This window comes from Cydia fagiglandana, chromosome 24 (genome assembly GCF_963556715.1).
Source record: "Cydia fagiglandana chromosome 24, ilCydFagi1.1, whole genome shotgun sequence".
NCBI lineage: Eukaryota > Metazoa > Arthropoda > Insecta > Lepidoptera > Tortricidae > Cydia > Cydia fagiglandana.
The window spans coordinates 6,877,184-6,949,272 of NC_085955.1; the positions used below are offsets into that span (position 1 = coordinate 6,877,184).

At 44.5% G+C, this 72,089-nt stretch overlaps 1 protein-coding gene and 1 long non-coding RNA gene across 2 annotated transcripts; one reads left to right on the plus strand and one right to left on the minus strand.

Annotated features, from left to right (window-relative positions):
• The first annotated feature begins 17,781 nt into the window (after nt 1-17,781).
• On the plus strand, nt 17,782-18,948 carry LOC134676474 (uncharacterized). The gene is made up of 2 exons (XR_010099938.1): nt 17,782-18,439; nt 18,757-18,948. It is a non-coding gene; the product is annotated as an uncharacterized LOC134676474 (long non-coding RNA).
• A 15,242-nt stretch (nt 18,949-34,190) lies between these two features.
• On the minus strand, nt 34,191-38,053 carry LOC134676623 (titin-like). Its single transcript, XM_063535020.1, has 4 exons — nt 37,357-38,053; nt 36,670-37,296; nt 36,071-36,458; nt 34,191-34,416 (listed from the first exon to the last, which is right to left on the minus strand). Exons 1-4 carry the CDS (start codon nt 38,051-38,053, stop codon nt 34,191-34,193), a joined length of 1,938 nt encoding a protein of 645 aa, XP_063391090.1.
• Nucleotides 38,054-72,089: the final 34,036 nt, after the last annotated feature.

Below are 72,089 nucleotides of genomic sequence, written 5' to 3' on the forward strand. Positions count from 1 at the left end.
TAAGTTGAACGTTTTTATACTTTCGATCTATTCTCACTAACGTACTTATAAGTAAGTAAGAAAGAGATAGACACTATGCTGTCGCACAGGTCTTCACCTGTAATCGTCCCAGTTATTCACGAAAACGTAGCGATTTTTTTTAAGAAAGGTTACCCTGGGGATCGTGGCGAAAGTTATACACGGTGTATCAGGAGGAAACCGAAAAATATAAACAGCGTGTTCCTGACCATATTTAAAAAATAAAATCGGACAAAGTTACGGACGGATAAAGGTTGGATAAAGTTGGCTGGATTCATCTTAGTTTTTGAGATATTAATATTTTAAATTTAAATAATTATGGGTGATTACTCCATGCCTAATGTACTTTTGCTAACGACGTTGCCGCATTGTTATCCAGTCTAGGAGTTCACCATCACTTCACATCATCACCTCAGCCATAAGACGTCCACTGCTGAACATAGGCCTCCCCCTTGGACCTCCATTCGTACCGGTTGGAAGCCACCCGCATCCAGCGTCTTCCGGCGGCTTTACCAAGGTCGTCCGTCCATCTTGTGGGTGGACGTCCTACGCTGCGCTTGCTAGTGTCCGTGGTCTCCACTCGAGCACTTTTCGATCCCATCGGCCATCTTCTCTGCGCGCAATGTGGCCTGCCCATTGCCACTTCAGCCTGCTAATCCGGTGGGCTATGTCGGTGACTTTAGTTCGTCTACGGATCTCCTCATTTCTGATTCGATCACGCAGAGAAACTCCGAGCATAGCCCTCTCCATAGCTCGTTGAGCGACTTTGAATTTTGAGATGAGGCCGATAGTGAAAGACCACGTTTGGGAGCCGTAAGTCATCACTGGTAACACACATTAATTAAAGACTTTCGTCTTGAGGAACTGAGGTATGTCGGACGAAAAGACATTACCTAGTTTCCCGAACGCTGCCCAACCGAGTTGGATTCGGCGGTTGACCTCCTTCTCGAAGTTTAACCTACCTAATTGGACTACTTGTCCTAGGTAGATGTACGAGTCAACAACTTCGAGTACCGAGTTCCCAACAGAGACGGATGGGCACAACATTGGCATTTGACATAAGTTTCGTCTTGTCCATGTTCATTTTCAAGCCGACCAGTTGTGAAACTCGGTTGAAGTCATCGAGCATCATGCTGAGTTCCTCCATCGACTTTGCCATGACTACGTATCGTCGGCAAACCGAAGGTGAGTGATGTATTCGCCGTTGATGTAGATGCCAAGTCCTTGCCATTCCAGGAGCTTGAAGGTGTCTTCCATTACGGCAGTAAACAGTTTCGGAGAGATAACGTCTCCCTGCCTTACGCCTCTTTGCAATGGAATCGCCTTCGTACTCTGCTCCTGAACTCGGACCGACATGGTGGCGTTACTATACAAATACTTAAACACTTCGATGTACCGATAGTCAATATGGCATCGCTGAATAGACTCAAGCACCGCCCATGTTTCCACCGAATCGAAGGCTTTCTCATAGTCCACAAACGCTAAGCATAATAAGTAAGGTAAGTTATACTCTTCGGTCTTCTGTATAACTTGCCGCAGCGTATGGATGTGGTCTATGGTACTATAGCCTTTTCGATACCTGGCTTGTTCGGGAGGCTGGAAGTCATCAAGTCTGTGTTCGAGACGGTTCGTGATGACCGAGCTTATAGACATGGCTCAGAAGCGTGATGGGTCTGTAGTTCTTCAATAGGCTGTTATCACCTTTTTTGAAAAACAGCACCACCTCGCCTTTATTCCATGTTTCAGGCGTTTTGCCCTCGGACAAGACGGAATTAAAGAGCTTCTGGAGGACTTTAAGTACCGGTGTTCCACCCGCTCTCAGAAGCTCTGAAGTGATTCCGTCTTTGCCCGGCGCCTTGTTGTTCTTAAGCTGCTTCAGGGCCATCCTAATCTCGTACAGACTGATGTCCGGGATATCTTCGGTATAATGTCGGGACAGCTTGGCTCTTGGATCTCCTACCAAGCTGTCAACGGGCTTTGCAATCGAAGTGTATAACTGTCCATAGAACCTCTCGATCTCGCCTAAAACCTCCGCTTTGCTCGACGCTATGCTGCCATCTTCCCGTTTCAGCTTCGTCAGCTGGCTTTGCCCAATAGACTTGTCCTTTGCGAACATTTTGGAGCCTTGGTTTCACTCAATAGTCTCTTTAATACGGTTAGTATTAAAGAGACGCAGATCATGTCGCAAGGACTTAGATATACGTCTATTGAGTTGCCTATATGACTTCGCGTCATCGGGAGACTGCAACTGTAGCGAGCGTCGTTCAGCCATGAGGTTTAAGGTTTGCTCGGTCAATTTCTGAGGTCTATCTTTACGGCGGGGTCTAAAAAACTTAGACCCTACTATGTGGACAGTTTCCACTAGCCCGTCGTTGATTTCGTCCACTGAAGCCAAGTTCTCTAGGCAAGCAAAGCGGTTAGAGAGCTCGAGTTGAAAGCTTTTGGGGTCTTGAACATGGGCTCGATTAGGTCGGAGCGTAGACTTCATCGGGCTGGACCTTTCAAGTTTAATATTGATATTCAGTGAGCCTCTTACGATTCGGTGATCACTACCGGTCTTTACCCTGTTGATCACAGAGACATCGCTGAATATCCGTTTCTTGTCGGTCATGATGAAGTCTATCTCGTTTCTCGTGGCACCGTCAGGACTCATCCAGGTCCATTTCCTGTGAGGCGGCTTCTGGAAGAAAGAGTTCATCACGAAGAGTTCCTCTCTCTCCAGAAAGTCGGCCAGCCTCTGACACCTGGGGTTCCGCTGCCCATACCCAAATTGCCCCACTCTCAACTCATCACCGCTTCTCTTGCCCAACTTTGCGTTGAAGTCCCCCATAACAACAGTAAAGTAGGTTTTAGAAGTATGTATGGCCCTACTTACGTCCTCATACATAGCCTCTACTACTTCATCATCGGAGTGTGACGAGGTCGGTGCGTATACCTGAATGACCTTCAGCGAATATCTTTTGGATATTCTGAGTATTAGGTATACGACCCTGCTCGACACACTGTCGATGGTTATTATGTTGTTTATGAGGGACTTGTGAACGAGAAACCCGACACCACCTTGGGACTGTTGGTCGCCCTCCCGGTGGTAGAGCAAGTTACCAGACTTCAGGGTTGTCGTGTCCTCCCCCTCTCTACGGACTTCGCATAACCCTACAATGTCCCAGTGTAACCTGCTCAGTTCCTCTTCCAGCTCGCAGATCTTTTCGTCAGTCCTCATAGTGCGTATGTTGTGTGTTACCAGGGCCAGTCGTCGTCGGGGTGGGTAGCCGGATCTTTGCTGGAGATTCTTAGCACCCCTGACCCCGCTAATGCCCTGACCGCTACCATAGCCAGAGCACCGGGGGTCGCCGGAACCTCGCGGCCGTGGTTTTATTGTGCTCTGCATGATGGGGGGTGAATGCCATAATCGCCACGCTTGGCAGGCGGGTTGGCGATTGCAGTCGAGTACACCGAATTTGAGGGACGCTGCTGCCCGTCCAGGCGTCCACCGGTGGTCTTGGACGTAGTTTCAGGACATACCCGGGTCCTAGGATACTAGGGTCTAGGAGTTACTATTACAGAATCTCGAAAAGACAGATATCACTCATGAAACTCATCTGCTTTAGAAAATAAAATCTTTGATTTCGCGTTTTAAGTTTTTGTTTCTTACGATACGCCACTGTATTGGTTTTACAAAGATATATGCAAAAATGACAGTTTTGTTTTTATTTTTTACAAAAATGTATATAACAGTTTTAGCTTTTAATAACCTCAGGAATGTGCTGTTAAAGTTATTCGGTTTCCTCCTGATACACCTTGTATAACTTTCGCCACGTACCCCAGGGCAACCTTTCTTAAAAAAAAATCGCTACGTTTTCGTGAATAACTGGGACGATTACAGGTGAAGACCTGTGCGACAGCATAGTGTCTATCTTTTTCTTACTTACTTATAAGTACGTTAGTGAGAATAGATCGAAAGTATAAAAACGTTCAACTTAGTAGAGCTGATCTGCTTTTTACTGATATCCGTGGATAGGTAATATTGTCCGTATTGCCTCCATCTAATACTTCTCACCCAGCAAATACAAAAAATAAATGGAGTTGTGTCATCATCATCATCATAGGCCTTTCAGTCTATTGCAGACTATACAAACAGTGTCAGGCAGGGCGACAACGTTTTTCATGGCTGTATAAGCCAATACGGGAGCGGCAACCACGACCGCAAAACTGGCAGGTGTAGTGTGCCCGTGGCGAACACATGTCGGGCTGATGACGCTTGGCTCGCTTACTTGCCAGTGTCTTAAACCAAGCGTCATTGTGGATTTTACGACCATCGAACACCAGTTTGCGCCACTTATCTCTGTCCGCAGCAAGCTCCTCCCATTTATGAACCGGGATGTTGAAGGAGTTCATGTCTCGCTTGACGCAGTCCTTATGCCGTAGCATCGGCCGACCGACACTTCTCTTAGCATCAGCTATGGCGCCAAGCAAAACACGTCACGGCAAACGAGAAGGTTGCATTCGGAGTTGTGTAGAACCACATTAATAAGAGTTGCGACGGTTGTATAGTAATATATTTGTGTGCAGAATAACGCATGTGATAAACTGCAGATGTGTGGAATAAATATTGTGTAGAATCACTACTAGGTAGAATCAAGATTGTGTTGAAATAATGACTGTGAGGAATAACGCATGTGATAAACTGCAGATGTGTGGAATAAATATTGTGTAGAATCACTACTAGGTAGAATCAAGATTGTGTTGAAATAATGACTGTGAGGAATAACGCATGTGATAAACTGCAGATGTGTGGAATAAATATTGTGTAGAATCGCTACTAGGTAGAATCAAGACTGTGTTGAAATAATGACTGTGAAGAATAACGCTCGTGATAAACTTCAGCTGCGTGGAATTCATATTGTGTAGAATCACGACTAGGTGGAAACAATAATGGCATAAACATCGCATAATCCCCTCGGCCTACGTACACCTTTTCAGGGGTGTACACCGAGGCATGTCTTACTAGATCATTGGAGTGAATTTCCGCCTTTTCAAAATACCGACGACTTAGTATTTTGAAATGTTGAGCTACAGTGTTTATTTGAAAGTCTTTGTGTAGATCGTAGATCTTTGTTTGTGACATTCGGCCCCGGATATTTTTCTTAAGAATTTGTTTTGGAGGAGGAAGGAAAGGAGTTGATTTTTTGATGATTGGGCGAACGCTACTGATGCGTAGGAAAAAACAGTGCGGATGGCTATTTTATAGATGTGCATTTTATTAGATTTTGACTTTTGACATATGACTTTTTCTCGTTAGAAGTGCATGCAGCCTGCTGAGGTAGAAGGTGGCGCGATTTTTGACAGTTTTAATATGTTTCATCTTGGGTCTTCGCACACTTTCGGCCGAAGGCGTGGGTGGAGCCATTTCTGAGCTTCGCTCATTTTGGCGCAGGTCTCCTCGACTCTTCTTGGAGTCGGGCTCGGTATAATCGGAATTGCACTCTTGTTTTCTTCTATTTTTTTTTCTTTATGTATATATATATATATATTTGTTTGTTCTTTATTGATAGAAACAAAGAAATAAATTAACAAACATAATAAAACTTACAAAAACTATAGGTAAAAAATTTGCCCCAGATCGCCGTCAACGGGCAAGGTGCCCAGAAGGCTGGCCGTATTTCCCCGCTGTATAGCGATGCTAATACGCTGGGCGAAATAGAAAATTTGTTTGTTAGGGTTTATTGATGGATGTGCCTGCTTCTTCTTTGGTTGCTAGCTCTCGTGGCAGCGGCTTATGGCGTGTATTTGGCGGTCTGGTGTAGTGGGGGGCTATCTGGTTGAGATGATCGTGATGGGAATTGTGTGCTTTATCGAACATGGTTTTGGCGATCTTTTGTATAAATGTGTCTATATTCTCCCACTTGAGTTCTTTTTGTATTATGTTGTTTCGCACAAATCTAGGGGCGTCTACTATGGCCCTAAGGACCTGGTTTTCCTGTGCTCTCAGTCTCTTTTTGTTTGTTTCGGAGGTCAATGCGAACCAGGCCGGCGCAGCATACGTTAGTCTTGACCTTACATAAGTTTTATATATATTTAACTTTGTTTTTATTGGGAGTCTACTTTTAAATATTGGGTATTATTAACTTCTGGCTGTTTTGGTCCTATTAATTACTTCTGTTACTTGGTGTTTCATGGATAATTGTCTGTCTATTACAACTCCTAGATATTTTATTTTTGGTGCCCAGTTTATTCTTTCTTTTAATAGTGTCAGTTTATCTGGTAAGTGTCTTTGGCCAGTCATTAGGGCTTGCGTCTTGCTGACGTTCACTTTTAGCCTCCAATCATTGAGCCATTTAGGCAGGATGTCCAGTTGTTTTTGCATCTTGGCCGCTGCGTGCTCAGGCTTTATTGACGTGGAGAAAACTGCCGCGTCGTCGGCATATAGACCTAGTTCCACCCCTTTGACCACCGGGATGTCATCTGTATATTTGGCATAGCACACCGGCGATAAGCAGCTTATTTAATATGTTTTTGGAAGTTAAGTCTCTTATCAAGGATGATTCCTAGGTATTTTGCCTCGTTTTTCCAGGGGATGGCTTGGTGGCAGAGGGTAGAATATTGAATAGGGAATAGTGGCTAGAATATTGTGATAGTTGGAAGATCTGGAAAAGAGGATCCCCACGCTCTTCTCAACTGAATAAGCATTAAGCATTTTTTTTTGGGTGTTAAACTAAGTTAGGAGGTTTCTCCTTTTACTATCGCAATGACGCCGGGGCGTCCCGGAGGGACGCACCGGGGAAAAAGAGGGTGCCAGAGTCCAGAAGGGACTCAGGTCTTTGTTGTGACGATGTTTATATGAGTCGGTGAGTCAGTCAGTAATAAAACTGCTTAGGGAAGTATATGTCGATAGTCTGTAAGTAAGTTGGTTACATGAAATTGAACAGTGAAGTGAGGGACATCAACCTGGATCGTAGGGCGGAGCCGGGGATGACCGACTGTCGGGTCCCGGGCTCTTACCCACTCTCCTTTTTGTGATGTTAGGACGATACCTGCAAGAAGGAGCACGCAAAACAGCACCCATTTCTTTAAGTTTAGTTAATAAAGAATCAAATTCCTCTTCTGATACGTTTGACACATCAATTGACGGACCTACAGGAAAGCGCCTAGGCGGATTGAAAGAACCTTTGTTTATAGCTACCGTGAGCTTATCCTCAGGGTCCTTGAGGACATGCTTAGGGCGTCTATCTTTTGGGGCAGAAACTGGATGTGGGGTGTATTTGACCATCTCCCTGATGAGGGGATTGGGGTTGTGGGGTGCTTTATCGAAGTATCGTCTCGATGTCATGTTCATGAAGTGAGCTATAGATGTTATTCGTAGATCTCTGTGGAGGTCGGCCACTCTGACATAAATCGGAGCGCCGACTGCACACCTCAGAAATCTATTCTGCAGGATCTGGAACTTTTCGAGACGACGCTTCGATGTGTGTGCGAAGACAACACTAGCGTAGGTTAGGATAGGTCTTACACATGTTTTATATATGGTTAGTTTATTTCTAGTGGCCATTTTGCTACGAGGGTTTACCGTTGGATGGAGCCGACCCATGACGAAGGCGGCCCTATCACGAACGGTCTTAATGTGGGACTTGAAATTTAGCTGTCTGTCAAGGGTGACCCCTAAATATTTAGTTTTGTCAGTCCAGTTTATGGGCCTGCCATAGAGTTGGATGGGTGGGTGCAATTCCAGTTGTTTATTGTAATTTTGTTTCTTTCTAGAGAAGAGAACAGCCGCCCTTTTGTCTGGATTGACCTCAATTCTCCATCGGTCGAACCAACTCCCAAGGGAGTCGATAGCCCGCTGGAGAAGCGAGGTCAATCTTGAGGGGATGTGGGAGGAGGCATAGATTGCGGTGTCGTCGGCAAAAAGGGAATAGTGAACTCCTGGGATCTTGGGGAGGTCATTAATATAGAGGGCAAAGAGAGTGGGAGACAGAACCGAGCCCTGCGGGACACCCGCTCTCACCGGGTGACGAACCGAAAGGGTTCCTTCGACTCTGTAGCTAAAGCATCGTTCCGACAAGAAGTCTCGCAGGATGTGTACGAGACTGTCTGGCACTTGGAGTTCAAGTAGCTTGTAGAGCAAGCCGCTATGCCAGACTTTGTCTACTGATAAGCAATTTTTTTTTTAACTGCTCGCTTCAGCATTCTCTCGAATTTAGCTGGAGGTCCTGGCTACGGTTGGGAGGGCTCCTTTTTTGGGCCTCCCGAACCGATGATGGCTATGATTTGAAATCGCGGGCACTCAGCAGCGCGCGGGCGTTGTGAGGCAGTGTGAGGGTGTGTCAATAATTTACCTAACTGTCTTTGAGCAAATGTGAAGTGTAGTGTATTGTCAGCTACTCGGTGCGGATGCACCGAGTAGCGACGTGTCGTGGTGGAGTGTAACTGTGTCTCGCGGTGGTCGACCTCGTCGGCGGTGGCGAGGTCGAGTGTGAACGTCTATCGTTGTGTCATTTGTCATGTCCTGTCTCTGTCTGGTCCATTTTTCGATTGTTTCTGTCATGTAGTCTGTCGTGTCGTTTAGGACGTCCTTAGGGCGGCGGACCGCGCTGCCCTTTGGTTTCCGTCTGCTGTTTGTCTGTGTTGATGTCAATGCCGGTTGTCCGTCTGTTGGTGTAGTTGTGAGAGTGAGGGAGGGTTCGAGAGTGTCCTCCTCTGTCTCGTTGTCATATGGTAGGGGGGGGCCGGGCAGGGGCGGGTCGTCGGGTGACCTTAGGTGGGTCGGGTTTTGGGTGTGTAGGGTAGTTTATGGCTTGTTGGACGAGGGGGTTTGGGTGGTGAGGGGCGTTATCGAAATAATGGCGGGAGGCTTTACGTAGGAATTCATAGACTGTGGGGAGCTGGGATTGGAAGTGATTGTCTGTATTGCCAACGGCTCGGGTTTATATAGGGAAATATCCCGCCGTAGGTACTTTTTCACTAACTAGTGGGTGTTACATGGAGAGTCAGTTTTATTTATTTCGGCCAATCACATTAATTATTAAAAACAGTGATTCTAGACTTAAAACTAGGTACATAACATTCCACACGATTCATTAACATGATATAAACACACAAAAGTAAAATTATTAAGAACTTAAACGTAAAACCCAGATTAAACTAAAACATGCATGATTTAGAGCTATATACGACAATTTCCCCCACGTGTGTCAACACCGTCTTCATGTGAGGACTATATGAGTATGGAAACTGGGCGGCGGACGTCACCTGCGCGGGTGCGAACAATGGCCACTCTTACATGGCCAACCGGGCCGGGAAAGAGCTGGGCGATTACGCCTCTGGGCCACGTTCCTCGTGGTATGGAGCTATCCGCTACGATGACTACGTCACCTTCATGCAGTTTCTTTACGTTCTGATGAGCACCGGGCCCGGGGAGGAGGCTGGGTCGGTATTCCCGCTGCCAGCGCCTCCAAAAATGGTCGATTAGCGTTTGCGCTGTTTTCCACGAAGAGAGTGACATACTTAGTTGCGTCTGTAAAGACGCCCAGTGGCGACATGGAGCTCGATCGACCGATAAGAAAGTGATTCGGCGTCAGGGATTCGATGTCTAAGTCTGGATTCACTGGTGTCAGCGGTCTAGAATTGACTATGTGCTCTGATTCTAACAATAACGTATGTAGAACTTCTTCGTGAGGTGCTCTTTCTTTCAGTATTACTTTAAGTGCGGTTTTTACGCTGCCCACGAGCCGTTCCCAGGCACCGCCAGCGGAGGGGTTGCCGGGTGGAATTTTCTTCCATTGTATGGCTCGCTCGGTCAAAAAGGGCTTGAGACTGTCGGGCAGCGTTTTTTTGGCCTCTGCTAGTTCTCGTTCCGCGCAGTAGAAGTTGGTGGCGTTTTCGGAATAGAGAACTGTAGGCGTGCCGCGTCGCGCTATCATTCGGCGTAGGGAAAGAATCATGGAGGATGCCGAAAGTGAGGCGGCAAGCTCCAGATGTACAGCGCGTGTCGTGAGGCATGTGTATAACACGCCCCATCTTTTCTCGCGGCGGCGGCCTATAGTTACTTATATGCATAGGGCCAAACAGGTCTACGGTTGCAGCGGTAAATGGCGGTTGATTCGCTTTGAGCCTTTCTGGCGGTAGGTCGCCTACGGGAACCTTGAGTGGTGTTCCCTTGTAGGTTCTGCACCATTGGCACTTATACGTTATATAGCTAATGCTACCGCGCAGCCCCATAATGTAGTACCTTTGTTTCAACTCGTTGATGACGGTCGCGTGGTTGCCGTGTTTGAAATGAGCATGAAAATGTGTATTAGTAACTTGACGAAATCTTCTTTCGCATGCAAGACAGGTATGTGTATGTCTTTGTCGATTCTAGCATTTAGTACGACGATTCCGTTTTTGTCAAGTTGTACAGCTATTTTGTGTAGCGGAGATTTCGTCGGGAGTGGCCGCCCAGTTTCCAGCAGCTTGATTTCCTCTGGAAATGCAGCATGTTGACTCCGTCGAATTAGAAATATCTCTGCTAAATTTAATGCCCCTTATTTATCTCTTATATCTGTTTTCTTAGATAGCAATGAGGCTTTAAAAACCTCGGCGGAAACCAGAACATTAGCGGTGGCGCGAACTAACCGTACGAACTTTGAGAACCTACATACCTCCAGCAGGTACTCAAACTTATTTTTCGCGACACCTACTGAGCACACGAGTTTACTAACGCGTTCTTCGCCCTTATCGGCGACGGGCGTGGGCGCTTTCTCGGTTGGCCAATGCTCTTCGGGTTTACGTATAAAATCGGGCCCTATGAACCACCGGTGGTTCACTCCGAAATGCGCAGGTATACCTCGAGTCGCGTCGTCAGCCACGTTAGCTGCACTAGGCACCCAGTGCCAATTGGCGGGGATGGTAGTGTTCTTTCTGCTAACCTATGTGCTACGAACGTTTTATACCTACGTGGGTCCGAACGTATCCACGTGAGCGCCGAGTAAGTCCGTCAAGTAGTCAAGGAGTCAGACTATGTAATAAAGGACAAGTATTTTTAGTCTTGACTCTAAAACGGCGCTCACGTGGTTACGTTCGGACCCACGTAGGTATAAAACGTTCGTAGCACATAGGTTAGCAGAAATCGAGAACACTACCACCCCCGCCAATTGGCACTGGGTGCCTAGTGCAGCTAACGTGGCTGACGACGCGACTCGAGGTATACCTGCGCATTTCGGAGTGAACCACCGGTGGTTCATAGGGCCCGATTTTATACGTAAACCCGAAGAGCATTGGCCAACCGAGAGAGCGCCCACGCCCGTCGCCGATACGGGCAAAGAACGCGTTAGTAAACTCGTGTGCTCAGTAGGTGTCGCGAAAAATAAGTTTGAGTACCTGCCGGAGGTATGTAGGTTCTCAAAGTTCGTACGGTTAGTTCGCGCCACCGCTAGTGTTCTGGTTGCCGCCGAGGTTTTTAAAGCCTCATTGCTATCTAAGAAAACAGATATAGAGATAAATAAGGGGCATTTAAATTTAGCAGAGATATTGCTAATTCGACGGAGTCAACATGCTGCATTTCCAGAGAAAATCAAGCTGCTGGAAACTGGGCGGCCACTCCCGACGAAATCTCCGCTACACAAAATAGCTGTACAACTTGACAAAAACGGAATCGTCGTACTAAATGCTAGAATCGACAAAGACATGCACATACCTGTCTTGCATGCGAAAGAAGATTTCGTCAAGTTACTAATACACCATTTTCATGCTCTTTTCAATCACGGCAACCACGCGACCGTCATCAACGAGTTGAAACAAAGGTACTACATTATGGGGCTGCGCGGTAGCATTCGCTATATAACGTATAAGTGCCAATGGTGCAGAACCTACAAGGGAACACCACTCAAGGTTCCCGTAGGCGACCTACCGCCAGAAAGGCTCAAAGCGAATCAACCGCCATTTACCGCTGCAACCGTAGACCTGTTTGGCCCTATGCATATAAGTAACTATAGGCCGCCGCCGCGAGAAAAGATGGGGCGTGTTATACACATGCCTCACGACACGCGCTGTACATCTGGAGCTTGCCGCCTCACTTTCGGCATCCTCCATGATTCTTTCCCTACGCCGAATGATAGCGCGACGCGGCACGCCTACAGTTCTCTATTCCGAAAACGCCACCAACTTCTACTGCGCGGAACGAGAACTAGCAGAGGCCAAAAAGACGCTGCCCGACAGTCTCAAGCCCTTTTTGACCGAGCGAGCCATACAATGGAAGAAAATTCCACCCGGCAACCCCTCCGCTGGCGGTGCCTGGGAACGGCTCGTGGGCAGCGTAAAAACCGCACTTAAAGTAATACTGAAAGAAAGAGCACCCCACGAAGAAGTTCTACATACGTTATTGTTAGAATCAGAGCACATAGTCAATTCTAGACCGCTGACACTAGTGAATCCAGCCAGACTTAGACATCGAATCCCTGACGCCGAATCACTTTCTTATCGGTCGATCGAGCTCCATGTCGCCACTGGGCGTCTTTACAGACGCAACTAAGTATGTCACTCTCTTCGTGGAAAACGAGGCGCTGGCAGCGGGAATACCGTCCCAGCCTCCTCCCCAGGCCCGGTGCTCATCAAAACGTAAAGAAACTGCATGATTTGCATGAAGGTGACGTAGTCATCGTAGCGGATAGCTCCATGCCAGAGGCGTAATCGCCCAGCTCTTTCCCGGCCCGGATGGCAATGTAAGAGTGGCGTGGCCATTGTTCGCACCCGCGCAGGTGACGTCCGCCGCCCAGTTTCCAGGCTTATACCCATATACTCCTCACATGCAGAAGGTGTTGACACACGTGGGGGAAATTGTCGTATATAGCTCTGAATCATGCATGTTTTAGTTTAATCTTCGTTTTACGTTTAAGTTCTTAATAATTTTACTTTTGTGTGTGTATATCATGTTAATGAATCGTGTGGAATGTTATGTACCTAGTTTTAAGTCTAGAATCACTGCATTTAATAAAATTGTAATAATTAATGTGATTGGCCGAAATAAATAAAACTGACTCTCCATGTAACACCCACTAGTTAGCGAAAAAGTACATACGGCGGGATATTTCACTATATAAACCCGAGCCGTTGGTTGCTTATTCAGAATGAGAAAGATATGCGTTTTAAATGCAGCTTGTTAAATATTGTAAATATAAATAAAGCTAAATGTTATGTACTAATTTAGAGTAAGGATTTGACATGATTCTATCGTGTAAATAATTAGTCTCAGGTGTGCTAATTATAAAAATCTTATACCTTCAGGGTAATGAGAAAAAGGGCCGGACTAGTCCGGCCGACTCTAGATTCCATGTTATAAAAAAAAAGGATGTTTATTCAGAGAGCTTCACTCACCCACCCACCCAAGCAACTAGCTTGAACACTCTACAGTAAATAAAACCAAATATGTGTTTTTATTTCACATAAAGACATAACCCGGTAAATTGGCGGTAAAAGCGGACTTCGAGGCAACACAGCGGCCGGCGCGTTCCAGATTGCAGTTTCTACGCTTCACGGAGAACAAACATAAATAAATCTACAGTCCACGCTTGACAGCCGGGTAGGAGCGGGTCGAGTTGTATCTTTAGGTGGGTCGGATTTCGGGTGGGTAATGTAGTTAACAGATTTATGAACTAAGGGGTTGGGGTGATGGGGGGCGTTGTCGAAGTAGTGGCGGGAGGTTTTACGGAGAAATTCATATACTGTAAGGAGTTAGGATTGATAGCAGTTGTCCTGGTTGCGGGAGTACCAAGGCGTTTTTAGGAAGCGCCTTAGTACTTAGTTTATTTTGTAGTGTTTGAAGCGGTTGAAGTTTTTCCCCGAGAAAGGTGAAAGTTGGGCAGGCATATGAGAAGATGGGTCTGATAACTGTTTTATATAAGTGTATTTTATTATGTGTGGAGAGTTTGCTGGTTTTATTTATCATAGGGCCCAATCTGCCTGTGACAAATTGGGCCTTGACTTTTACGTTATTGAGGTGAGGTCTAAATGTGAGGCGTTGGTCCAGGGTGACTAAAACTCGGGTCCTTCGAGCCCGGTCATTTATAAGGCGTGCGTGGGGATATGACTACTATTTTTTTTTTATTAAGTATATATTTTTTCTTATAGGTGTAGTGCCGGATGTGGAAAAGCAGGGCGTCCGGTGCGGATTTGCTATCTTTCTACACCCTATTGGGAGAGTGTGAGGGGTCTCGACCGCATTCCTGCTTCGGAGACTGTCTCTTTTCGCGCCCCATCCTCGTGGGGCGGTCTTCCGTCGTCATTGTATGGACGACTGTGCGATCCGGTGTGGGTGAGCTTTATCGCTATCGGCCGTTATCGAATTTCATGACCAGTAGCTTGGTGATACCGTTTGAACGGGGATTCTAAATGCGTTCAACGGCAGGCAGGTTGATTAGGTCTATTGGCTGAAATGGCTCGAGCGCATGATCCCATTGAACAGGCGGGTCACCGCCACTATGGTGTGCTGTGGCAGGTGACGAAGTGCCATGTTCGGGATCGCATCGGCGCCCGGGGCCTTCTTCGGGTTGGTCCGTCTGGTTGCGCTTCTAACTTGGCTGGGTGAGAAGAAGACCTGCCGGCCTAGCCAAGGTTACAATCGCTATCGCTTCGACAACGAAAAGCATTATGTCTCTCTATCACTCTTCCATATTAGCGCGACCGTGACAGTTGCGTTTCGATCGCTACGGAGCGTAAGCGATTGGCATTTTGGCTACGCGGCCGGGTCCTCCTTTGCTTCCAGCGGTGGATCAAAGTACCCTGCCAGTTGCCTTTCCACCTCCTCCATGTGGGTTGCATCCGATGACGTATTGGGCTGGAACGTTCGCTCTAGGTGCTCTGCGAACAGTTTCGCCCTTTCTTCGGCCTTGTAGTGCAGTGTCCCCCCTGCGTCTACGAGTGGTCTGACTGCGTCTTTGGTTTCTCCCAGTTGCTTGCACAGACGATGTATTGAGGGCACGTCCTCGTCTATGCTGGCAATTCTTTATTCTTTAATGTGGGTCTCCCTTTCGGCTGCTGCGTTTTGACGGAGCTCGATCTTAACCCGCTCCACCAGGTTATTGAGCTCTGCTTTTAACCTTTAACTGACGACCTATACGTCTCACAGACGTCATTACTTTTATTTTGAACTTAACTTTAAAACTACGTGACTCGCGGTGCTCCCCCTCCCGCTACCTTCCCCGTTCCGCGTTGCTAGCCGGCAGTCGACGCCACGAGCCCGGCGAGTGCGTACGTGACCCTAGCGGAGCTATCGCCGTCTGAGAGACGTAAGTACGGTGTTAATGTATAAATAATACGCACGTCAGTTAGTCGTCACCTCGGTGTTTTAGTGCACAAACTCATAGTGTCTTATTGACGTGACGTCGGTTTTGATGGTATATATTTTTTATTTCAGAATGCCTAGAAGAAAGCAAAGCATTTCTAGGAAACGAAAAGCAGCTCCAGCACCTCCTAGGTATCCAAAACGAGTAAGGCCTTTAAAAGATCAAGAGATAATTGAAAATTTAGTGGCTGAGAGTGATGATGACTGCAGTAACTTTGATGACAGTGATGCCGATCCAGATTTTTTCATACAAAGTGATTGCGATACGAATTCAGAGCAATCTGATAACGAGGAAGATCAGAACACGTTGGGAACTGTGAATGCTCAAACAGAGGGGGCTCTTCAAGAACCTAGCAGGTATGTATTGTTTTTTTTTTCAAGGTTCTTTGAATAAAAAAAAACGAGTTTCATAAATTACGTCATCATTTTTTTTCTTGCAGCTCACACCTCGATATTGGAGAGCCCGTAAGTGATTCTGTAGCTGAGAGAACACAGAACAGTGTCGATCAAAGTCAGCGTCAGAATCAGAGCCAAGATTTTTCAACGGCAGAGCGGGTGCGGTACTTTTATGGGAAAAATCGTCATAAATGGTCATCGGCGGAACCATCTCGAACAACAAGAGTACGTTTATATGCAATGACTGCAAATTGGGCCATTAAATGTGCCAAGTCTGACTGTTGTCATTTTTTTTATGTTTTTGTTTAGAAGTGATTTTATGTTTTCAATATGTTAATTAGTTCAAGAAGTGAGAGAATATAATGTTTTTTAGTTATATTTTTCATAATTATATGAAACATGGAGACTGAACAATGTTCCTAAAATTTAGTGCTAAGATTTTATGATCTCTTTAATAAAGGCTGTTAATTCTCAAAATAAAGCTGGTATTATTTTTATTATTCCTTAATTAGTTACGTTTAATAAGTGTTCACGCAATAAGAAACCTAAAAAAAAGGAAGCATCTAAATTGTATTATAATAAATAGTATAAATAAATGTACGTCTCTCAGACACCACATCGGTGTAAGTGCTACGTAAAAACCAGGTCGGCAGTTAAAGGTTAAGATAGGGCAGCGAGTGTGCTGCCATCTCCGTCTCAACTGGCGCTTCCGCTGTATGAGGTCCTTGATCGCCGCCGGCAGGGGTTTGCACCTCTGGCTGGCGGGGATGGTGCGCGACGATGTTTCTAGCGCCTGCTGGATGTGGCTGGTGATGGTAACTGCTGCGGCCTCTACTTCCTCAGCGGTGGAGACAGGTCCAAACTGAGGGTTGACTAGGGTTTCGGCGAAGGTCTCCCAGCTGGTTATCCTCTTCGCTTTCCTCCTCGGGACGGAGTAAGGGGCGGCCTCTATGATCATCAGCATCGGGCGGTGATCCGAAGGTAGGTCCGGTAACAGAGACGTCTTTCTCGGGGGCTCTGCAATCACCCCACTTAGCCCACATACAGCTTTTACATTGAAAATGTCTAGCGCTTTTGGAATGCGCTCGCATACTGCTAACACACAGTTAATCAGTCTTATCCAACAGTCTTCTCCCTAGTGCGGTGCATCCTGTGCACACTTATCACCGGGAAACCTTGATCAATCAAATCGTCCTTTATGAAATCAATATCTAACTCTACATCAAGTCCCTTAATTACAACTCTGACGTTCTTTTCATTATTTAGAGCATAAGTATAGTAGCCCCTACCTAAAAGCTTTTCCCAGGCCCTAAATTGGCCCTTATTTTGTGTGTATAGGACTAGGCCTTTCCTAGTCATCACTGCCTTGACAAAATTTAGTTTTATTCTATTAGCCTCCTTTGACAAGTACTGCCACCTACCTTTGTGTTTAATAACAATAATTGGGGGCCGCTTCTCTTTTTTGGCGGTCTCCACTCCTTTTTGTTGAGCGCCATGCCCATATGGTGTTTTTTTTTGATGATTTTACTGGAATTTAGAGTAAAGGAGCCTCTATCGCATCCATAGGTTTGACGCCGGGATGTCCCGAAGGGATATCCCGGGGGAAAAGAAAAAAGACGCTTGCGTCCTGATGGGACTCAGGTCTTAACCTCCTGTGAGGGTGTTAGTTAGTGGTCAGTTGGGTGAGTCTAGTCAATTTTTGGGTTTTGTGTAGTAGGTTGTCAGTTTGTCAATCGAACGGGAGAGAGCGAATTGGTGACACATTAAATTTGGATTGAAGGTAGAAGTCATGGACATCGCTAGGTGTTAGCCTGAGCGACCGCCCCTGCAGCCATTTGTTGAGACGTGGTGACCTGTGGAGCAAAAGCTAGGGGTAAACCCACTCGCGGGTTTGATTGTAGTCGCTTTTGTATATTTATTATAATTAAGGTACCGCCTTTCATCATACCCGGTACTGCTTTCCATAATAACGACAGGGTCGTTCCTTTTTATTTTATAATTGGCTATCTTAGGACTTCTATGGGCTGGTTTTAAGAATGTTTCCTGGACCAGCACCTCTAGCACATCTTGCATCCGCGACTTAGACCGCGACTCGAGTCGCCATTCCCGCGGCTGTCAAATCTGTCGATTTCCGTAGCATAACTTGTACCCGCGACTGCAACAGCCGCGTAGAGAACTCAAAGTCGCGGCGCGACTCGTCAGTGTTACCCGGCGAAATCAAAGTCTAAACAAATCGATATTTGCAAGTGGCAACACTGAATCGGAAACCAGGGATGCGCTAAATCATTCGTTCTTTGGTGGTAAAAAATCTAGTTTTTTGTCGATGGTTAAGTTTTTCCTGTCAAAGTCAAGGAACTTTCAAATTTTGTCAACATTTAATTACGGGAAAAAATATGAAAAAATGTAAGTAATAGAGCCTTCCTTATATACTTAATATTGATAATATTTCTTAAAATATATATTGTTTAAAAATTTCTGTTTAATATACCTTTTAAATAAAATATTTTTGTAAGTAAATATAATAATGAAATTGCTATTATTGGTTTTGTTCTCATATTCCTGTTGTAAATAGTGTTTTATTTTTCAGAATAAGTTCAGCATTATCCTAGACACGATTGATATCCCAGCACCCAAAGGAAACTATTATTAACAGGAACCTGCCAACGGGACCCGAAGTGGAGATTCAGGAAAAGAAACACACTAGGCAAGCTTGTAGGTTTCAAACGCGGAGCTGTCCCCTTTTCTAAATTAACTAAGATGTGAGAAGCGCTTTAGCTTTAAGAACACCACCGAGGAAGTGAACTATTAATAATAACCCTAATGGTTATGGCGTACCTATCTAAGCTGCCACAGTAACTCTCAAATAAGTTTCATATAGTTTTTCTTGTGCCAATAATGGATGGCATGTTTGTATACTGTGTACCTAACTGTTTATGATTTGACAAATTGATATGAAAAGCTTATTTCATAATAGTCCTCGATGAAGTCATGACCATATTTTATTGTCTACAAATAAATTTTCTTTCCAGGGTGATATTTAATTGTCCTACGCCGCATGTCGAAGAAAAAGGAAGAGAGAAAATACTTTTCAAGGGTAGTAAAGAAGATTCTTACAATTTCTCTATAGTGGTTCTAGATGTTAATATATATTAGGTTTAATAATAAGAAGTCGAATATTGCAAGAATATATAAGGCAAAGCAATATACTATTAATTTAAATATATATTGTTTTTTTTTCTCTCCTGTATTTTTACCTGAAAAGAAACAAAAATAAAGTAGGTAGGTAAGTACCTAGAACTCCTAGAAGCCATTATTAATTAGCTCCCCAAGGCCCACTTCATACCTAATGTTGACAGCAACGTAACATAGCATGATCGTATCAGGCCCTGTCAAACATGAAGTGAAACATCTAGAACACGGGTATTATCTAGAGGAGTTTCAATATGGTAGACCATATGATAACCGTACCTATGCTACCTACGCAGACTATGACATGAGCGTAACGATTCCTTCAAAATATTGTTGGTCGGCTCGGTCCAGTCACGTCACGGTATGGTGTTGGCAGGGGACGGAATGGTTTAGTGGGTGTTGACTGATAATATTTCATACAAAGCATTATTTTGAGCCGGACATGATCCTGTTATAGCCACGTATTACATCATTCTGTTACAGTACGATGCAGCGGGCACAGGCCACATGTAGGTATCTTTTGTTGAAGTCGAGGAAGGTTCCAAACGGTACCTAAATAGTAAGAGATTGTTGAAATTAGACATTTAACCGTGATCCTAAATATTACTACTAATACTATGGCTTACTTAATATGTTAGATAGTTTGTTTTGAACATTTGTACCTACCCACCTCATCGGCTTCATTTATGTACAAGCAAGCGGGCTCCGTTGTTAGGTTGATGAAAGTTTTGTGTAAGGAAGTCTTAGGATTACTTTTACAAACTTACGAACCTGAATACAAATTTAAAAATCCTACATATGTACCTAATTACTTAATTGAGTACCTACAAGCTAGCTGTTTGAAATTAAAGTTGTAAACATGATGGGTGTGTTGTGGTACTTGTAGGTATCGCCGTGCATAATCGATATATGAGTGCGTAAAGCGCATTTAGTGATTGTTCCATACTTCCTTATTCCTTAGGGCAATAAGTAATTATACAAATTATATTATTACATAATATATGAAACTTGTTTTTAAGTTATAATTATCATGAGTTTAGTTAAAAAAGTACAAGCAAACCACCCGCGAGAGCGAGTCGCGTTCTAAAGTCGCGTAGACTTCGACTCGCGGATTGACATAAAGACGAGAGAATATTTTGTCTCAAAATAGGCAGTTGTGCTAAGGATTTTAGTTCAAAGTCGCGATAGTTGTCATTTTCTGACAGTGACACCTGATCGCGAGTTTGTCGCGGCTCTCGCGCGTGAGTTGTGCTGCCAACACGCGACAAGCCGCCAAGTCGCGCCGATCTGTCACTTCTCACGCCTGTCGCGGCCAGTTGTGCTAGAGGTGCTGGAGGACGTCGTCTGGATTTCCGCTAGGCTGAGGGATGTGTGAGAGGTGCAATTGGTGTGAGGGCTGTTGGGTTGACCTACTTCTGGGAATGAAGGAGTTCTGATTTTGCCCGCTCTGTCGTGGAGGGAGGGGCAGAGGTTCTTTTGGTCTATGATGTTGGGTAGGTAAGTGGTCATGAGGTTTGAGTGATTGAAGGGGTGGTTGCTCTTAGTTTAGAGTGGGTTTTATTTGATGGTGGGGTGGGGGGGGGGGGGGGGGATGGGTGAGTTCCAACCCCAAGGGTTACCTTGTTGGGGGTGCTTTGCTGTTGGTATAGTTTGCTGAAATTGGGTTGGAAGTTGGGCCTGGAAGGGAGGGGGATTTTGGTGTCTTGGTAGGGCTGGAAAGGTGTTTCTTACTCCATCCCCTTCCTTTGCAGATTGCGAGAGGTCTCGGGGGTGGACTTTACAGGAGAGTGGTTAGACTGAGGTCTAGACATTTCGCATTGCGGAAGATGTGCGAAGCTATTTTGTGATATTGGTATCGTATGTTGTATGATATTGGTTTATATGAGGGGGGGGGGTCGTGGTGGGTGAAGACTTCTTCCTCCTATTTTTCTTGGGTTTAACGTGCTCATAATCGTCCTCAGATTGTAGTGAGGTATATTCTCTGTCCGAGTTGCTGTCTGTATTACTTAACTGGTCTTTGGTAATTTTTTCATTTGAACGACTTTTGAAGTTAGCATTTGTTATGATTTTATAGATTTCCTCGGATTGAGGGGAACGCGATCTAGATCGGGGGGTGTGCCCATCGTCGTGGGGGGGGGGGGGACTCATTCTATATGGATGTGGTCTAGAAGACGCGCTACTACCGCGGCTCGGTGTAAGTGAGTGCGAGCGAGCGCGGTGGCCACCGCGGGAACGCGCCTCGATGTCGCGTCGTCTGTATTCTGCGTTGGGTTTGTTTTCTGTCATAATTTGAGAGTTTACATTGAGAGTGGATGCAATCCTACCTTTATTGACTGGTGTTGACCACTGGTTTCAGGGGCTGCCGCCGTTGGGGGCTCCAGTGTGATCAGCGACGTTGGTTTCGGCCGCTAGGTTTGCCTTGTACTCGAGCCATTGCTCATGTAGATGTGGACAGTAAAAATCCACGAAGCTGTCCATAACTTCTGTTTTTTTTGTATTATTGTAGTATTTGAGGGGGCCTCGGTGGGCGTTTGGGGGGGGGGATTGTCAGGGTTAAGGTCAGCCGCGTCTGACTGGCTGCTCGGTAAATGATTATGGGGTTGGTCGTTGTTGTTGAAATTAGTTTGGCTATTATCAATTATATTTTTGTATCAAGTATGTTTTGATTGGGTTTTGTGGGCTCTATTTGAGATTTTTGGGCGTTTTACATTGGTCGTGGGGGGGGAGGCATATTAGAAGCCGTCGGCGGAGATTTTTTCCCCTTATTTTTATTATTTTTATATGAAATTATTTTAAATCCTTCGTCATCATATTTAGAGGTCTCGGATGACGAAATGTCCTCATAATCCATATCCGAGTCTTGGGCATCTAAGGGCAAGGATTCATATGTGTTTTGGCCTAGCTGTATAACGGAGTCATTTCTCAATGTAAAGTTGTCAGTCTGTGACTGGGTTTGGTTTGAGGGGTTGTTTTGTAGTGAGTTTTGACGAACTAATCTAGCTTCAGCGGCGGCTACAATAGTCGCGGCGTTAACACGTTCTATTTTCTTTTTGATTATTTTTGAATACGCGCGCGCGTCTTTGAGTGGGCTGCGGCCTCTCGAGTCATTTGAGCTAGATCGGCTACGGGGGCCCAATGATTTGTGTTTAAGGTCCGACTTAGCGGCGGCGCTATTTTTAGTGGTAATATTATCATTCCTAATTTTCGCTTGTTTTTGGATAGAGGCTTGCTCATTAATAAATTCCCTAGCCTGCTCCGGGTATTTTTGAGAAAACCATTCCAACACTTTGAACTGATTAAGGCTGGAGCCTATGCTATTTGTGGGGTATATATTTGACCGTTTGAGCGGGGCCAGGTTTCGGGGCCGCAGTAAAGGCGACCGGCAGCTTAGGCTGGCGTGTGCATCGTGCTATGTATGCGTCATCCTAGTGTTTTTGTTTTTAATTGTCAAAGTCCTCGCTGCCCTCTATGGAACCGGGGTTGGATCCGGGGGGTAGTGGGAAAAATCCTGATTCTCAACCACCCTCCTCGCCCTCCGGCGGCAGTGGTGATGGTCCCCGCCTCCGTGAGGTCGATCTCGATGTTGAGGGTAGACCGCGAGATCGAGATCGCGATCTACCCATATATTTCTTCTTGACCTCCATGATTTGAGGGCGGCTCCTTAGGGACTCGCGACGCTCGTCGCCGCCAGCTAAACCAGTCTCCGCATTCCCTAGCCCGGGGTTTCCGTTTTAGCGGGACCGGGATCGGGAGATGCGGCGAGCGCAAACCGACGACGATGGCTCTGGTGTAGTGTAATCCCATCCGGCGGATGCTGGGCCGTATAATTCAATAGCTTATTTGTAACAAATAGGTGTTAATTCCGAAGTGCTCCGATGACGTCCGAACGTTGTGATCTCCAAGTGCGATCCAAAGATCCGAGGTTTTTTTGTTCTGTTCTCTGCAGCATTGATATGAATTTCGCTGGAGGTCTTGGCTGCGGTTGGGAGGACTCCTTTGTTGGGCCTCCCGAACCGCCGATAGAGATGATAAACGCGAGGACTCGAGGCAGTGTGTGGGTGAGTCTTTATATATCTTTCTACACCCTATTGGGAGGGTGTGAGGGGTCTCGACCGCATTCCTGCTTCGGAGACTGTCTCTTTTCGCGCCCCATCCTCGTGGGGCGGTCTTCCGTCGTCATTGTATGGACGACTGTGCGATCCGGTGTCGGTGAGCTTTATCGCTATCGGCCGTTATCGTCGGGTGTTGTGGTGGCGGTAGGGTGAAAGAGCACTCTTCTCCGGATTTACTTCGATCCTCTAGAGCTTACACCACTCCCCGAGGGAAGCGATGGCGATCTGAACATTCTTGTAAATCGCGGAGAGAGAGGTGTGTGTGTAGTATATGGCTATTGTCGAGCGTAGATTGTAGTGGCTCGCAGATTCCGAAGAGAAGAACCGTGCACGTTGACTGGACGCGCTGGCTGGGCTGCTGCAGGTTACCTCCTTGATACCGCTACCACCATTACCGGGGGTGTTGCATGGGAGTTAATAATAACACATTTGTATGTTAAAAGAAAACTTGGAGAGTGTTGGGAGCCTCTACTTGACACTGTTGCCCCTGTGTAGCTTCCAAACGCGGGCAGACGCTTTGGACCGTCGTAGTCTGGTATGACCGTGGGACCGGTGAGCAGTGAACTCGGCGAGGTCTAGGTCCTCGCTGCCCTCTAGTGAACCGGGGTCGAATCCGGGGGGTAGTTGGAAAAACCCTGATCCCCAACTAGGTACCCTCCATTTCCACCGGTGGCAGCGGTGATGCTCCCCGCCTCCGCGATGTCGATCTAGTTGGTGAGGGTAGACCCCGAGATCGAGATCGCGGTCTACCCACGCGTTTTTTCTTTTCTTCTTCCGTATGAAGGCGACTTCTCGGGTTCGCGCGACGCTCGTCGCCGCCGGCTAAGCCAGTCCCCACATTCCCTCCCCCGGGGCGTCCGTTTTAGCGGGACCGGGATCGGGAGATGCGAGAAATGTCTGGAAATGTAGGTAATCGAGTATTTATAGGCGCGCGCCCCACCATAGGCATTTACACCACGTCTATTGAAGGCGTGGGTGTTTTGCGCAGTGTCGTTGATTTATTGCACCAATAGGCTTACGCTTATACAATATTTACAAAATTAAGGAACAGGTAAGGTTATTTATTAGGAACATGATTAACTTACACTAGACACATAAAAATTGGTTAACACAAAATACAATACAGAAATTATTATTAATTATTTACACGTTTATGTTTTACTTTATTTATATAAGTTTGTTTTGTAGTGTCTGCAGGGGTTGAAGTCTTTTGTGACCAAGAAAGGTGAAGGTGAGGCAGGCGTAGGAGAAGATGGCGATGGGTCTGATGACGGTCTTGTGAAGGTGCAGTTTATTGCGGTAGACAATTTGCTTTTTCTGTTTATCTATGGCTAAATCTACTCGTAAAAAACTGGGCATCATCCAAGTATGTGTGTGGTGGTGTTTTATTCTTTGTGTAGGAGGGCTCGGGGGGGCCCCGTACTGGTCTGGTGGTCGTGTCTGGTGTGGGGCGATCCCACGTAGATGGTCGTGGCTGCAGTTGTTCGCGCGGTCATACAAGACCCGCGCGAGACGCTTGACACAAATTTTATAAAATATTAGCTATTATATAAATTATTTGATATATATCTTTCTACTATTGGGAGGGTTTGAGGGGTCTCGACCGCATTCCTGCTTCGGAGACTATCTCTTTTCGCGCTCCATCCTCGTGGGGCGGTCTTCCGTCGTCATTGTATGGACGACTGCGATCCGGTGTGGGTGAGCTTTTTCGCTATCGGCCGTTATCGAACCCCATGACTAGTAGCCTGGTGATACCGTTTGAACGGGGATTCTAAATACGTTCAACGGCAGTCCTGGCGTCATCGTCATTGTTGTTAGTTATGCCGTCCGGTCTCGGTGCTTTTTAGGTCTTAATTTGTTGATGACTCTTTTTAGCTCCATAAATGAGATCTGTCGGAGTAAGGGATTCGCCGGTGATTCTTTAAGAAGTTCTTCCACTTCCTCCTAATCCTCCTCTATAATGGGGATGTAGTCAGGATCGTTAGGTTGCCTGCCGGGAGAGCATTGTTCCTCCAGGCTCTCGGCCAGGCATTCGGCCTTCTCGCTATCTGTAAATGCCGGTAGGTGGGAGTCCGGGCGAACAAGTGGGGCTGTCAGCCTTGAGAGACCTGGCCAGTTGCCAATAGGCTTTGGGTCCTGGCCTGATTTCCCCTAGTAAGTCATTCCACCTGTTCTCCCTGAAAACCTTTAATTTTCTTTTATTTGTCTTTGGAGCCTGTTAATTGTATTTTTGTTCTCTCGAGAGGGCAAACGATCATATTCTTTTTAAAGCACGGTTTTTACGGTTTATTAAGTCATTTATCTCTTGGGGGAGCTGCCAGCGTCCTTAATCATCTGCTGGGACTTCCCTGATGCAGTTATTCATGACTCCTTGAAATCCTTTTGTTAAATCCTCAATTGCTTGCTCTAACGTGGCCTTTGTTGATAGGGTGGAGTTGATTAGGTTTAAAAGTGGACAGTCCTCCCTGGCCAGTTCCACCCCCATGTTTGCCCAGTTCACCACCTTCCTTGTGGCGTCTGCCACCTGCCATTACCGCGTTGTTCACCCTGCAATTTCATTAAACGTGCTTGGCATTGGAGTCACCGGCCACTATGACCGACTCGTCCATGCCAAACACGGTCTCCAGGTCCTGCAGGATGATGCTCTTGCTTGCTTGCTTCTGTACCCTGCATCATCTGGGTGTTGGGACGAGTCTGCTCGATCGACGTTCCGCACTCCGCGTGGGGCTCTAACTATGGCTCGAAGGCTGAGCGTCACCTGCGCTCTGAGTCTCCGCCTACACCTGTTTGACTCGGCCGTCCTGGCATACCAGGCAGGAGACGCGTACGCGTAAGACTTGATCTGATGTACGTCTTGTAGATCCCCAGTTTCGTGCGGATGGGGAGGCTGCTATGGAGCACTGGACGAAGCAGGGTACGCGCCGTTTTCGCCCGTGTCACTACCTCCTCCGTGTGTTTCTTCATAAAAGTGAGGCCCCTATCTATAGTGACCCCGTACTTGGCCGTATATTACTGCCACTGTATCTCCTCGCCCAGGCGCTTTAGTGGTGGTGGATGACGAGTGGCTCCTGTAAGGAGCGCTTGCGTCTTCGTCACGTTCACCGAGAGCCTCCATTTGGTCAGCCATCCGGGTAGGGCGTCAAGTGTATAAATACATAGTGTAGTGAGTTGTCAAGTACTCAGTGCGGCTGCACCCAGTAGTGACGCGTCTTCGTGTAGTGTAGCTGTGTTACGCGGTGGTTGGCCCCACCGACGGTGACGAGGACGATTGTGGATGTCGATTGTCGTGTCGTTTGCGTTTAGGTTGTCTCCTGCTATTCAGTTCTGTCGTTACTGGTGTTTGACGGTTGGTTTGAGGGAGGACGGGGCTGCGCGCGTTCTCAGTCTCGATACCGTCTGTTAGGTGAGGCCGGGTTTGGGCGGGACGTGGGGCAACTTTGGGTGGGTCAGGTTTCGGGTGGGTTGTGTAGTGTAGTTGACTGCTTGTCGGACTAAGAGCCAGTTGCACCAACCACATTTGACAGACTCATCAACGTCAGCCGGCGCGCCCCGGCGCTTTACTATGAAACTTTCCATACCTACATAAAAATTTAGCGAACTCTTTAACGATACGAACAGTTTGGAGCAACCGACCCTAAGAAGTTGGGGGGCGTTGTCAAAGTAGTGACAGGTGGCTTTACGTAGGAAATCGTATAGGTACTGTGGGGAGTTGGGTTTGATAGTGATTGTCTGTGTTTCGAGTTTATTTTGAAGTGTTTGTAAGTTGGAGTCTTTTTCGCTTCGCGAGGTGTAGCTTTTTGAGTGTAGAGAGTGTAGGGCCCAATCTGCCTGTAACAAATTGGACCTTGGCTTTAACATTGTTATTGTGAGGTTTGAACGTGAGACGTTGGTCATCATCGTCGTTGATCGTCATTTGTAAAAAATACAAGCGATTTCAAGGACTTACGGTTATTTTAGAAACTGCTAGACCCTAAGTTTTTTTTAAACATCACAAAAGTGATACTTAATAGTCATAATTTAACAGAGTCGCCGGTCAAAGGAACTGATGTGGAAAGTTTCAAACTTGTAATTTATTTTTAAAAATCCTCTTTGGTTATTCTTAACGTTAATCAAACATCAATTTTAACAACAAAACTTCCGTGTGACACCACGAGAATTCAACATTGTCAAATGTGATAAAGCATTATTTTGCTTAACTTATTCAAAGCAAACCAAAGCTTCACAACGGAATTTCTTATCAACGAAACGAAAAATCGGCTAACATACATGGGGTATATTCTGATAGCCCACGACGTCTATACGGGAATTATATTTGTTAGACTAAACAGAAATATAAAACCAAAACTAACTACAATTAAAATAACTAAAATTAAAAATACCTATCAAAATTTGGTGCCTTCGGGAGGGTGCCCAACACGCAGGCAGCGTTCCTGCGCTGGATTTCTTGGTGTGCCCGTATAGTTGGCAGTTGTGGCACTGAGGGTGGGGGGGGCTCAATAAGTAAGTCCGAGATGCCACAGACTGTGGCCAGGTTAAAAATTTCTCCACCAGCTTTTGAGTATTCCATAGTCACGACAATCATGTCATATGGTTGACGCAGCTTGGAATAAGGCTTAAACATTCTATGGCATGAGAGTATGGGAAGTCCTTGCTCCCTGATGCTCTCCATGACTTCATCAGTATCAATCTCCTTAGGGAGACCTTTTATGACTGCTCTTATTCCCCTTTCATCGTCAGTAGGAAAGGTGTTGTAACCCTTTACCATAAGGGCCTTCCAGGCCCGGAATTGTTCGATAGTCTGGGTGAATATGGCCATGCCCCCGGCTCCACCCTTTATTACACGGGCCTTTAAATAACCGACTCGTGTCTCGTTTGCTACTTTGGAGAGAGGAGTCCACCTAGCCTTGTCTCTTAGGACAAGAATGGGTGGGCGCCTAACCTTAACCGTCTTGTCTACTGAGTTCCGCCTGTCTGGCCTCTTAATTGGGGGGTCAGGGGAGTTTGCATCAATATCAGTCTTCCCCTCATTCGAGGAGAGGGGTTCAAATTGATTAGCTATAGCTAAAGGCTGGGGGGTAGGGACAGTTGGAGGGGGGGGAGCCACGAGCCCTCTTTCTCCTATTCCTTTTGTTTTTAACTAATTGAAAGTCTTGTTCTGTCGTAGCAGAACCGTCATAGCTATCGCTTAATACGTCCATGAAATTTTCATTTCGACCTGTCAAAGTGTGGTCACTATCAGTGTCAATGTCTTTATCAGTTTCCTCGCTACGTGCAGTTTGTGGGGTAGGGGACAGCTGACCCTGCCCGAGGGCCAGTGATACGTCAGATACTTGGGTAATTTGCTCTGGGGGCAATTGGGTGTCAAATTGACTGGCCTGCAAGCGGGGGGGTGCCGCCCGGCCCAGGGGGGAGAGGTTTGCAATGAATCCTCTCTCAGATTGAACAATATTATTTTGGGACATAACATCATGAGGAGTGCCAGGTGACATATCTTCATTATCCTGCTGTGTGGACAGCGACTGTGAGGCCGGCTCGCTCTCGTCCGACGCCGTGAAGTTACTTAGGGCTTCCTTATAAGTATTCTGGAGCTGTTGCGCCGCCCCCGGGCAACGCTCCAAGAAATAGTTCATTGCTTTCCTGAGCGCAATGCTCTCGATTTCTTTGATTTGCTCGTTCGACAAGCCGAACTCCATTTTTGTGAGATTATACTATTAACACTATACACTTAAAAAACTTAAAATTAACACTTAATCTATACACCTAACTATTAGAGTCACTATCTCTGTCTTTGGCACGATACCGCAGTATATACAAACACACTAATGCCGCATACACGAAATCGCATTGTTTTATGAATCACTGGCCAGCTGGGCCCGGCAAACTCGCGTCAAAGCTCACGGGGGGCGTGGCCGCCGCGAGGCGGCGTGGGGGGGGGGGCACTCGGAACGGCGCGCGCAGGCGCGATGCGATCGCAATATGAGGAGCACAGCAATGCACGCGCGTGCTCGACTCGGTCGCTAGAGGCGGAATGGCCGAATAAGCATCGAGTTTTCTGTCACTCCCCCTTTCTGGGGGTGTGCGTTGGCCATTTCTGGGCTACGCCCATTTTGGCGGCTTCTGTCGCGGGCTGTTACGACAGCCCGGTCTGTTGATGCCAATTGGATTGGCATTTCTTCTCCTTCTTGTTCACGTGACTTGGTTGGCCATCATGGCTTGGAGGTCATGTTGGCCAATCTGCGGCTTAGCGGACTACGGCTCTGGTTGCGGCACGAGTTCTCGCGGTTGGGCTCGTGCGCGGCGGGCATCTGGGGGGCGGGCATGGAGGGGGGCTATCCCTCTCAACAGCTGGTGTCGTGACGAGTCGGCGTTGGCGAACATCTTGCGCGCCAGTTGTCCCACAAACTCGTCCAGTCTCTGGAGCTTCAGGTCTCTGAAGATGGTCTCGTTCCGCACGTAGCGTGGGGCTCTAACGATGGTCCTGAGGCTTTGCGTCTCCTGTGCCCTGAGTCTCCGCCTGTTGGACTCTGCCGTCCTGGCATACCAGGCGGGAGACGCGTAGGTCAGTCTGGACCGTACGTAAGCCTTGTAGATCCCCAGCTTTGTGCGGAACGGTAGGCTGCTGCTGAGGACTGGACGAAGTTTAGCGCGAGCACACTTCGCTCGCCTTACCACCTCGTCCACGTGGTGTTTCATCGTGAGGCCCCTGTCTATTGTGACCCCCAGGTACTTCGCCGTGTGCTGCCACTGGATCTCCTCCCCGAAGAGTCTGAGTGGCGGCGGGTATTCCTTCGCTCCTGTCAGGAGCGCCTGCGTCTTGCCCACGTTCACCGAGAGCCTCCAATTGGTCAGCCACTCGGGTAGGACGTCAAGCTGTCTCTGGATTTTGATGGCTGCGTGTGCGGGTGTTATGGACGCTGCGTAATACGCTGCATCGTCCGCGAATAGTCCCAGCTTGACGTCGCCGACCACCGGGATGTCGTCGGTGAACCAGGCGTAGCACGCTGGAGACAGGCAGCTCCCTTGAGGAACTCCCGCTAGGATCGGGCGCTCCGTAGAGATGGCATCTTCCACTGCCACGTGGAAGCGTCTCTGGGTCAGGAAGGAGCGCAGTACGCGCATCACTCGACTTGGGACCGAAGATGTCGACAGTTTGTCCAGCAGGCCCTCGTGCCAGACTCTGTCGAAGGCCTTCTCCATGTCGAGGAATACTGCTACTATGTGCTCCTTCTGATTCATCCGCTCTGCCATGAATGAGAGTACGCGCGTCAGTTGAAGTGTCGTCGAGTGCTCGGTGCGGAACCCGAACTGCTCCGGTCTGGGCTCGATGTGGGGTTGGAGCCTGTTCAGGAGCAGTCTCTCGAACACTTTGGAGAGGGTACTCAGCAGCGTGATGGGTCTATAGCTGTCTGGTCTTCTCCTGTCCTTCCCTGGTTTGGGGATCATAATGACCCGGCCAAGTTTCCAGGCGCTTGGGAAGTGCCCCGAGCGCGTGATCCCATTGAACAGGCGCGTCACCGCCGCGATGGTGTGCTGCGGCAGGTGACGGAGTGCCTCGTTTGGGATCGAGTCGGCGCCGGGGGCCTTCTTGGGGTTGCTTCTGCTCAGTGTTTTCTTGACTTGGCCGGGCGAGAAGAAGACCATTTCCTCTTCCTCGTTCGGCTGTTGCTGAAAGTACCTCTCCAAGCGTGTCTCCACTTCCCTCGTGAAGTCCTCGTTGAGAGAGGGGAACGGCTGGAACTGTCGCTCCAGGCTGTCCGCGAACAGTTCCGCTCGTTCTTCGGCTTTGTAACGAGGGGCCCCTCCCTCGTCGATCAGCGGTCTTATTGGGTCCGCGGTCTGCCCAAGCTGCCTGCAGAGACGGTGGATTGAGGGCAGTGTGCCGTCAATGCTGGCTATGTGGGCTTCCCACTCTTGTGCAGCATGGTTCCGGAGAATAAGCAACCAACGGCTCGGGTTTATATAGGGAAATATCCCGCCGTAGGTACTTTTTCACTAACTAGTGGGTGTTACATGGAGAGTCAGTTTTATTTATTTCGGCCAATCACATTAATTATTAAAAACAGTGATTCTAGACTTAAAACTAGGTACATAACATTCCACACGATTTATTAACATGATATACACACACAAAAGTAAAATTAAACACACAAAAGTAAAATGATTAAGAACTTAAACGTAAAACCAAGATTAAACTAAAACATGCATGATTCAGAGCTATACCGGGTGTGGCCTGTAATATGAGCAAAAAATTAAACCGTAGGCTGTACTCTTCATACTGACCAACATTTGTTCAGCGACTTTTAAACATTACTTGTGGTTTGATTTTAAATACACTTTAAAGTTTATTCTAATACGCAATGTATTGCAAATTTTGTTATGTTTAAGGCGTGACAAGCAACGTCAATCACAATGATAATGGCGTGGCGATGGCGTCCATTGAAGATAATATTTATTTTGTATGAAAAATAGGGAGTCTAAATACTTCATAATTTTTAAAAGTTGTTGAACAAAAGTGTCACCGTTTGAGGAGTACAATCTATGTTTTAATTATTTGCTCATGTTACAGGCCACACCCGGTATATGACAATTTCCCCCACCTGTGTCAACACCGTCTGCATGTGAGGAGTATATGGGTATAAGCCTGGAAACTGGGCGGCGGACGTCACCTGTGCGGGTGCTAACAATGGCCACTCTTACATGGCCATCCGGGCCGGGAAAGAGCTGGGCGATTACGCCTTTGGGCCACGTTCCTCGTGGCATGGAGCTATCCGCTACGATGACTACGTCACCTTCATGCAGTTTCTTTACGTTCTGATGAACACCGGGCCTGGGGAGGAGGCTGGGTCGGTATTCCCGCTGCCAGCGCCTCCAAAAATGGTCGATTAGCGTTTGCGCTGTTTTCCACGAAGAGAGTGACATACTTAGTTGCGTCTGTAAAGACGCCCAGTGGCGACATGAAGCTCGATCGACCGGTAAGAAAGTGATTCGGCGTCAGGGATTCGATGTCTAAGTCTGGATTCACTGGTGTCAGCGGTCTAGAATTCACTATGTGCTCTGATTCTAACAATAACGTATGTAGAACTTCTTCGTGGGGTGCTCTTTCTTTCAGTACTACTTTTAGTGCGGTTTTTACGCTGCCCACGAGCCGTTCCCAGGCACCGCCAGCGGAGGGGTTCCCGGGTGGAATTTTCTTCCATTGTATGTATGGCTCGCTCGGTCAAAAAGGGCTTGAGACTGTCGGGCAGCGTCTTTTTGGCCTCTGCTAGTTCTCGTTCCGCGCAGTAGAAGTTGGTGGCATTTTCGGAATAGAGAACTGTAGGCGTGCCGCGTCGCGCTATCAGTCGGCGTAGCGAAAGAATCATGGAGGATGCCGAAAGTGAGGCGGCAAGCTCCAGATGTACAGCGCATGTCGTGAGGCATGCGTATAATACGCCCCATCTTTTCTCGCGGCGGCGGCCTATAGTTATATGCATAGGGCCAAACAGGTCTACGGTTGCAGCGGTAAATGGCGGTTGATTCGCTTTGAGCCTTTCTGGCGGTAGGTCGCCTACGGGAACCTTGAGTGGTGTTCCCTTGTAGGTTCTGCACCATTGGCACTTATTCGTTATATAGCGAATGCTACCGCGCAGCCCCATAATGTAGTACCTTTGTTTCAACTCGTTGGTGACGGTCTCGTGGTTGCCGTGATTGAAAAGAGCATGAAAATGGTGTATTAGTAACTTGACGAAATCTTCTTTCGCATGCAAGATAGGTATTTGTATGTCTTTGTCGATTCTAGCATTTAGTACGACGATTCCGTTTTTGTCAAGTTGTACAGCTATTTTGTGTAGCGGAGATTTCGTCGGGAGTGGCCGCCCAGTTTCCAGCAGCTTGATTTTCTCTGGAAATGCAGCATGTTGACTCCGTCGAATTAGCAATATCTCTGCTAAATTTAAATGCCCCTTATTTATCTCTATATCTGTTTTCTTAGATAGCAATGAGGCTTTAAAAACCTCGGCGGCAACCAGAACACTAGCGGTGGCGCGAACTAACCGTACGAACTTTGAGAACCTACATACCTCCGGCAGGTACTCAAACTTATTTTTCGCGACACCTACTGAGCACACGAGTTTACTAACGCGTTCTTCGCCCGTATCGGCGACGGGCGTGGGCGCTTTCTCGGTTGGCCAATGCTCTTCGGGTTTACGTATAAAATCGGGCCCTATGAACCACCGGTGGTTCACTCCGAAATGCGCATTATTGAGGTGAGGTCTAAATGTGAGGCGTTGGTCCAGGGTGACTAAAACTCGGGTCCTTCGAGCCCGGTCATTTATAAGGCGTGCGTGGGGATATGACTACTATTTTTTTTTAATTATATATTTTTTCTTATAGGTGTAGTGCCGGATGGGGAAAAGCAGGTCGTCCGGTGCGGATTTGCTATCTTTCTACACCCTATTGGGAGAGTGTGAGGGGTCTCGACCGCATTCCTGCTTCGGAGACTGTCTCTTTTCGCGCCCCATCCTCGTGGGGCGGTCTTCCGTCGTCATTGTATGGACGAACTGTGCGATCCGGTGTGGGTGAGCTTTATCGCTATCGGCCGTTATCGAACTTCATGACCAGTAGCTTGGTGATACCGTTTGAACGGGGATTCTAAATGCGTTCAACGGCAGGGAGGTTGATTAGGTCTATTGGCTGAAATGGCTCGAGCGCATGATCCCATTGAACAGGCGGGTCACCGCCACTATGGTGTGCTGTGGCAGGTGACGAAGTGCCATCTTCGGGATCGCATCGGCGCCCGGGGCCTTCTTCGGGTTGGTCCGTCTGGTTGCGCTTCTAACTTGGCTGGGTGAGAAGAAGACCGGGTCCTCCTTTGCTTCCAGCGGTGGATCAAAGTACCCTGCCAGTTGCCTTTCCACCTCCTCCATGTGGGTTGCATCCGATGACGGGTTGGGCTGGAACGTTCGCTCTAGGTGCTCTGCGAACAGTTCCGCCCTTTCTTCGGCCTTGTAGTGCAGTGTCCCCCCTGCGTCTACGAGTGGTCTGATTGCGTCTTTGGTTTCTCCCAGTTGCTTGCACAGACGATCACTGTATTCTGCGTTGGGTTTGTTTTCTGTCATAATTTGAGAGTTTACATTGAGAGTGGATGCAATCCTACCTTTATTGACTGGTGTTGACCACTGGTTTCAGGGGCTGCCGCCGTTGGGGGCTCCAGTGTGATCAGCGACGTTGGTTTCGGTCGCTAGGTTTGCCTTGTACTCGAGCCATTGCTCATGTAGATGTGGACAGTAAAAATCCACGAAGCTGTCCATAACTTCTGTTTTTGTTGACATCCTGCTTACTCGCTCTCCCCCAGTACCTTGTACCGGGGGTGATGGGGGCAAAGGGGGACGCACTGAATTATCTACGATTCTGATTAATATGCACTTATTTTGATAACACTCAGCACTGCAATCAGGTCTGATTTTGAGTCACTATCTCGTTTGTAAATGTGTGAACAGCACAACAAAACACTGTAATCCTGCACGCGGAGCCAGGCTCAACGCGCGATGAAAGGATCGGCACTCAGTAGGTACGAAGCGCGCGTGCGCGCGGCGCGGCGTCCGGAGCGGGAATAATTATTATTATTCTTCTCTTCTACAAAAAAGTGAGTGACAAGCACCTAGGTCGGGGGCGTATATATAGGCTTTTTTTTGATATAATGTTTTACTGTTTGGCCGCTGTTTGTTTAGTGGGGTCAGTGTCGCGGCGCTGCCAAGATAGAAAGGAGAGAAAAAGAGGTAGTATAGAAGTGAAAGATTATAGAATTGAGAATAGAAGAGAGTAGTAAACAATTTTTCTAGCAAAAACTAGTGACTCGATATTAGCTTAAAGTGTTGTATTATGATGAGCTATTTCACAATTTTAAGAAGGACCCTAGGGCGGAGGGCCCCGTGTGATGTTGACCTTACTTTATATTTGGTTTTATCTAATTGTAATTGCGTCTGTGGTTTTCCCAATGAGGGCGAGCATTAAAATAGGTATTTCAAAATAGGACGTGTTCAACTAGCCGATGGATTTGGTTGGTGCAGGAGTGTTCAGCCCTGAACCCGAATTGTTCAGGAATAATCACGTTATGGTCGTTAAGGTGTCGTTTGAGGCGGGTAAGTATAAGCCTCTCATATAGCTTTCCTAGGGATTGTAATAGGCTTATGGGGCGACAGCTGGTAGGGTCCACTCTTGTTTTTCCTGGTTTTGGAATGCCGATGACATCCGCCTCTCTCCAGCAAGCTGGAAAGTGGCAGTATGTCAATGACATGTTGTAAATTTGAATTAATATTGATAGGACACGGTCTGGAAGGGCTTTTATTAATTTGCTCGAAATTCCGTCAGAGCCTGGGGCTTTTTTAATCTTTAGTATTTTAATTCTGTCATGGTGATATAGGGGAGGGGGCTTGGATTTATGGGGTCAGACTATTTTTCCCTAAGATAGTTAGTTACCATTTCTATGTGATCGGGGTCTGTAGGTTGTAGGCTTGGGGGAGCATTGGGCCTCTAAACTTTCGGCGAGGCACTCGGCTTTGTCTTTATCTTCAAAGGCCGGAGGTAATCCGTTTGGTCTGTTAAGTGGTGGCATGGGTGCGATGGAATCTGTTTTAAGGGCTTTTGTTATTTTCCAGAAAGCTAAATGGTTAGGGGTTATTTCTTTAAGTGTGTTGTTCCATCTAGTGTTGCGCCAGATTGCTATTTTGCGTTTTAAATTTTTGATTAGTTTATTTAGATTATTTTTATTGTCAGGAGAAGGGAATGCGTCGTATGCCCTGACCGCCGCATTCTTTTCCCTGATCAGTTCTGTTAGGTGCTGTGGAAGCCGCTGTCGCCGGTCATCCTCCGCAGGTACTTCTCTTGAGCAATGTTTTATTACACGATTACTGGTACACGACGTAGCCTCCCATCTTGAGGTCGGTCTTCAGGTATGTCTCGCTGACCAGCAGGATATCCACGTTCTGCTCGCGGAGGAAGGTGCGGAGCAGAGCTATCTAGCTGGTCAGCGATTGCGCGTTCCAGTAAACTACCCTCAGCTTACGGGTGAATGCTAGCTGAGGGTAATGTAGTCCTGAGGGCCTTGGCGACCGCTTGTGGTCCCTGGGCCGCAGCAGCCCGGAGCAAGGCAGCTATCGTGGCTGCCAAGTCTTGTTCGTCAGCCGGTGCAGCTGGTGTTCCGGCTGGTGCCTCTTCTTTGGAAGGAGGAGGAGCTTCCACTGGCTTCTTCTTCTTCTTCTTTTTGTTCTTCTTGTTACTATTGGGGACCGAGGCTGCTGGTTGGACCCAGCCGCCCCGCTGTGTGGGAGCGTTTGCCGCCGCCATTAGGGACGCTGGCGCTGACTCCTCCACGTTGGGCGGGGACGCTGGCCCTCGACTCCGGTCCCGGCTTCTTGGGTGTTGGGCGGGATTTTGCGCCTGCTTTCCAGCGTCTGAATTCCCTCAGAAAAACTGGGCATCTTCGATAGTTCGCGGGATGGGGTTCCGCGCAATTGGCGCAAGTGCATGGTTGTTCCTTGGGCCTTAGGCATTCAGCTGCAGGGTGGGGGCCTGCACAGCGGACGCACTTCTGCGGTCTGTGACAGCCTTTGGAGTGATGGCGGAACCCCTGGCATCTGTGACACTGTGCAGGCCCGCTTTTGCCCCTCCATGCTTCAATCTTCACCGAGTTCATATAGAGGAGCTCAGTCACCCGGTAGAAGTGTGTGAAGTCTCTGGGGGGTCCGGCGAGCTGTATGAAGTATACACAGCCCGGTTTCCCCCCTCTCGCGTTGATTTGCTTGACGTACTCGACCGGGTAGCCGAGCCCCTCGCACGCCTTCTTGATCTCTTCGACTGGTGTATCGGATGGGATTCCGCGCAGTGCCACCTTCATACGCTTCTCCTTATCCAGTTGGTATACGTGCCACTCCAGCGGCACACCTGCTTGCTCCAGTTTTTCTAAGTGGTTGTAGACGCATCTGTATTCGTCCGCTGTTTGGGGTTCGAAGCGAACTCCTCTCCCCATATTCTTGGAGTACGGTGCTCTGCCCAATTCCTTCGCGATTTCTTCGCAGACTTTGTACCATTGCGGCAGCACCGCTGCCTCGATGTGCGGGTACTTTTCTTTGCGCGGCTGTTGTGATGGTTGGGGTTGCTGCTGCGCCTTCTTCTGCTTCTTGGATGCCTCGGCTGTGTCTGCCGCGGCGGCTTTGGAAGCGTATGAGGTCTGCGGGTCTGCTTGTGGCGGGGGCCCCAGGTTGGTGTGGGGCTCTTGGCTGGGTCCGGCTGCTGGTGGTTGCAGCTCCGCTTAGATGGGCTTCTGTGATGGGGGGTCCATTGCGGGGGGGCGCGGCTGGGTGTCTGGCCCTTCCGGTGGGGGGCATAGTTGCGGCTGAGGTTCTGGTAGGGGCTCCGGTGGCTTGGGGCCCTGCCTCTGCTGCCTTTTTGATGTGGATCGCTGTGGTTGGGGCTCCTCTTGCGGGGGGCCCTGCTTCTGTTGTGGCTCCTTGAGTGAGGGGGGCGTCATCTGTGAGGCTGGGGCCTCAGTTTGTTTTTGGGGCTCCTCTTGCGGGGGGCCTTGCTTCTGTTGTAGTAGCTCCTTGGGTAAGGGGAGGGGCGTCATCTGTGTGGCTGTGGCTGGGGCCTCGGTTGCCGGCAGGTGTAGCGAGCGAGGCTTAAAAAGGTTCCGCCTGTACACCTGTAGGCCGCCTATCATAATCATCTCCTTGGGGGACGGGGCCTTCCAGGGAGATGGCTGGTGCTGTTCAGGTTCCGGCGCTCCTGCAGACTTGGAGCGGCGGCGCAATCTTGGGTCTGTTGGCGGCGAGCGCTTCCTGCAGGTGCGTTTTTCGGCTCCCGCAGGGGCGTCCGGGCTTTCCCTCTGTCGCTTTTCCGGCCTCAGGATGGCTGAATGGGCTCTGAGGAACTCCAGGAAGGGGCCGTCCTCAGGGTGCAGTTCTGTCTCTAGCCCCATTTCGTGGGACGTTATTCTTATGAAGGCGGCCAACCATGCCTTCAGACTCGGCGACGGCTGCTCCAGGCCCATGATATGGGCAACTACAAGGGTGTCACTTTGCAGTTGCTCCATAGGGCTGGAGGGGCTGGTCGGCGGGTGACACAGGCGAGAATGGCCGCGTCGTCTGTTCCGGTAGCAGAGATACTGCGTCCGGCTCTGGTTCCGTTGTTCCCGTAGCTCTATCTTCTACTGGTGCGGGTGAGGTGGCTCCTAATGCTGGAGCGAGTTCTGACCCCGCAGGGGCGGGGGAAACGGCGCGGGAGGCGGGGGCGTCGCCGGCGGTGAACTCGGCGAGGTCTAGGTCCTCGCTGCCCTCTAGTGAACCGGGGTCGAATCCGGGGGGTAGTTGGAAAAACCCTGATCCCCAACTACCCTCCATGTCCACCGGTGGCAGCGGTGATGCTCCCCGCCTCCGCGATGTCGATCTAGTTGGTGAGGGTAGACCGCGAGATCGAGATCGCGGTCTACCCACGCGTTTCTTCTTTTCTTCCTCCATATGAAGGCGACTTCTCGGGTTCGCGCGACGCTCGTCGCCGCCAGCTAAGCCAGTCCCCACATTCCCTCCCCCGGGGCGTCCGTTTTAGCGGGACCGGGATCGGGAGATGCGAGAAAAGTCTGGAAATGTAGGTAATCGAGTATTTATAGGCGCGCGCCCCACCATAGGCATTTAGACCACGTCTATTGAAGGCGTGGGTGTTTTGCGCAGTGTCGTTGATTTATTGCACCAATAGGCTTACGCTTATACAATATTTACAAAATTAAGGAACAGGTAAGGTTATTTATTAGGAACATGATTAACTTACACTAGACACATAAAAATTGGTTAACACAAAATACAATAAATAAATTATTATTAATTATTTACACGTTTCTGTTTTACTGGGCATCATCCGAGTATGTGTGTGGTGGTGTTTTATTCTTTGTGTAGGAGGGCTCGGGGGGGCCCCGTACTGGTCTGGTGGTCGTGTCTGGTGTGGGGCGATCCCACGTAGATGGTCGTGGCTGCAGTTTTTCGCGCGGTCATACAAGACCCGCGCGAGACGCTTAACACAAATTTTATAATATTAGCTATTATAATAGCAAAAAAAAGTAGTGTAGAAAGATATATAATATATATCAAATAATTTATATATAAATTATATATTATTAATTATAATTTATATATAAATTATTTGATATATATCTTTCTACACCCTATTGGGAGGGTTTGAGGGGTCTCGACCGCATTCCTGCTTCGGAGACTATCTCTTTTCGCGCTCCATCCTCGTGGGACGGTCTTCCGTCGTCATTGTATGGACGACTGCGAACCGGTGTGGGTGAGCTTTTTCGCTATCGGCCGTTATCGAACCCCATGACCAGTAGCCTGGTGATACCGTTTGAACGGGGATTCTAAATACGTTCAACGGGCAGTCCTGGCGTCATCGTCATTGTTGTTAGTTATGCCGTCCGGTCTCGGTGCTTTTTAGGTCTTAATTTGTTGATGACTCTTTTTAGCTCCATAAATGAGATCTGTCGGAGTAAGGGATTCGCCGGTGATTCTTTAAGAAGTTCTTCCACTTCCTCCTAATCCTCCTCTATAATGGGGATGTAGTCAGGATCGTTAGGTTGCCTGCCGGGAGAGCATTGTTCCTCCAGGCTCTCGGCCAGGCATTCGGCCTTCTCGCTATCTGTAAATGCCGGTAGGTGGGAGTCAGCTTGGAATAAGGCTTAAACATTCTATGGCATGAGAGTATGGGAAGTCCTTGCTCCCTGATGCTCTCCATGACTTCATCAGTATCAATCTCCTTAGGGAGACCTTTTATAACCGCTCTTATTCCCCTTTCATCATCGGTAGGAAAGGTGTAGTAACCCTTTACCATAAGGGCCTTCCAGGCCCGGAATTGTTCGATAGTCTGGGTGAATATGGCCATGCCCCCGGCTTCACCCTTTATTACACGGGCCTTTAGATAACCGACTCGTGTCTCGTTTGCTACTTTGGAGAGAGGAGTCCACCTAGCCTTGTCTCTTAGGACAAGAATGGGTGGGCGCCTAACCTTTACAGTCTTGTCAACCGAGTTACGCCTGTCTGGCCTCTTAATTGGGGGGTCAGGGGAGTTTGCGTCAGTGTCAGCCTTCCCCTCATTCGAGAAGAGGGGTTCAAATTGGTTAGCTATAGCTAAAGGCTGGGGGGTAGGGACAGTTGGAGGGGGGGACGCGGAGGAGGAGCCACGAGCCCTCTTTCTCCTATTCCTTTTGTTTTTAACTAACTGAAAGTCTTGTTCTGTCGTAGCAGAACTGTCATAGTTAGGACAAGGATAGGCGGGCGCCTAACCTTTACAGTCTTGTCAACCGAGTTACGCCTGTCTGGCCTCTTAATTGGGGGGTCAGGGCTGTTTGCATCAGTATCTGTCTTCCCCTCATTCGATGGGAGGGGTCCAAATTGATTAAGGCTGTCGCTAAAGGCTGGGGGGTAGGGACAGTTGGAGGGGGGGAGCCGCGGGCCCTCTTCCTCCTGTTCCTTTTATTTTTAACTAACTGAAAGCTATCGTTTAATACGTCACAGTCCATGTAATTTTCATTTCCACCTGTCAAAGTGTGGTCACTATCAGTGTCATTGTCTTTAGCAGTTTCCTCGCTACATGCAGTTAACGCTACGTCTTACGTAGGCGAACAACGCGCGAACGCGGCGCGGCGCGGCGCGGCGAAATCAATCCTTTGATGCCCATAGAAGTGTCCTACGTAAGCGATCTCGTTGCGAACGCGGTGCGGCGCGATTTGCACGCGAATGTCAGGCGGCGCGGCGCGGCGCGGCGCGGCGGCGGCCGCTTTCGCCGCGCCGCGCCGCGCCGCGTTCGCGCGTTGTTCGCCTACGTAAGACGTAGCGTAAGGCGGTAGGGGACGACTGACCCTGCCCGAGGGCCAGAGATACATCAGATACTTGACTAATTTGCCCTGGGGGCAATTGGGTGTCAAATGACTGGCCTGCGAGCAGGGGGGTGCCGCCCCTGCATCAGGGATAGGGCCCAGGGGGGAGAGGTTTGCTACGAATCCTCTCTCAGAATGAACATTATTATTTTGAGACATATCGTCATGAGTGCCAAGTGACATACCTTTATTATCCTGATGCTGTGTGGGCAGCGACTGTGAAGCTGGCACGCTCTTACCCGACGCCATGGAGCCGTTTAAAGCTTCCTTATAAGTATTCTGGAGCTGCTGCGCCGCCCCCGGGCAGCGGTCCAAAAAATAGTTCATTGCTTTTCAATTGCAAGAGACGCATTTATGCGTTAGAGGGAGCAAGTGATATTGCTATCTCATTCTACCGCATGGCTGCGTCCCTTGGAGTGGCCGGCGTTGGCCCATCGTGTAGAGGAGCCATTAAGGAGAGCTTGCTCCTGGCCCCCACCAGGCAGGTTAGTCTAGAAACATAGAAAACTGCCTTGTTCCGTACTTTCTTAATGTGTTTGCCAAAATTGAGCTTTCCGTCCAGCGTTACTCCGAGGTATTTGGTTGACTCAACCCACGGTATCCGCTGGCCAAAAATCTCAATATGCCCATGCTTTTCAAGTACGCGGCACCAGACCACAAATGTCGAGTATTTATAGGCGCGCGCCCCACCATAGGCATTTAGACCACGTCTATCGAAGGCGTGGGTGTTTTGCACAGAGTGCGCGTTGATTTATTGCACTAATAGGCTTACGCTTTTACAATATTAGGGAATTAGGTTATTTATTAGGAACATGATTAACTTACACTAGACACACAAAATACAATACAGAAATTATCAGACGCTCGACACAAATTTTATAAAATATTAGCTATTATATAAATTATTTGATATACTCGTATATCTTTCTACACCCTATTGGGAGGGTGCGAGGGGTCTCGACCGCATTCCTGCTTCGAAGACTGTATCTTTTCGCGGCCCATCCTCGTGGGGCGGTCTTCCGTCGTCATTGTATGGACGACTGTGCGATCCGGGTGAGCTTTATCGCTATCGGCCGTTATCGAACCCCATGCCCCCTAGTCTGAGGACCTACCGCGAACCACGTTCGACAGTGAAGTGAGGGAATTCGAATATATCTTTCGGTGCCGGGCGAGCGGCAATCTGCATCTTCTCGAATAGCTGCAACATATTAGACTCCGCAACTGTGCCTTCCTCCGTGTACGGCGTACGGAGGTCCTCCGGTGGCGATAACGATCGCCTATGACGTTCCTCGCGGCTCGGTGAGTGGCGTCGAATATGTCGTTCGTCCCGCGTAGGCCGTCTAGGAGTCTCGTAGTCTGGTGGTGGCTCGTTGGCTAACTTCTTCTGGACGTTGACGGGCTCGGTTAGCGTCTTGTCCTCTGGCGAATCGTCAATCCACTTCATGATTCTTTTTCGTTGTGGCTCGATGTCACCTGCGTCTGAGACTGCGTGTGTAGTGCCTGGCGTGGCTCACTCCGCGATTTCGTCGCTTTGCTACAGGTAGCTAAAAGTACATCCGTTCCACCCCAATTTTGGGGAAAGCCATAAGCCGCGCATGGCGCTATCGCCACATAGCGGCCATATTTGTGCTGATCGTAACAGGCGCGCATTACGCGTGTAGCCACTGACCTGATTCTGGCCTAGATGATGCCAGAAGCCTCGCTCGGTCCCTGTCTGTCGCGGTGTCCAGAAGTGAGTTTAGAGTAGTGACTGATGCTATGTTATCCCAGGCCCTTTGTATCTTCGCTCGAGACGGAAAATTTTGACGTCTATATGTTTTTCGAGCAAAGCTCAGTCTCCCAGACATTGATTAGTGATTACACTGATTACCTACATGATCAGACTTACAGATATATCAACATGCGACAGTTTACGTCAGTCGGTTTAGGGGATTTTACGCTGTAACCTTACCTTTATTAGTCGTGTCCGTGGAGCTATAACGTGGCACACGTCGAACTTGAGTCGCGGTAGGCCCTCGTTACGACTGTTACGAGCTGACATAGTAACTTTAGTAAGTAAGCGAAGCGCACGACGCATGCGCTCGACGCGGCGGTCGGGGACGATTTTCTTGTTCTCTCTCGGGCCCTTGAATTTTAAGAACCCTTATTGCTCAACATACTATAAAAATTTTAGTATTTTGAGCACTAAGGGCAGGCCTATGGAACTCTCCGCGCGAGCTCGGATTTATACCTACGAATCTGCTCCCGTTCACGGTAGAAAAGCAAGCCAGTTGGTTGCCACACGCGCTTACGTACGCACGTCACCGCGCGCTGCACTGTCAATTTTTACGATAGTTACAAGCTACGTAGTAGGTACCAACCTACTATTGAATTTCTTTAATTAAACATGTAATGTTTATTATATATGACAAATGTATAGTTTTAGATATCTATCTATTTGAAATAGGGAGCAAATTTTTAATTTATTTTGGTAAATGTTTATTTTAACGACAGTAAGTTAACTTTACACCGGAAAGTGCCTACTCATTTTTGCTCTGGTTAACTTATAATTAATTACCTGTATTCATGGGGTTTCTATTATTTTTCACCACACCAGCTCGGAAAGGCTTACTTTGCACTTCAAAAACTGATAGCAAAGTTGCATTTTATTCACATGTGAGGCAAAGTAATCAAATGCAAATTTTGAGTTGTTTTCTTATGTTTGCTGGTAAAATTTACTTTTAAATGATGATTTGGGATGATAAATATTTAATAATATTCATTTGGATTTGTTTTGGTTTGATTTTGTTTGATATTTTACATTTAATATTTGCTTCGGGTTGGTGTGGTGAAAAATGATGTGTTTCACTCGGGGGCAAATTTTGTTTAACCCACGCGCTTTGAAACCCTCGCGACGCTCAAGATTCCATTTTTCGAACCACTCGCTACGCTCGTGGTTCAATTTTGGAATCTTTCGCTTGCTCGGGTATCAATATTAGCACGAGCGGTTAAATAACAACTTTGCCCCCTTGTAAAACAAATAACTATTTCTTTATTGTGTAACATTAAACTAATTCTTGCTGGGATTATTGCGCGGTTTATAAAACGGCGTAAACACTGCGGTTACTGCAGGGACATATGACCTTTTAAAATGACTATTTCGCAAACACTAACTCATAATTGGAATATTATTAAGGTATAATTTAAGATTTAGCCTTCCTTTTATTTCACTCCGCTGTTTAAGTAGGTATTTATTTATCATTTCTAAGCGTTAGCAACCCTAGCGTTGTGCCGGTGCGCGCGGTGCGGGGAGCGGCGCGCTGAAGGTCACTCCATTGTATTTTTGTATAGGTATCAAAACGGTAGGTATTTGCGTTTTGTTTGAGAGATAAGTATCTGTTCGTAAGAACTATTATATAATCTGTGCTAAGGGTTCTTAAATTTTTATAGTATAAATATGATATATCGTCACTACTTTGAAAAAATAGGCACGATATGAAACAATTTCTAAACTCTAATACTTTAAAAACAAATTGAAGCAGTATGTTGAGAGGGTATCTTTATACTAGGATGTAATCTTAGATTTCTTCTCCTTTAGTTAGTAACAATAGTTGTAAATTATTAGATTGTAATTATTTTTCTTTAGTCCTAAAAAAATTATTTGAGTACCTTGTACCCATTGAAAAGTTATTGTATTGGTTTTCTGTTAGTTTTAAAATATGTATGTTTAAAGACAATCTTGTATTGCTTTGCTTATGAATAAATGCTATGATTACGACTATTGTATTATATTATATATCAATATCACTTAATCCCGAAACATACTTTACAGTACATACGGTCCTACTTTTACGAACTAAGAGCACTTTCCGTGCGTATGTCAAAAGTTTAAAGATCCGTATGTACTGTAAAACGTTGTACGATACACGTGCGAATAGGTAATTCGCAACTCGTGTCGATTTAAAACACTCCCTTCGGTCGGTAATTTATCGCCACTCGTTTCGGATTACCTCTTTTCCGCACTTGTACCGTAAATAACTATTTCCCTACAGCCCCACCAAACTTTCCCCAAACCAAACCAGATGGCGTCTCTAGAGGCCTCAGCACACAGTGTCTAACTATGGGCCATGCCGAGCCATGCCATGAGCCACATGCCACGTTCCTTTGAAGTGTCATAAATACCGACAACTTCCCGATTTCTCACCACAATAGACAACCTGATTGATGGTCAGTCTTCCGCCATTGCCTGCCATTGCCGCGTATACAATGGCAATGGTTTGTCATGGACCATCCTTGACCACTGTGTAATGTGGCCTTAATTCTCGGCCTCGAAACGGACGCTCGACGCTAAGAGGTTTTCACATCCGATCCGATAGATGTCGGATAGATACGACTACAAAGAAACTAAAAGTACCTAAATAGTCCCTTTTTAGGGTTCCGTACCCAAAGGGTAAAACGGGACCCTATTACTAAGACTTCGCTGTCCGTCCGTCCGTCCGTCTGTCTGTCACCAGGGCTATAACCCCTGCATTGGAGTAAAAGAGAAAGATCCCCGCAATATGCGAATTTCGGTTTTCGCGGTAGCCGCTCAGGCTGTATCTCACGAACCGTGATAGCTAGACAGTTGAAATTTTCACAGATGATGTATTTGTTGCCGCTATAACAACAAATACTAAAAACAAAATAAAATAAAGATTTAAGTGGGGCTCCCATAAACCAAACGTGATTTTTGACCAAAGTTAAGCAACGTCGGGCGTGGTCAGTACTTGGATGGGTGACCGTTTTCTTTTTGCGTTTTCTTCCGTTTTTTTTTGCTTTATGGTACGGAACCCTTCGTGCGCGAGTCCGACTCGCACTTGCCCGGTTTTTATATTTTTTTAAACATTAAGTAATGATTGTAGTTCGAAAAAATGCTTTAATGCAAAAACAAGACTGATGCTATGGGGAATTATCTAGAAGCTGTTTTTCTCCATAAGTCATCCGACATCCGATCGGCCAATGTAAAAACGCTTTAACGCCGACCACCATATAAAAGGTTAAATAGTTATTTGTTTTTTACAAGGGGGCAACGTTGTTATTTAACCGCTCGTGCTAATATTGACACCCGAGCAAGCGAAAGATTCCAAAATTGAACCACGAGCGTAGCGAGTGGTTCGAGAAATTGAATCTTGAGCGTTGCGAGGGTTTCAAAGCACGAGGGTTAAACAAAATTTACCCCGAGTGAAACACAAAATTGAAATTGAATTGAAAAATGTAAAATATCAAACAAAATCTAATCCAAATGAATGTTATTAAATATTTATCATCCAAAATCATCATTAAAAGTTAATTCTACCAGCAAAAATAACAAAACAAGTCAGTTTTTGAAGTGCATAGTAAGTCTTTTCGAGCTGGTGTGGTGAAAACAAATATATGGCGGTCGGGGTCCGCGTTGAGCACGCACGCTCGCAGCGAGCATTCCGTGGCATAGAATAAATAATAGTACTAGGTACAGAAGACTCACTCTCTAACAAAACGCGTCTGCCACGATCAGCACAACACTGAAAAAAAAACCTGGTACTGGTAACCAGAATCTGGTTAGCTGTACTATATTGTCTTGTTGTATATGTGACGACAGGACACTTTGTAAACATAACCAGACCATTCTGGTTAAATTAAATTTGTTAATTCTACGAAGCGTATAGTAGTAGGTATAAGACTTTTAGTAAACCCAACTAGCCGGTCTGTTAATGGTTACTAAATAATACAGTAACATATACGTTCCTGTCCTGTTGTTATAACAAGGTATTTAGTATATCTAACTGAACGATTTGTGCGGTGTACTGGTTTTATATTGTTCACGTTACCAGAACGCACTGTGCTAATGGGGCTTCTAAACGGGCCATATGTTCACTGCAATATGTAGCCGGCAACTATTGGTGTCCTCTTACTCACATGTTAGAGAGGGACACTAATAGTTGCCGGCCACATATTGCAGTGAACATATGGCCCGTTTAGAAGTCCCTTCAGCACAGTGGGTTCTGGTTACGTGAGACCTTTATAAGCGTGTGGTTCCACGTTATTAGAAGGTTTCTTAGGTCTTCGTCCATATTCACAAAACAAACAAGTTTTTAAGCACACTTATTTTTTTAAATTTTATTGACCAAATAAGTAACACAATATTACAGTAAAACCAAGGCACTATGAAACTTCAAATTAAAAAAACATTTTGTCTCCACATAGAAAACAATAAACAATCCCTCCTTATCCATTATCGGTGCGGGAGGACTTTTCTTTAATCGGAGCCCGTGCTTCATACACCTTAGTAGGTGACCCGTTTAACTGCGACAGGCTGACCGGCGACGTCAGCATATGCACGCTGACGTGATCCAGGCACAGAACACCGCGGCACATTTCACTGTGTCAGCAACACGCACTTATACTATACACTTGTACTAGTTTACAATAAAATTATGGACAGGATCTACGTAAATAAAAAACATCGACCGGTCGCAACGAAAGACGCTGGCGCAATGGCTGGGCCCGCCCCCCGCGCATACACCGTGGTGTTGGCACAACTGTTTGATTCGTTCAGAATACAATGCATTATAGTAACCACAACATAATAACTTGTAACGTGTACACTCGTATCTTTATTTTTACATATCGATAGTTAGTGTTACGATGCATATATTAAACGAGACAAACGTTTAATATTTACAACACTTGCATCTTTACATTTACAACGAAATTGTAAGCAGTACTAAATTGCGTTTAACTAGAATTAAACAGTGATGTTTAAAAAACAAGTTTCACACGATACAACATTTTTTGTTATTACTACCGGATTTAAGTAGGTAGGTATAACTATATTTTTAATTACTATGCGTTCTGGTAGTATTGTAGTAAAATATTTTTTTCGGTGAAGATATGGCCGCTAGTTGGCGACAGCGCCACGCCCGGCTTATGACAAACCCCAAAATTGGGGTCGAACGGATGTACTTTTAGCTACCTGTAGCAAAGCGACGAAATCGCGGAGTGAGCCACGTCTGCCTCGGGCAACATGGCCGCAATCATGAGAAAGGGATCCAAGGGTCAGCGAGACCCGCTACAACGAACTCAACGATCGAACTGACGACATCATTCCTGGATCTAAGGAGGACAGGACAATAGGGCATATGGCGTTTAACTGGTAATGGTAAGTTATGTCTCTAATGGTAAGTTTCTAACGATCAAAACGATCAACCACTATGAAATTTACTGTATACTTATACTCGTAAAACAGACGTGATATAACGGGCAGGCGGGTCAGGTTATTCTTTCCGATATAATAAATAGAAGTCGTCGAAAATCCCAGGCAATAAACTTCTATGAAATTATGACGGAAGGTGGTGCCAACCCTAAGCCCCCATTCGCACGGGAGCTTTTTCAAAGAGCGTTAATAAAGCGTTTGAATGACACAAATGGATAGGATAGGGCTGGGTAGGACTCGAATCCTCTGCTTGAAGACTACTCAATTTTCTGACTCTTATAATTAAGTTTAAACTCGAGTTCTTTTCAACTAGATAGAGACCAAAGTCTCTTGTAGAGACTTGAGTACTTTTCAGAGAACTCTCGTTTTTTTACAAAAAACAAACCGAAATGCATTGTCTTTATGTATAATTTGTAGATTAGATACGTACATAAATCATAAAATAACGCTTAATTTCGTTACTGTTATATAGGAAAAACCTATAAATTTTTTCACGGAGTCTTTATTTGGAGGCTCGAGTCCTTTTGAGTTGCTCTTAAAAAGGACTACAATGGACAGAAGTCGGGAGAAGTTTTTTAAGCGCAGAGTCTTGTAAAAACGAGCTGTGCCTACATCAAATTCAGACTCAAAGGACTCGAGTTCCTACATGTAAACACTAGAGGCTCGGACATTGCTCGGACAGCACTAGTGTTAATGTAATAAACGGGTGGCCTTGACGCCCCGGCCCCGGAACGGCCCGGTCACGGTGGCGCTCCTGACAGCTCCTGCGTCGGCTCGCTCCGGCCCGCCCCGGTCCGGGCACGGCCCGGTCTAGCGTGAGTCATCCTTAATACATGGTTTATTACATGCATACACACGACAGCGGTGGCGCTTTTTAACAAGCGTTGTTGGATTTTCGACTTTAAGCCTTGGTCGTTAAATCGAATTTAGAATGCGGACAGATTCAAGCGCTTTTTTAACGCGCGTTGAAAAAGCTCTCGTGCTAATGAGGGCTAATAATTACTCGGAGCAATGCTGAGCCGAGCGGAGCCGAGTTTGACCGAAGTCAGGAGTTTTGCACCCCTGCATGGTTATACTGTATTGATAGATGAAAACCGCATGAAAATATTGAAAATCCGTTCAGTAGTTTTTGAGTTTATCGCGAACAAACACACAAAGAGACAGAGGCGGCGGGGGACTTTTGTTTTAAGGTACCCACAACATAGACTCTACCTTCTTATACCTCGTTTACATTCAGCCGAAATGAGCAGGGAAGTGGGCAGGACGAGTGTGTAAACACGATACTTCTCATGCCACTGCCATTGCCACTCACGCTGCCCGGCGCTCCTCAAAATGGCGGTTTTTTGTGCGGAAGTCAAAGGGCCGGAAGCGCGAGCGGCAGTAAGTACGTGTTCACATTCTGCTGATTCTGCTTCATCGCCCATTACTCGCCGACCGCCTGGAGGAGAAAGACGTGTGTTGTTCGTATTACAGGCCACACTCGCTATAATCTGTGACGCGGTGAACTATTGCCAGATCTCAAAGGGAAGTTCTCTGTGTTAAGCCTTTATAAGGCAGAGGGAATATATTTCCCACCTGATTTTGAACTTTATTTCAAAGTTGATAGGGTTCAATTTGCATAATTTCTGGCACCCTTATGCCTTATAAAGGGTTAATGCGGGAAGACGACGTCGAGTGGCAAAATTAAAAACATTAAAAGGCTTGCTACACGGTCGCCGACAAGCCTTCTAACCGTCTGACCTTGGTCTGTCCTTGGTCAGTTTTGGTCAAATTTTGTTGGTAACAACTGTCTACACGGTCCGGGACCGGCCAAGGCCACGCGGTCTGGGGGCTTGTCGGCGACCGTGTAGCAAGCCTTTAACATTTATATGTCAATTTGCATACTAAAAATGACAGATAGTCCTGCCTGAGGCGCGTACAAAGCGTAAACATAATCAACCACCATCGACGACGACGAACTTTCTTTTTTTGTATTCGATAATATCTTTTTACAGTATTTTATGCAACCGTTGTTTAAGAGAGGTCAAAAAAGGCGAGTGGCGTGAGTAAAGGCTCCAGTACACAGTGGTCAAGGATGGTCCATGCCAAGCCATGCTTTGCAATGCGCAACAGTAGGCCTATATCACGTAGGTGTTCACACAATGGTGCATCAAAAAAAACAAAAATCAAAATCAAAATTGCAGGCTCTGATTGATATAAATCTATAATAAACTGATAAGTCTCTTCATTGCTCCACAATAATGACATTTTGGGCTATTAACATTTAATCAGGCGGTCAAAAATTCAAGAAACTAAACAAACAAACAAGAAACAAACTCGGCTCAGCATTGCTCCGAGCAATTATTGGCCCCCATTCTCACGAGAGCCGATAAAACTTAGTGATTATATGCTCTTTGACGAGAGCTTTTTCAACGCGCATTAAAAAGGCGCTTGAATCTGTCCGCACTCTAAATTCAATTTAACGACCAAGGCTTAGGCCCCATTCTCACGACAGCTTTTTCAACGCGCGTTAAAAAAGCGCTTGAATCTGTCGGCACTCTAAATTCGATTTAACGACCAAGGCTTAAAGTCGAAAATCCAACAACGCTTAATAAAAAGCGCCACCGCTGTCGTGTGTATACATATAGATGGTCAAGCAAATCTTGTCAGTAGAAAAAGGCGCGAAATTCAAATTTTCTATGAGACGCTATCCCTTCGCGCCTCGGAGTAATTAACAACGGAGACGCCATGTCTAAAATTTTCGGTACCTACAAAATAGTCTGCCGTTTTTTGCGGGGGAGGGGCACATCAAATGTATAGGTACGTCATGTCAGATAAACGTCAGTCCATACATATGGTTGACATGAGGTTGACCCAAGGGCCCAACGTTTTCTGTTCTCTTTCACGACGCAGCAACTAGTATCATTTCTCTCTCCTCGCTCTTTTAAAATGCCATTTGTCAAAAAAGGACAACCATGCTGTTGACAAGGTGGACTTCAAATCAAGTGTTGCCTTTCTTGATGCGCCCAGGCTGTGTATGTGTGCGTAAAAGCGTATATGTGTGCTCTTTTAGGGATGTGAAAAGTCGATTTTAATCATGTTATATATCGATAAACGCTACACAGCGGAACGAAATAGCGATTAATTGAAGCTTCAATATCTTCGTTAAACATAAACATAATTGAAATGCTAATGGATAATGAATATATTATAATATAATTCAATTATTGCGGAACACCTATTTTAGGAGGTATTTATGTATTTTAATTAAATATCTGAACTTTCCCTTGGTTCCCTGCTGGGGCGTGACTATAAAATTGTGATCTGATAACCACAATAAAGAATAAAAGCGTTTTTGGTCATTTTAGGTATCGTTAAGCCTTTGAAGTAAAATTAAAATTGCAAGAAATGTCGATAGTTTATCGATATGACTTTATCGACATGGCTACAGCAACGTGGGCCTCATTGTTAATCGTACACTAAACAAAAGTGGCAACAGTGACAGCTCGCTGAGACACCGTCTTTATATATTATAAGTCTATGGGTTGACCATTGGCCGCCTATTTTCGACAGAGGGGAACGCCTGTTAATGGCGGCTCCATTGTTAATTACTCCGAGCTTCGCGCCTACATTTTTCAAATTTGCCGCCTTTTTCTACTGACAAGATCTGCTTGACCAAGTTTATACAGCTTGGCAAAAAAGAGTAGAAATTAAAAAATGGCAACATTGTAGTGTCGTCCCGTTTTTTTTATATAAATTGGTTTGAAAGGGACGACACTACAGTGTTGCCACTTTTTAATTTCTACTCTTTTTGCCAGGCTGTACATGGTTATATTGGTTATCCACTTGTGTCATTCAAACGCGCAAATCGTTCTTAAAGCGGGCCACAGACTATCAGTTTTAACTGCACAGTTTTAACGAACAGTCAAACTGTTCAGTTAAAACTTTATCTAATGAAATTTCGATTAGATCGTCAGTTCAACTGCACAGTTCAAGATTTGCCTACACACGTACGTTTTAACTGAACAGTTTGACTGAACAGTTAAAACTGATGGTCTGTAGCCCGCTTAACGCGCGTTGAAAAAGCTGTCGTGCGTATGGGGGCTAATGCTAAAAACTATAGGGGCGAAGGGTTGTCGTCCCATAGACAATTTGAATTTCGCGCCATTTTTTACTGACAGTGTTGGCTGCTGGAACACTTTGCCAGAATAAACTTGTCAATAGGTTAATTGATAATGTAGGTGGTTAAGCAGATCTTGTCAGAAGAAAAAGGTGGCAAATTTGAAAAATGTAGGCGAGTAAGGATTTCGTCTTATAGAAAATTTGAATTTCGCGCCTTTTTCTACTGACAAGATTTGCTTGACCAAGTATAAACCCCTATTCGCACGGTAGCTTTTTTAACGCGCGTTAAAAAAGTGTTTGAATGACACAAATGGATAACCATGTATATATGTATTCACACGACAGCGGTGACACTTTTTATCAAGCGTTGTTGGATTTTCGACTTTAAGCCATGGTCGTTAAATCGAATTTAGAGTGCGGACAGATTCAAGCGCTTTTTTAACGCGCGTTGAAAAAGCTCTCGTGCTAATGGGGGCTAAGTGATTTAATTCTCTTTGAGTATGCTCCGTGTGGTTTTGGCTAAAAAAATATGTATCCAGACCATAACATAAAAAAAACGAGCACCGCGTCTTTCGAATGCACCAATCACCGCTCTTTCTTTTCTTTTTCATCGGTTTCTTGGAAGCGTTTGGCGTTCGAAGCATCTTTTTCTGAGAATTAAAATTTCGTTTCCTATGATCATGAATTGCTTGCATTTATTTCAATAATTTTCTATCGGTAGGAAATAATAATTCATGATTTACGAGTGTAATTTCAGTGATCTTCATTTAAAAAAGACGAACGTAAGCTGCACCCCGAAACTTGAACAGTTGAAAAAGTTTGCTATAAAAGTTGCAAGTACTTACTTAGTCGGCAAAATGGCTGCTGCTGCAAACTTTAAAATCAAGGTAATTCTTTTTATTACAAGTTTGTTCAGAAGATTTTAACAAAGATTAAAGAGAATAACCACTAGGTAAGTACGTAATAATCATACAATAGATCAGAAGTTTTGTCTTAGGTTGCTTTCATGCCGCAGGTTTGTTGTACGCGTGCGGCTATGGTGCAGTTCGTTTATATAATTCGAATGCTTCATTTTAGTACAAGATTCTCATTTTTAACAATAAGTAAAACAGGAATGTTGCATTTTTCAGGTCACCAATTGAATGCACATACAAGCAAATTACCTACGCAGCGCAGTTGCAATGTGGAACAGTGGCGCTTCTCGGAGACCTCTCAAGAGCCTCAAGATTGTGATGCTGGAATCACGCAGGTACTTATTAGTTACAGATTAAAAGTCAGGTTAGGGCTGTTTTGAAAAATAAATAATTTCTATTGAATTGAACTAAGTCTGATGTCTATAGTTCGTTTTTTTTAGCATTAGAAAGAACTTCGCAGAAGTAAGCTTGTGGTTCCAAATCCGGCGCTTATAGCGGTAATAATTTGAAGTAAATTATTTGTATTGACCATGTTACATTAGATAATTCAATAATTATTAACAATTAAAGAGCCTGATAAAAACTGCACGCTTGCTTCTGTGGAGTTCTTTCTAATGCTAAAAAAAACGAACTATAGCTTCAGCTATTTTACCTTAGACAACTTCGATTTACCTTGTCTTTCATAAAATCATTGTTGTAACAGCATTTTAATGTTAACTATCTTTGCCAGTAATTCCACAGAGAATAGTCAAAAATGGATAGATGGCAGCTCGCATGGAAATGCCTAAAATTCTGGAACTTGTAAACTGCATAGGAAGTCACCAAATAGAAACTGGCATAAACTTTTGGGAGTTCATCTGCTCAGGTAAGGCTTATATTATTAATTTGATCCAATCTGTTTTACTTATTAAAGGGATTTTTCTAATTAGATGATCACAAGATTAATTCCTATAACTAGATAATTTCTAATTAGATGCAATGAATGTTAATTACCTCGTGTTGGAACCACTCGAGTTAACTATTGTCTATACATATAAGGTAGATACATATTACTACCTTATTCCTATATGACATGTTCGCACACACATGTCCTATCAAGGAATACTCAACAGTCTACTATAGTCATATATATCTATAAGCCCTATGCCATTTGGCAAAGGCTTCTAACTCTTTCCCCTGTAGTCTGTCATGAGCCACTCTTCCATTTCGAGTTTGCTGTTACCGTTAGGTAAAGTATTTACTACATACCTATCTACTCTTAAAAAATGTTGACAATTGGCCAAACATCTAAAGGCAATGGTAACAACTTTCTATCAGGTGAAATGATATAAAAATATGCTTATAACATATCTCGCTGTGATTGCCATGTGGTGTATATACACATTTTGTTTCATAATTTGGTTTACATATATTAGCTAGAATGAGGATTCCTTTTCTATAATTAAATCGCTCCTTGTGAAATATAGTGTCACTATACAAAACAATTTGTGCCTGAAAATTCAACTTTAAACAAGTGCGAGTCGGACTCGCGCACGAAGGGTTCCGTACCATAATGCAAAAAAACAAAAATAATAAAAAAACAAAAAAAAAACGGTCACCCATCCAAGTACTGACCACTCCCGACGTTGCTTAACTTTGGTCAAAAATCACGTTTGTTGTATGGGAGCCCCATTTAAATCTTTATTTTATTCTGTTTTTAGTATTTGTTGTTATAGCGGCAACAGAAATACATCATCTGTGAAAATTTCAACTGTCTAGCTATCATGGTTCATGAGATACAGCCTGGTGACAGACGGACGGACGGACGGACGGACAGCGAAGTCTTAGTAATAGGGTCCCGTTTTACCCTTTGGGTACGGAACCCTAAAAATGGAACAATGTCACTATTTGAATGGTTCTTAATTTTGTATAGTGACACTGTTTCTCAAGGAGCAAAATGTTAATAAAGATAGTCAAATCTAAATTGCACTGTCTTATTGGTGGTCTCATATAACAGGAATGGCAGACGAGGAGTGAACATGAGAGAGGGGCTACAGTGGTCAACACGGATACGAAACAACGCGCTATGCACGTTCACTTCTCAAAGCGGCGTGTGGACCTGCAACCAATGTGAAGATCGCCTACGTGCTCTGCTGCTCGCCGCTCGCCATCATCACCATGCTATCAGGTTAGTGTTCTTATAAATATGTATAGGTGTGTAGTGAATAGTCTTTCTCGACTGTTCCATGTCGACGATCTATCTATTTATCTAGGTAGAAACTAGAATGACGTCGACTGTTCCATGTCTAAGTCGATCGAAGCCATCAATTGATTGGTGTGGTAAAACTCACACAAACCAGACCAGGCGTTCCTTCAGACCTTTTTCGATGTTGTAGACTTGCGCTGAGCGTCTTTGGTTAAAATCTACTATTTAATTCGTATTCGTATCTGGGCTAAAAACTAAAGTAAATAATATCCGCGCTCGGCCGACGACCGTCCGACGCGACTCGCGTTCCGAGTAACCGAACCCGACCCGACCGCGGCCGAAGTGAGCGATCGAACGAACATTCGTTCGTGTTCCACTCGAACTAGTCGAGTCACGCGCGCCGTCCGATGCGGTCGCCTCGGAGTCGTTACCCCGTCGTCGTCGTCCCGTTTTCGCAGTTCGCGTACTTTTAAATATCTATGCATTATTAAGACTTCCGATAGTTACCGTTCCGTTAGTTAGTTTCCGGGGAGTTAACCTTCCCGATCGGCGGTCAGTTCAAGTGAGTTAAGTAGTACTTTGGCAAAGATATGTATTATACAAATAATGATAAGTGATGTGAAGTGGCCGGCTAATTCTGGATTCTCAGACTCATGTAAGTCTCATTTGTTGGTTGCATTGCAGGTTGATATTTACCTAAAGTTTGGGTTACGAGGCCGGCGGCGGCGCCGGCGCGGTTAGTTCGCGCGCCGTCCGTCGCTAGTGGCGCCGTGTTGTCGCGTTCAAATAGGCACTTGTAGTTTTACATAAATTAGATATTTCAAATTAGATTGAGATATTAGTATTGCTTTTGTACAATCTTTAAACAACTTGATCTCAGTTCAGCGGAGGTCTAATGCATTTGAAGTAACTATTAATTCTTGCGATTTAGTGTTTAGGACACTAACACGTGTTGTTTGAATGTGACGTGCTTCATAACTTTCATATGTTGAATACTTGTTGATGCTAATCATCTTATTTTCTTTCTAAATGCATGTCATGCAAGTCCTATTCGACATATTTTAAATACTACCTTGATTATTTTCTAATTGTTTAATATTACCGTCAGCAACACGGGAATCTGTCAAAGCTTTAGTGTAATACCTCACCACCATTCTCTGATGATGATGTGTTTTGTTATCAACCGAGCAGTGGTTAACATTTTGTACAGTTTGCAATATGTTAGATTAAATCCATACTTTCATTGGATGACCTGCCCGTAACTATAGTTCGTTTTTTTTAGCATTAGAAAGAACTTCGCAGAAGTAAGCTTGTGGTTCCAAATCCGGCGCTTATAGCGGTAATAATTTGAAGTAAATTATTTGTATTGACCATGTTACATTAGATAATTCAATAATTATTAACAATTAAAGAGCCTGATAAAAACTGCACGCTTGCTTCTGTGGAGTTCTTTCTAATGCTAAAAAAAACGAACTATAGAAATAAGGTAAACAATCTTGATGTGTCTTTTAATTGAAAAACACATTTTAAATATAAGTTACGGCAAATATGTAACAATTATGAATCTAATACGATCATTTATATTCTTCTGCTTTCATAAGTAATAGTTATTGATTTTTAAAAAGCGTTTTTCAATTAAAAGGCATGTTAAGATCGCTTACCTTCTTGTAAGTTCTTTCTAATGCTAAAAAAAACGAACTATGTATAGGTACCTAACAAAATGTCTAGAGTTAAGAATTGCACCAACTAGTTTTGGGAAGCCCATAAGTATTATCTGTAAATATTTGTTATCATTGTTACCAGGACCGGTCAGGACGGTGATGCCCACACTGCATCCTCGGGCTCGCGTGAAAGCTGCTCGGGGCGCGAATCCTGCTTCGTTGTGGCACATTTATGACGCGATCAAGGTAACTACAGCACATTTATCCAAATATACACGCTAACACGCTTCAGAGTATACCTACGTAAAGAGCTGATTATTCGCTCCGTGCACGATTGTGGCGCCGCTTATTTTACAGTTGGCAGGTTTTAAATAGCAAGAAGATGTTGTCCCAAGAAAGTTCATATTTTCGCCACTTAGAACGCGTGCAACGCTTGTATATTCCCCCACAACCAACTTCGTACATAGCCCATACGAACACGCTTATAGTGTAGTCAATAATATTTTAACTGCAAGTTTACCACCGTAAAAGTATTACTACTGTTTTTTAGGGTCTTATTACCAAAATGGTAAAAACAGTCTGTGCGTCTGTATGTTTGTCCGTCCGTATGTCACAAAATAGTGTACAATTTTTTAAATGGTCCAAGTGGTCCAAGCACTAGGCTATGGCAAGGCAATTTTACATTTAGGCTATGGTCACCACTTAAAAAACATGCTACTGACATCTTTTATCTGTCCATGTTCAGCATGTGGAGCAATTATTTTATATTTAGCTAGGCATAGCATTTTAAGATAATATTAGCAATTATTAGATTATTTATTGTGATGGACTGGTGATGGAGGCCAATGGTAGCCCTAGCCATACAGGAACTCTGTGATGTGATGAAACAACACAACCTTATTGAGGTTTGGCTTTTAGGACTGTTTTGTTCAGCAGAATAGTGTAGCCAGTTATAAAAGGTTTTGACAGAAATGAAAATCACTACACCTCATAAAACAAAGTCCCCCGCCGCGTCTTCTGTTTGTGTGTTTGTATGTTCCCGATAAACTTAAAAAATACTGAACGGATTTTCATGCGGTTTTCACCCGTCAATAGAGTGATTCTTGTGGAAAGTTTAGGTGTATAATTTGTTAACCCGTGCGAAGCCGGGGCGGGTCGCTGGTTATTTTATTACTAAAAACTGGTAAATACTTTGTGTTTGTAGTAACATACCTATTGTTGATTTTTACGGATCCGGAATACGGAGCTCTTTTTTGGTTACGTCTCATGTCCGTTCGTCTGTCTGTCCGTATGTCGCATACAATTTATCTTTTTTGTTAAAACGACGCATAAAAGGGGCGTTATAAGTTTTACCGCTATGTGTGTGTGTGTTTGTCTGTGTTTGCCTGTGACTCCTTAGTTCTTAAAAGGGTAAAAAGATTTGGATGAGTTTTTATTTATTTATTTAAAAGCAGATTTTCTAAAACCTTCAATCAGTTCATACAATATAAATAGAAATACTTTTTATTGCACACTTCAATATAGGAAAATAATAGATAAACAGCAAGTCATGCAGAGGTGAACATGAGGTTTTATCGTTAAAAAGCTATTACGTATGTCGAGGCGCCCGCGTACTCTCCGCCTGCCTACGAGGAGTGAACGTCGAGTGGCTGGTTCAAGAACTCTACGATGCTGCCGGCTCCTGATATAAAACTGTCCTTCTCGGGACAAATACAAGGTGTCCAGAAAGGGTATCGGGTATTTGTTTTAGCGCCATATTTGAAACGGAGCCACGAAAGGGAGCGGGGAGGGGTTCGTGGCGTGCGCCATTTAGTGGAGTTTTAGCCACGATGGAACAGTACTCGGGGACGCATCGCGCATTTTGCGTACGAGCGTATTATCGTAACGGTGATTCAATAGTAACTGCTCAACGTCTGTATCGTGCGGAATATCGTACACGCCACGCGCCAAGTGACGAAATGGATCAGGATGTTCGAGAATACAGTTTTGAATTTTAATCGTCGCACCTGTATTCTCGAACATCCCGATCCGTTTCCTAATGCTATCGTCACTTGGCGCGTGGCGTGTATGATATTCCGCACGATACAGACGTTGAGCAGTCACTATTGAATCACCGTTACGATAATACGCTCGTACGCAAAATGCGCGATGCGTCCCCGAGTACTGTTCCATCGTGGCTAAAACTCCACTAAATGGCGCACGCCACGAACCCCTCCCCGCTCCCTTTCGTGGCCCCGTTTCGAATATGGCGCTAAAACAAATACCCGATACCCTTTCTGGACACCTTGTACAACTGCCCTTTTCAGGGCAACACAAAACTGCTCTTCTCAGAGCAATACCAAACTGTTCTTTTCAGAACACATGTCACTGTTTCTATCACGACACAAATCCAAGTGTTCTTTTCAGAACACTTGGTTCCTGTTTCTATGTTTAAGCACAGATCAATCAATGTGTCTTTTTAGCGATAACACTGTTTACAACCTCTACCTACATTGTTTGTGTTTTTATACATGTATTGTAAACTGTGTGCAATAAAGAGTATTGTGTTGTACCCTCGTGTAGTTCATGTATTAGTAGGAATTATGATATTTTAATAAAAAAGACTGAATGGAGTGATTCGCATGCTTCTGGTAACCTTTAGTAGCTCAGTTAGTTGGACCGGTGTTCCGTAAGTTTGCAAGTTAGGGTCTTGCCCAAAGCGGTTATTTTTCCATTTTTAGTTTAATATAAACATTTGTAGTATTGCTCTCAATGTATTTAATTGATAAAAATGAATTATGATATTTAATGATGCAGCTGAGCTGGTCTGATGATAGTGTTCTAATCGGATGTAGGTAAGCTCTCTTTCATAAATAAACGATTAAACACCCTCAAGTTTGTTCATATCATGATGAAATATTCTTAACTACTGTAGATATTTTTATTGTCTATTAATTGATATGTTTTATATGAACAGTTAATAAAAAGTTCTATGAATTACTTATTAATAATTTGATAAAATGTACTAGTATAACGTCAGTTTAAACTCATTCTTATACTTGTGTCGTATTCTTCTGCCCATGCGCTGCGTGCTCGTGAGGCTCGCGGCGGCTCCCGCGGCCACGTGCAGGCGAGATGTCCCGCTCGCATCCCGGAGCGGCGCGCGGGCCCGCAGCCAATGTGGAGATCGCCTGCGTCACTGCGCGCTCTGCTTCTCGCCACCGTCACCATGCTGTCAAGGTCAGTGTTATAATATAATATAAAATTATAAATGTATGCATAATAAGTCTAGGCCAGCGGTCGGCAACCTTTTAGCAGCCAAGTGTCGCTAGCACACAGCACAGCCCACATACCTACTTCAAGAAGAAAATTTAATTAGATTAATATAGTAGTATTTTAGTATCATTTTTGGAACGTGTTCTCAGTTCTGCGCAGCCCTAGATCATCGAGCAGTAACTCGCGATTCTCGCGGTTAAGAAAGCTAACACGTGTTTATTAATGTGACGAGCTTGTTGTGTTGACTGCTTGTTGATGCTAAATATTCTTTTCTAAATGCTTCGTCATGCCAGTCCTGTTCGACATATCTTGAATGACATATTAGTTAACGAAGTTGACGCGGGCCGCATTTTGTTAATATTTGTGACTTTATCAGACATTGTTGTTTGTCAATATTACATACAAAATAGCCAGGAGGGCTCGCGGGCCGCCTGTTACCGACCGCTGGTCTAGGCTATGCTCGCAATTATAGTGCTGTTTACATATTATTGTACCTAAATATTAGACATCATAGAAATCCTGGCATTTCGGAAGAAAAGTTTTATGACCATTAGTTTTGAGGTTAGAAATCCGTCCGCCGCGAGTGGGGTCGCCCGGCGCGCTCCGAGCTCCGCGCCGGCGACCAGTCGGGTCCGCGCGCCGTCCGACGCGGTCGCCTCCGTGTCGTTGTGTCCCGTTGCCGCCGTGTGTGTAAATCCTCCTCGGTGATCTGCGCTGCGCTGCGCCGGTTGTATTTCTTATATGGCTCTCATCTTTTCGTCCACGTGTTGATTTTAGCGTTTCGATTTGTGGTTACTAAAGTGTTGTCCGGTAGTACTCTCATATTTGATTGCACGAATACGTTGTGCGTCGCGAAATAACAAGTTCGTGAAGTTATGTTAGAGGTTTTAAAGTTACCGACGTTGGATTTTCAATTACCAAGTCCCACGTAAGTCTCCATATTATAATTTTTTAACCTTATAGTGTTAGACCAAGAAAAGTCTGCAGAGATTTTGATACCCCATGCAGTGCATGTGCTATTCGTACGTCATAATTTCATAGAAATTTGGCGTCTAAAATAACACTTGCACTGCGTGGGCTATCAAAATTTTTGCAGACTTTACTTGGCCTCACTCTATACTTCGTTTTTTTTAGCATTAGAAATTAGGTAAACAATCTAGATGTGTCTTTAAATTGAAAAACACATTTTAAAAATAAGTTACGGCAAATACGTAACAATTATGAATCTAATACGATCATTTATATTCTCCTGCTTTCAGAAGTAATAGTTTTTGATTTTTAAAAAGCGTTTTTCAATTAAAAGACATGCCAAAATCGCTTACCTTCTTGCAAGTTCTTTCTAATGCTAAAAAAAAACCGGGCAAGTGCGAGTCGGACTCGCGCACGAAGGGTTCCGTACCATAATGAAAAAAAAACAAAAAAAAGCAAAAATAAAACGGTCACCCATCCAAGTACTGACCCCTCCCGACGTTGCTTAACTTTGGTCAAAAATCACGTTTGTTGTATGGGAGCTCCATTTAAATCTTTATTTTATTCTGTTTTTAGTATTTGTTATAGCGGCAACAGAAATACATCATCTGTGAAAATTTCAACTGTCTAGCTATCACGGTTCGTGAGATACAGCCTGGTGACAGACGGACGGACGGACAGCGAAGTCTTAGTAATAGGGTCCCGTTTTACCCTTTGGGTACGGAACCCTAAAAACGAACTATAACATTAGGATAATAGCTACTTAATCTTAGCAACAACAAGTTTGCAACATTCGAACTTTCATTATGAAAATTGGAATGTTACAAACTGCGGTTAGTTCGCGCGCCGTCCGTCGCTAGTGGCGCCGTGTTGCCGGGTTCAGATTCAAATAGGCACTTGTAGTCACATACTTCAAGAAGAAAATTCAAATTAGATTAAAATAGTATCATTTTAGTATCATTTTTGCAACGTGATCTCAGTTCAGCGCAGCCCTAGATCATCGAGCAGTAACTCGCGATTGTCACAGTTTAGGAAACTAACACGTGTTATTAATGTGACGTGCTTGTTGTGTTGACTGCTTGTTGATGCTAAATATCTTGTTTTCTATATGCTTCATCATGTAAGTCCTGTTGACATATTTTGAATCTTTCCTTCATTGTGTAACATTTGATTTAGTAGATATACTTTTGATCTTATTTGAAATTTGCCGTTAGTAACACGCGGGAGCTTAGCTTACAGACTATGGTTTACATTCAGAATAGTATGTTGATAATTATTGTTAATAAAAACTAACCTAGTTATGTCCTCGAACTTCAAACTATCTCCATACCAAGTTTAATTTAATTATTTGCTCTCGATGTGTAGAACTTAGAATGTATTTGTAAATTCGATAAGTGTTATCTGTAATGTTTGCTCTCGTTGTTGCAGGGCCGGTCCGCGGCGGTGACGCCCTCGCTCACGTCCGCGGGCTCGAATGGAGGCTGCTGCTCGGACCTCAGTTTGCCGAGGCACATCTGTGACGCGGTCAAGGTAAGGTAACTGGAGTCGAACTAAGCTAACATGGCATTTCCAATGACAAAGTGTTGTTATGTCATCATTAATGTTAAATTTCTATAAAAGTATGGCTTATATAATACTTCCTCACTTTGTTATGATCATGTCAGTGCAAAGTTAGCTTAGACAGATTCTACAGCAAATTTAAACAAATAAACACTACCTCCTGTCACCATACATAGTTACAATGAGAGTATTACGCATACTTTAAGATTTTTTTTGAGTAACGCTCTCTAGTTTTTCAACACAGGGAGCGGATTGTACTACAACGACGAACGTCCGATACATAAAGTAGTGAAAAATATTGTAGTCGCAAGTTTACCACAGAAAAAAATATAACTACTGTTTTTATGATTCCTAAAACAGTCTGTCCGTCCGTCCGTTTGTCTGTCCTCCGTCTGTCTGTCACTGGTCTGGTGATGGAGACCAATGGGCGCCATACAGGAACTTAATAATGAAACGACCCTACCTTTGGCTTTGGAACTGATTTGTTCAGTACTAGAAGACAAAAGCCAGCAACAAAGGCTTTCATGAATAATGAAAATTCATACAAAAAGGTTTGTACTGTAATGATCAAAATGGTATTGTTTATTATATAATGATTTTGAAGGCTTTGTGTTTGTAGGAAAATACCTTTTGTTTAATTTAGGGTTCCGTAGCCAAAGTAGCACAAAGGTAATCCTTACAGATTAGTCATGTCCGTTCGTCTGTCTGTCTGCATGTCACAGACAATTAATCTTCTGTCTGTGTTGTTTGAAAGCAACCCACCATTATATGTTTTCTGAGACGCACCTAGAAGATTTTTTTTTCAATAGTATAATGTATTTACATTTAAGATTTTACAAATATGTAGGTATGTTTCACATGGACCCCGGTGGGGTGTAGCGATTTATTCTTATGATTAAGTAAAGCAAACATATAAACCCTAAAACCCAAAAGGTTCAATAGGGTATAATATAACCACTTACTTGCTTTTGGTAGCTAGTTCACCCTTATTACATAGGGAATAATAAATAATAATACAAGCTATTATTAACCACGGTCTCAAAAAGGTGTTATAAGTTTGACCGCCATGTGTAGGTGTGTGTGTATGTATGTGACGCCATAGCTCTTAAACGAGTGAAGCTATTTGTTTGTATGTGCAACGCTTGTTTGTCCCCCACCACTGACTTCGCACATCACATACTAACACGCTCATCATCATCATTTATTTAAGAGTTAGACTCTTGTCGGTGGAGCGATTTCCATGTATGTCGGTCCTCTGCCTTCAAAGTAGTCTAAATATTATATCAGCAAGTTTACCACCAAAAAAATAGAACCTAGAGTAGGTTTAAGGTTCCATGGCCAAAACTGTAAAAACTTTCTGTCCGTACGGATGTCACAGCTATTATGCTCAAAAAGTGTAAATTATATTAAAATAATATTTTAATAAAGGTAGATGTCACTTAACAATAGAAGACATATTTTAATGAGTGTGGAAGGTGCATGCAGCAAGCATTTAATTTATTCTTAGTTAGGCGTGTACATACATAGAGTGAGGAGCCTTAAGCTAATATTAGGAATTATTAGATTATATTAGAATTTATCCTGTGATGGATTGGCGATGGAGACCTATGGTAGCCACACGGGAACTGCGTGATGAATCATCACTACCTTATTGAGGTTCGGCTTTTAGAACTGTTTTATTCACTATTATGATTTCAGAAGAACAGAACAACTGGTTATACAGGCTTTTATCAAAAATTAACTACCTTTTAAATATTATGTACCAAGAACTGAGTAATGCTTTTAGATTCTGTATGTTTGTAGGTACTTATTGTTTAGTTTTTAGTATAGTATAGTGGTTTTATAGCAAAACATGGTATGTACATGTAAGATTTAATAAATAGATGTCACTATCACTTGGACCTCAGTAGGGCGTAGCATTTAATGTTTATGACTAATTTATACAAACTAAAACACTTTTCAACCCTAATGATTCAACTGGTTTAATAACATAACCATTCACTTTGATCTGGTTGCTGTAGCAAACTTGTATTTCCTATTAAATAGATTTCACGCGATATCCAGTAATAAATAAGCCTATGTGTTTTGTATTAAATCTTACAAGTCCCCCATCGGTTTTGTAAACCCCCGAAGCAAAAGAGGGGTGTTATTCGCTTTAGTGCTACGTGTGTGTTTGTCTGTAACACCTTGTTTCTCTTAAACGGGTAAACCGATTTGGATGCAGTTTTTTTTAGTATATCAAAACAGATTTTCTTTTTATCAAAATATTCTTTATTGCACACCTCAACACAGTAAATTAATTAATAGTAACAGATAATACAGCAACTCATGTAGAGGTATTACACAACATGTGATCTTATCGTTAAAAAGCTTCCGCTACCGCTGTTCACTGGCGGCTGGTTCAAGAACTCTATGATGCTGCCGGCTCCTGATATAAAACTGTCCTTCTCGGGACAAATACAACTGCCCTTTTCAGGGCAACACAAAACTGCTCTTCTCAGAGCAATACCAAACTGTTCTTTTCAGAACACATGTCACTGTTTCTATGACGACACAGCTTTAAAAGTGTTCTTTTCAGAACACTTGGTTCCTGTTTCTATGTTTATACACAGGTCAATCAATGTGTCTTTTTAGCGATAACACCATTTGTTGCCTCTACCAACATTGTTTATGTTTCTATACATGTATTGTAAGCTGTGTAATGTGTGCAATAAAGAGTATCGTGTTGTACCCTCGTATATATTAAGTTAATGTAATGCTAGGAATTATTACATTTTAAATAAAAGGTCAGAATTGAGTTATTTCCACGCTTCTGATGAGCTTCGGTAGCACGGTTTGAGTCTTGTCTGTAGTGCTGATTTTTTCCATTTTTGGTAAATATTTATAGTATTGCTCTCAACGTACCTTATTGATACAAATAAATAATGATATTTATTTAATGATGCAACTGAGCGGATCTGATGATAGTGTTGCAATCTGAAGTTGGATCTCAGTCATAAATAAACTCCCTCGAGTTTGCTCACGTCATGATGAAACATGAAGGTTCCTTTCTTATTAACTACTCTAGATTTAATTTACCGTCTCATATCCATAAGTTAAAAGTGTGGGTCTGCTTAGGATTTTGTTTTATGAAAAATTGTTTAAGTACGTCAGTTTATTCTAATACTGTTACTTGTGTCGCATTGTTACTTCCCATGCGCTGCGTGCTCGTGAGGCTCACGGCGGCTCCCGCGGCCACGTGCAGGCGAGATGTCCCGCTCGCATCCCGGAGCGGCGCGCGGGCCCGCAGCCAATGTGGAGATCGCCTGCGTCACTGCGCGCTCTGCTCGGCACGCGACGCCATGCCGTCAGGTTAGTGTTGTTCTACATTTATACACGGATATAGGTACTGAAACAGTTTTACTCATTTCTTTCTTTCCCATTAAGTCCGCCATTTGTACGTTTGTATATTGTGCCATAAAAAAAAACAATCTAAGCTAATTTACACTGTCTTATTGGTGCTCTCAAATGGAATAGCAGCCGAAGAATGAACATCAAGTCATCGCTACGCTACGTTGTGCTCCGCTGCTTGCTGGTTCAGGAACTACGATGCTGCAGGCTCCAGCATACAACTGTCCTTGTCAGGACAAATACAACTGCCCTTATCAGGGCAATAGAAAAACTGCTCTTCTCAGAGCAATATAAAACTGTTCTTTTCAGAACACTTGTTTCCTGTTTCTATGATGACAACACAAAAGGCTAAAATGCTCTTTTCAGAGCAACTGTCACTGTTTCTATGTATTTACACATAAATTAGTCGATGTATGGTTTTTTTTTATCTCCATTGCACAATAAATGATAGCACAAATGGCGGACTACTAATGGGCTAAACCAAAAAAAAGGTACATAGGTCCAGGGTCTTTTAATTTTTTAACCAAGACATAGTATAATATTTACGGTGACCATGAGGTCAAAAGAATATTACAAGTTAACCAAGATCCTCTATCATTATTAAACCCCTCAAGATGTTACTGTTTATTCAAATAAATTACTCTTATGTATTTTTTTCCTACTGTCTCCTTATATATATTACATTATCTGTATTTAGAATTGTTTTGTGTTTTTTTTTCTATGAATACTGATACATTTGTTGTTGTTGGTTCCCATGCGCTGGTCGCGAGGCTCGCGGCGGCTGCTGCGGTGAGCGCGCGGACGCGGCTCCGGCGCCACAGCGCGCCGTGCACGCGGCGATGTCCCGCTCGCGTCCCGGAGCGGCGCGCTCTGCTGCTCGCCGTCGCCACGCTGGGGAGCCCGTCTGCAAAAAGGTAAGACTTGTGTCATTAATTTCTAATATTTACACATCTGACATTATTTATTCAGATATTTCTAATTAGATGTAGTCTACTAATAGAGAGATAATGTCTCATCAGATGTAACCCAATGAAAGATTTCTCTCATTAGAACTCCTATATGACAAGACGCAACGCCGCGTCTGTCTGTCTATGTGTATGTATGTTCGCGAACTCAAAAACTGATAAACGGAATTTCATGCGGTTATCATGTATCAACAGGAGTGATTCTTGAGGAAGGTTAATGTTACGTCTTTAGAGCATTTAGAAAGGAGATGTCATCGCTGTCATTTTCTTTACGAACCCGTCTCAGTCCATACAAAAGTTTGCACAATTGTGCAAGTTTTTCGGCAGAAGGGTAAGCTCATGGCCACTTCAGTTATTTAATGGTCTAAGGGTTAGGTGTATAATTTATTAATTATTATGGTTTTGTGTAACCCGTACGAAGACGGGGCGGGTCGCTATTATGATACAAGCTGGATCTGTTTAGGATTATGTTTTGTAAATAATTTTTTCTATGAATACTTATTCTTTTGTAATGTTCTCGTGCACTACTCGGTGCTCGTGAGGCTCGCGGCGGCTCCCGCGGCCACGTGCAGGCGAGATGTCCCGCTCGCATCCCGGAGCGGCGCGCGGGCCCGCAGCCAATGTGGAGATCGCCTGCGTCACTGCGCGCTCTGCTCGGCACGCGACGCCATGCCGTCAAGGTCAGAGTTATAGTATAAATGTATGCATAATAGGTCTACTAGGCTGTGCACGGAATTATAGTGTCTTTTATATATTAATGTACCGCAATATTAGACATAGGAACCGTGGCATTTCAGAAGAAAAAGTTAATGACCACTAGTTTTGAGGTTAGAAATCCGTCCGCCGCGAGTGGGGTCGCCCGGCGCGCTCCGAGCTCCGCGCCGGCGACCAGTCGGGTCCGCGCGCCGTCCGACGCGGTCGCCTCCGTGTCGTTGTGTCCCGTTCCCGCCGTGTGTGTAAACCCTCCTCGGCGATCTGCGCTGCGCTTCGCCGGTTGTTTTTCTTATATGGTTCTAATTTTTTCGTCCACGTGTTGATTTTAGCGTTTCGATTTGTGGTTACTAAAGTGTTGTCCGGTAGTACTCTCATATTTGATTGCACGAATACGTTGTGCGTCGCGAAATAACAAGTTCGTGAAGTTATGTTAGAGGTTTTAAAGTTACCGACGTTGGATTTTCAATTACCAAGTCCCACGTAAGTCTCCATATTATAATTTTTTAACCTTATAGTGTTAGACCAAGAAAAGTCTGCAGAGATTTTGATAGCCCATGCAGTGCATGTGCTATTCGTACGTCATAATTTCATAGAAATTTGGCGTCTAAAATAACACTTGCACTGCGTGGGCTATCAAAATTTTTGCAGACTTTACTTGGCCTCACTCTATACTTCGTTTTTTTTAGCATTAGAAATTAGGTTAACAATCTAGATGTGTCTTTAAATTGAAAAACACATTTTAAAAATAAGTTACGGCAAATACGTAACAATTATGAATCTAATACGATCATTTATATTCTCCTGCTTTCAGAAGTAATAGTTTTTGATTTTTAAAAAGCGTTTTTCAATTAAAAGACATGCCAAAATCGCTTACCTTCTTCCAAGTTCTTTCTAATGCTAAAAAAAAACCGGGCAAGTGCGAGTCGGACTCGCGCACGAAGGGTTCCGTACCATAATGAAAAAAAAACAAAAAAAAGCAAAAATAAAACGGTCACCCATCCAAGTACTGACCCCTCCCGACGTTGCTTAACTTTGGTCAAAAATCACGTTTGTTGTATGGGAGCTCCATTTAAATCTTTATTTTATTCTGTTTTTAGTATTTGTTGTTATAGCGGCAACAGAAATACATCATCTGTGAAAATTTCAACTGTCTAGCTATCACGGTTCGTGAGATACAGCCTGGTGACAGACGGACGGACGGACGGACGGACGGACAGCGAAGTCTTAGTATTAGGGTCCCGTTTTACCCTTTGGGTACGGAACCCTAAAAACGAACTATAACATTAGGATAATAGCTACTTAATCTTAGCAACAACAAGTTTGCAACATTCGAACTTTCATTATGAAAATTGGAATGTTACAAACTGCGGTTAGTTCGCGCGCCGTCCGTCGCTAGTGGCGCCGTGTTGCCGCGTTCAGATTCAAATAGGCACTTGTAGTCACATACTTCAAGAAGAAAATTCAAATTAGGTTAAAATAGTATCATTTTAGTATCATTTTTGCAACGTGATCTCAGTTCAGCGCAGCCCTAGATCATCGAGCAGTAACTCGCGATTGTCACAGTTTAGGAAACTAACACGTGTTATTAATGTGACGTGCTTGTTGTGTTGACTGCTTGTTGATGCTAAATATCTTGTTTTTTATATGCTTCATCATGTAAGTCCTGTTGACATATTTTGAATCTTTCCTTCATTGTGTAACATTTGATTTAGTAGATATACTTTTGATCTTATTTGAAATTTGCCGTTAGTAACACGCGGGAGCTTAGCTTACAGACTATGGTTTACATTCAGAATAGTATGTTGATAATTATTGTTAATAAAAACTAACCTAGTTATGTCCTCGAACTTCAAACTATCTCCATACCAAGTTTAATTTAATTATTTGCTCTCGATGTGTAGAATTTAGAATGTATTTGTAAATTCGATAAGTGTTATCTGTAATGTTTGCTCTCGTTGTTGCAGGGCCGGTCCGCGGCGGTGACGCCCTCGCTCACGTCCGCGGGCTCGAATGGAGGCTGCTGCTCGGACCTCAGTTTGCTGAGGCACATCTGTGACGCGGTCAAGGTAAGGTAACTGGAGTCGAACTAAGTTAACATGGCATTTCCAATGACAAAGTGTAGTTATGTCATCATTAATGTTAAATTTCTATAAAAGTATGGCTTATATAATACTTCCTCACTTTGTTATGATCATGTCAGTGCAAAGTTAGCTTAGACAGATTCTACAGCAAATTTAAACAAATAAACACTACCTCCTGTCACCATACATAGTTACAATGAGAGTATTACGCATACTTTAAGATTTTTTTTGAGTAACGCTCTCTAGTTTTTCAACACAGGGAGCGGATTGTACTACAACGACGAACGTCCGATACATAAAGTAGTGAAAAATATTGTAGTCGCAAGTTTACCACAGAAAAAAATATAACTACTGTTTTTATGATTCCTAAAACAGTCTGTCCGTCCGTCCGTTTGTCTGTCCTCCGTCTGTCTGTCACTGGTCTGGTGATGAAGACCAATGGGCGCCATACAGGAACTTAATAATGAAACGACCCTACCTTTGGCTTTTGGAACTGATTTGTTCAGTACTAGAAGACAAAAGCCAGCAACAAAGGCTTTCATGAATAATGAAAATTCATACAAAAAGGTTTGTACTGTAATGATCAAAATGGTATTGTTTATTATATAATGATTTTGAAGGCTTTGTGTTTGTAGGAAAATACCTATTGTTTAATTTAGGGTTCCGTAGCCAAAGTAGCACAAAGGTAATCCTTACAGATTAGTCATGTCCGTTCGTCTGTCTGTCTGCATGTCACAGACAATTAATCTTCTGTCTGTGTTGTTTGAAAGCAACCCACCATTATATGTTTTCTGAGACGCACCTAGAAGATTTTTTTTTCAATAGTATAATGTATTTACATTTAAGATTTTACAAATATGTAGGTATGTTTCACATGGACCCCGGTGGGGTGTAGCGATTTATTCTTATGATTAAGTAAAGCAAACATATAAACCCTAAAACCCAAAAGGTTCAATAGGGTATAATATAACCACTTACTTGCTTTTGGTAGCTAGTTCACCCTTATTACATAGGGAATAATAAATAATAATACAAGCTATTATTAACCACGGTCGCAAAAAGGTGTTATAAGTTTGACCGCCATGTGTAGGTGTGTGTGTGTGTATGTATGTGACGCCATAGCTCTTAAACGAGTGAAGCTATTTGTTTGTATGTGCAACGCTTGTTTGTCCCCCACCACTGACTTCGCACATCACATACTAACACGCTCATCATCATCATCATCATTTATTTAAGAGTTAGACTCTTGTCGGTGGAGCGATTTCCATGTATGTCGGTCCTCTGCCTTCAAAGTAGTCTAAATATTATATCAGCAAGTTTACCACCAACAATATAGAACCTAGAGTAGGTTTAAGGTTCCATGGCCAAAACTGTAAAAACTTTCTGTCCGTCCGTATGTCACAGCTATTATGCTCAAAAAGTGTAAATTATATTAAAGTAATATTTTAATAAAGGTAGATGTCACTTAACAATAGAAGACATATTTTAATGAGTGTGGAAGGTGCATGCAGCAAGCATTTCATTTATTCTTAGTTAGGCGTGTACATACATAGTGAGGATTCTTTAGCTAATATTAGGAATTATTAGATTATATTAGAATTTATCCTGTGATGGATTGGCGATGGAGACCTATGGTAGCCACACGGGAACTGCGTGATGAATCATCACAACCTTATTGAGGTTTGGCTTTTAGATTTGATCTGTATAATAATCCAATATTACTATGGAATAATATTAATTTCAATAAATTGCTCTGATAATTAGCTTAAGATAATATATTATTATGTAAAACGTTCATAAGTGCTTGTTAATAGGCCTACATGAATAAAGTATTATTGAATTTGACTTAGAACTGTTTTATGATTTCAGAAGAACAGAACAACTGGTTACACAGGCTTTTATCAAAAATTAACTACCTTTTAAATATTATGTACCAAGAACTGAGTAATGCTTTTAGATTCTGTATGTTTGTAGGTACTTATTGTTTAGTTTTTAGTATAGTATAGTGGTTTTATAGCAAAACATGGCAGTTACATGTAAGATTTAACAAATAGATGTCACTATCACTTGGACCTCAGTAGGGCGTAGCATTTAATGTTTATGACTAATTTATACAAACTAAAACACTTTTCAACCTTAATGATTCAACTGGTTTAA

Excerpts from the sequence above, each read along its gene's own strand:
- LOC134676623 (XM_063535020.1), bottom strand. The coding sequence starts at position 38,053 with ATGGGCCTGGAGCAGCCGTCGCCGAGTCTGAAGGCATGGTTGGCCGCC. Across the intron at positions 36,459-36,669 it reads GAAGATTGAAGCATGGAGGG|ACGCTGGAAAGCAGGCGCAA; the intron begins GCAAAAGCGGGC and ends GAGGGAATTCAG. Across the intron at positions 34,417-36,070 it reads CCCTCAGCTAGCATTCACCC|AATCGTAGATAATTCAGTGC; the intron begins GTAAGCTGAGGG and ends CATATTAATCAG.